The 72,089-nt window shown below is 41.1% G+C and overlaps 1 protein-coding gene across 1 annotated transcript; it reads right to left on the bottom strand.

Moving 5' to 3' along the window:
• Nucleotides 1-36,230: 36,230 nt before the first annotated feature.
• NLRP13 (NLR family pyrin domain containing 13) lies at nucleotides 36,231-71,788 on the bottom strand. The gene is made up of 10 exons (XM_068527195.1): nucleotides 71,622-71,788; nucleotides 67,503-67,828; nucleotides 63,940-64,008; nucleotides 59,632-61,219; nucleotides 57,566-57,733; nucleotides 54,903-55,070; nucleotides 53,442-53,612; nucleotides 49,250-49,420; nucleotides 46,213-46,383; nucleotides 36,231-36,405 (listed from the first exon to the last, which is right to left on the bottom strand). Exons 1-10 carry the CDS (start codon nucleotides 71,786-71,788, stop codon nucleotides 36,231-36,233), a joined length of 3,174 nt encoding a protein of 1,057 aa, XP_068383296.1.
• Nucleotides 71,789-72,089: the final 301 nt, after the last annotated feature.

The raw sequence follows: 72,089 nt of genomic DNA, 5'->3' as shown, positions 1-72,089 counted from the left end.
TTATGCTATTTGTCTTTCTCTCTCTGACCTCATTCACCTAGTATGATAATCTGTTAGTCCATCCTTGTTGTGGCAGATGGTATGTTTTCATTCTTCTTTTTGGCTGAATAGTAATTCATTGTATGTATGTACCCCATAATGTTCATTTTTCTTTTGATGCACATTGTGGGTGGATTCTGTATCCGGACTTGCCCTAATTGTGCTGCCATGAAAATACAGGTGGCACGTGTCGTTCTGAATTATGATCATATCGGGATGCAAGGGCAGAGAGGGATTGCCTGATCACATATTGGTTCTCTGTGTAGCTATGTTACAGGAAGGGCCATACAGATCTCCACAGTGACTGCACCAGTTGACATTCCCTGCAAGAGTGTGGGATGATTCCCTTTTGCCCACGTGCTCTGAAGCCTTTATTCTTTGTAGAGTTTTTTGGCGATGGCCAGTCTGAGTGGTGTGAGGTGATACCTGATTGTAGTTTTACTCTGCATTTCTCTAATAACGAGTGATGCTGAGCATCTTTCCATGTGCTTTTTTTTTTCTACAGTGTGAGAAAAACTGACAGCTTCAAATTGGCTTCTTGAACGGCTGCCCTGTTTTGCCTTGTATTTCGATGAACTAGCCCCGGGTTTTTCTGGAGGGCAGGTGTTATTTATTCACAGCCCCACAGGCCTTGCGATTATTGAGGGCCCGACAGCAGCGTTTTCCACGTTGTTGTTACAGGATACGGCCACAAGGCGGCAGCATTTCTTCATGCCCAACTCTTTTTACTTGGGGAAGCCGAGCCTGAAGGAACGTCCTTTTCCTGGGTCCTCAGTTTGAGTGGAATGTGCCAGAAGAAACACCGAAGGGCTTGTGTCTCATTGCTTCCTCTCCCTTGCCCTTCAACCCCCAGACAAATCCCAGTGCCTGGGAAACCGCTCTGATGACGGAGCTGTGGTCCATAGGTGGGGTGTCTCCATGGAAGGAGGCTGGAGGAGGGAACCCCACCGCCAGGAGACGTGGACCCCCGGGGACTTTTGAAAGCTCTCCTTCCCGCCCAGAACGCAGCATCGTTTCTGGTGCCCGAGGCTTGGTGTAGCTGTAGGGGAGCCCCCCTGGATCTGGAGATTGTGGGATGCAGAGGGGACCAGGCAGTCCAGGTCTATTGGGGTCCTTTGCTGTCACATCGTCCGCAGCTCGCTCAGCACCGCCACAGTCCAGCTTTGGGCCCCAAGCCTGCTCCGCGTCCATGGATGAGACCCCAGCCCAGGTCCCCGAGGGCTAAGGGAAATGGGGTTGGCATTTTTCTTGTTTTAATTGTAATGTGTATTTTGTACTGGCGTATAGGTGATTTAGTTGGGTGTGGGCGTTTTTTGTTTGTTTTATTTCAGTGTACAGCAAGTGATCCAGTTATACATACATGTATATATGTTCCTCTTTGGGTTCTTTTCCCATGTAGTTTATTAGAGTGTTGAGTAGAGTTCCTTGTCCTATCCGGTGGGTCCTTCTGGATTCCCTGTGTTTTTAACATTAGCCTGTATACATTAATGGCAACCTGCCCATTTCTCCCTCACCCCACCTTTCCCGTTTGGTGAGCATTACTTCATTTTCCATAGCTGTGAGGCTGTCTCTGTTTTGCACATTAATTCCTCTGGATCCATATTTAGATGCCACCTCTAAGTGGTATCATATGGTACTTGGTTTTGTGTGTCTCACTTCTTGACTGAGTATGATCATCTCTCCTTCCATCCCTGTGGCTGGACATGGAATGATTTCATCCTTTGGTTATGGCTGAGTTCTATTCCGTTGGGTACAGGTGCCGCACCTGCTTGAGCGATTCATCTGTCCTCCTACACTTTGGTGGCTTCCGTGTCTTGCCCGTTGTACGCAGTGGTGCTGTGAACGCTGGGGTGCAGGTGTCTGTCCAAAGTCTGGTTTTCCCTGGATATCCGCCCAGGAGAGGGATTGCTGGGTGCCATGGGATTTGTATTTTTACATTTTACAGGAACCTTCCCATCGTTATCCGCAGTGGATGTACCGATTTACATTCCCACCAAGAGTGTAGGAGGGATCCGTTTTGCGCACACCATGTCCAGCATGTTTTGCTCGTAGATATCTTGATGATGGCCCTTTTGACCTCTGTGAGGTGATACCTCGTGGTACTTTTGATTTGCCTTTTTCTGAGAATTAGTGATCATGAGCATCTCTTCCTGTGCTTTTTGGCCATCTGTAAGTCTTCCTTAAAGAACTGTCTGTTTCGTACTCTCGCCTGTTTAGTGGTTTTTTTAAATGTTAATCAGCTGCATGAGCTACTTGTATGTCTTGGACATTAATTTCTTCGGGTAGCTTCGATTGCAAGTCTTTTATTCCATTCTGCAGGTTGTCTTTTTGTGTTGTTACGGTTTCCTTTGCTGTGCAAATGCCTTTAGGTTTAATCAGGTCCCATTTGCACGTTTTTATTTTTCATTTCTTTGTGTAGTGGTTCAAAAAAAACCTTGCTGTGATTTAGGTCAAAGCTTTTCAAAAGCGTACATTTTCCTCAAGGGTTTTATAGTATCCGTCCTTACCTTTAGGTCTTTCTTCGAGTTGGAGTTTATTTTTGTGTAAGGATTTAGGGAGCATTCTATTGTCATTGTGTATTTTGCGAGGAACCCCCTCAGTGCTCTCCATAGAGGCTTCTACCGTTTTACGTTGCCACCAACAGTGTAGGAGGGTTACCTCTCCTCCACGCCCTCTCCAGCAGTTCTTATTTGTAGATTAACTTGACAATGGCCACGTGACTGGTGGCAGGAGATACCTTGTTGTAGTTCTGATATGCAGCTCTCTAACGTTCAGTGAGGTTGAAACATGTCAGGTCCTGTTTTAAAATTTTGTTTTTATCATAGTGTGAGCAAAGTAACCTCTTGAATTTGGCTTCTTGAACCTCTGCCCTGTTGTGAATTCGTTTTCAGTCGCCTACCTCAGCACATTTCTTGAGGGCAGGCATGCTTTTCGTCCCAGCTCGGGTTGTGAGTATAAAGCGCCCAGCAGCACCGGTCCTAGTAAAGTTTAGTTACGGGAGACGGCCCCAAGGGGGCAGTATTACTTCTTGCCCAAGTCTGTCTGTCAGTGTTTTTTTTTTTCTTTTTTCCCTTTCAAGTTAATTTTTACTGTATATGGGAGTAGAGTTGACTTGCAGTGCCGTGTTTTGGGTTTACCTGTTCAGCAACGTGATTCTGTTATACATAGAGGTCTATCTAGTTTTTTCTGGTTGGTTTTCCAGAAGGTGATTATAGTGTGTTGAGTTGAGCTCCTTGAGCTATTCACAAGGTCCTTTTGGATGATGTACGATCCATATTAGTGTTTATATGCCAATCCCAACCCCCAAACGTATCCCTCACCCCACCTTTCCTGTATGGTCATCGTAAGTTTCTTGTCTACCACTGAGAGTCTGTTTCTGTTTTGTCAATTAGATCAGATCATTGGTATGAATTGATAGGTTTCCCCTATAAGTGATATCTTATGCTATTTCTCTTTCTCTCTCTGACCTCATTCACCTAGTATGATAATCTGTTAGTCCATCCTTGTTGCTGCAGACGGTATGTTTTCATTCTTCTTGTTGGCTGAGTAGTAATTCATTGTATGTGTGTACCCCATAATGTTCATCTTTCTTTTGATGCACATTTTGGGTGGATTCTGTGTCCGGACTTGCCCTAATTGTGCTGCCATGAAAATACAGGTGGCACGTGTCGTTCTGAATTATGATCATATCGGGATGCAAGGGCAGGAGAGGGATTGCCGGATCACATATTGGTTCTCTGTGTAGCTATGTTACAGGAAGGTCCATACAGATCTCCACAGTGACTTCCACAGTTGACATTCCCTGCAAGAGTGTAGGATGATTCCCTTTTGCCCACGTGCTCTGAAGCCGTTATTCTTTGTAGAGTTTTTTGGCCATGGCCAGTCTGAGTGGTGTGAGGTGATACCTGATTGTAGTTTTACTCTGCATTTCTCTAATAACGAGTGATGCTGAGCATCTTTCCATGTGCTTTTTTTTTCTACAGTGTGAGGAAAATTGACAGCTTCAAATTGGCTTTTTGAACGGCTGCCCTGTTTTGCATTGTTTTTCGATGCACTCGCCCCGGGTTTTCCTGGAGGGCAGGTGTTATTTATTCACAGCCCCACAGGCCTTGCGATTATTGAGGGCCGGTCCGCAGCGTTTTCCACGTTGTAGTTACAGGAAAAGGCCACAAGGAGGCAGCATTTCTTTTTGCCCAAGGCTGTGTGTCTTTTTTTTTTTTTCTTCTGTTTCAAGTTCGTTTTTACTTTATATAGGAGTCGGGTTGATTTGCAGTGACGTGTTTTGGGTTTACCAGTTCAGCAACGTGATTCCGTTATACATAGAGGTCTATCTAGTCTTTTTCGGGTTGTTTTTCCAGAAGGTGATTATAGTGTGTTGAGTTGAGCTCCTTGAGCTATTCACAAGGTCCTTTTGGATGATCTACGATCCATATTAGTGTTTATATCCGGCCAATCCCAACCTCCAAATGTATCCCTCACCCCACCTTTCTTGCATGGTCATCGTAAGTTTCTTGTCTACCTCTGAGAGTCTGTTTATGTTTTGTCAGTCAGATCATTTGTATGAAGTGATAGGTTTCACCTATAAGGGATATCTTATGCTGTTTCTTTCTCTGACCTCATTCACCTAGTATGATAATCTTTTAGTCCATCCTTGTTGCTGCAGATGGTATGTGTTCACTCTTCTTTTTGGCTGAGTACTATTTCTCTGTATGTATGTACCCCATAATGTTCATTTTTCTTTTGATGCACATTTTGGGTGGATTCTATCTCCAGACTTGTGCTAATCGTGCTGCCGTGAAAATACAGGTGGCACGTGTCGTTCCGAATTATGATCATATCGGGATGCAAGGGCAGGAGAGGGATTGCCGGATCACAGGTTTGTTCTCTCTGTAGCTATGTTACAGAAGGTCCATACAGATCTCCACAGTGACTTCCACAGTTTACATTCCCTGCAAGAGTGTAGGATGATTCCCTTTTGCCCACGTGCTCGGCAGCCTGTATTAATTGTAGGGTTTTTTTGGCGATGGCCAGTCTGAGGGTGTGAGGTGATACCTGATTGTAGTTTTACTCTCCATTTCTCTAACAACGAGTGATGCTGAGCATCTTTCCATGTGCTTTTTTTCCCCTACAGTGTGAGGAAAATTGACAGCTTCAAATTGGCTTCTTGAACGGGTGCCCTGTTTTGCATTGTATTTCGATGAACTAGCCCCGGGTTTTTCTGGAGGGCAGGTGTTGTTTATTCACAGCCCCACAGGCCTTGCGATTATTGAGGGCCCCTCCGCAGCGTTTTCCAAGTTGTAGTTACAGGAAACGGCCACAAGGCGGCAGCATTTGTTTTTGCCCAAGGCTGTGTCTTTTTTTTTTTCTTTTTTCCCTTTCAAGTTAATTTTTACTGTATATGGGAGTAGAGTTGATTTGCAGTGACGTATTTTGGGTTTACCAGTTCAGCAACGTGATTCCGTTATACATAGAGGTCTATCTAGTCTTATTCGGGTTGTTTTTCCAGAAGGTGATTATAGTGTGTTGAGTAGAGCTCCTTGAGCTATTCACAAGGTCCTTTTGGATGATCTACGATCCATATTAGTGTTTATATCCGGCCAATCCCAACCTCCAAATGTATCCCTCACCCCACCTTTCCTGCGTGGTCATCGTAAGTTTCTTGCCTACCTCTGAGAGTCTGTTTATGTTTTCTCAGTTAGATCATTTGTATGAATTGATAGGTTTCACCTATAAGGGATAGCTTATGCTGTTTGTCTTTCTCTTTCCTCATTCACCTAGTATGATAATCTGTTAGTCCATCCTTGTTGCTGCAGATGGTATGTGTTCACTCTTCTTTTTGGCTGAGTACTATTTCTTTGTATGTATGTACCCCATACTGTTCATTTTTCTTTTGATGCACATTTGGGTGGATTCTATATCCGGACTTGTCCTAATCGTGCTGCCGTGAAAATACAGGTGGCACGTGTCGTTCTGAATTATGATCATATCGGGATGCAAGGCCAGGAGTGGGATTGCCGGATCCCATATTGGTTCTCTGTGTAGCTATGTTACAGGAAGGTCCCTACAGATCTCCACAGTGACTTCCACAGTTGACATTCGCAGGAAGAGTGTAGGACGATTCTCTTTTGCACACGTCCTCTGCAGCCTTTATTCCTTGTAGATTTTTTTGGCGATGGCCAGTCTGAGGGTGTGAGGTGATACCTGATTGTAGTTTTACTCTGCATTTCTCTAATAACGAGTGATGCTGAGCATCTTTCCATGTGCTTTTTTTTTTCTACAGTGTGAGAAAAATTGACAGCTTCAAATTGGCTTCTTGAACGGCTGCCCTGTTTTGCCTTGTATTTCGATGAACTAGCCCCGGGTTTTTCTGGAGGGCAGGTGTTATTTCTTCACAGCCCCACAGGCCTTGCGATTATTGAGGGCCCGTCTGCAGCGTTTTCCACGTGGTAGTTACAGGAAACGGCCACAAGGCGGCAGCATTTCTTCATGCCCAACTCTGGTTAGTCGGGGAAGCCGAGCCTGAAGGAAAGTCCTGTTCCTGGGTCCTCAGTTTGAGTGGAATGTGCCAGAAGAAACACCGAAGTGCTTGTGTCTCATTGCTCCCTCTCCCTTGCCCTTCAACCCCCAGACAAATCCCAGTGCCTGTGAAACCGCTCTGATGACGGAGCTGTGGTCCATAGGTGGGGTGACTCCATGGAAGGAGGCTGGAGGAGGGAACCCCACCGCCAGGAGACGTGGACCCCCGGGGACTTTTGAAAGCTCTCCTTCCCGCCCAGAACGCAGCATCGTTTCTGGTGCCCGAGGCTTGGTGTAGCTGTAGGGGAGCCCCCCCTGGATCTGGAGATTGTGGGATGCAGAGGGGACCAGGCACTCCAGGTCTAAGGGGGTCCTTTGCTGTCACATCGTCCCCAGGTCGCTCAGTGCCGTGACAGTCCAGCTTTGGGCCCCAAGCCTGCTCCGCGTCCATGGATGAGACCCCAGCCCAGGTCCCCGAGGGCTAAGGGAAATGGGGTTGGCATTTTTCTTGTTTTAATTGTAATGTGTATTTTGTACTGGCGTATAGGTGATTTAGTTGGGTGTGGGCGTTTTTTGTTTGTTTTATTTCAGTGTACAGCAAGTGATTCAGTTATACATACATGTATATATGTTCCTCTTTGGGTTCTTTTCCCATGTAGTTTATTAGAGTGTAGAGTAGAGTTCCTTGTCCTATCCGGTGGGTCCTTCTGGATTCCCTGTGTTTTTAACATTAGCCTGTATACATTAATGGCAACCTGCCCATTTCTCCCTCACCCCACCTTTCCCGTTTGGTGAGCATTACTTCATTTTCCATAGCTGTGAGGCTGTCTCTGTTTTGCACATTAATTCCTCTGGATCCATATTTAGATGCCACCTCTAAGTGGTATCATATGGTACTTGTTTTGGTGTGTCTCACTTCTTGACTGAGTATGATCATCTCTCCTTCCATCCCTGTGGCTGGACATGGAATGATTTCATCCTTTGGTTATGGCTGAGTTCTATTCCGTTGGGTACAGGTGCCGCACCTGCTTGAGCGATTCATCTGTCCTCCTACACTTTGGTGGCTTCCGTGTCTTGCCAGTTGTATGCAGTGGTGCTGTGAACGCTGGGGTGCAGGTGTCTGTCCAAAGTCTGGTTTTCCCTGGATATCCGCCCAGGAGAGGGATTGCTGGGTGCCATGGGATTTGTAGTTTTACATTTTACAGGAACCTTCCCATCGTTATCCGCAGTGGATGTACCGATTTACATTCCCACCAAGAGTGTAGGAGGGATCCGTTTTGCGCACACCATGTCCAGCATGTTTTGCTCGTAGATATCTTGATGATGGCCCTTTTGACCTCTGTGAGGTGATACCTCGTGGTACTTTTGATTTGCCTTTTTCTGAGAATTAGTGATCATGAGCATCTCTTCCTGTGCTTTTTGGCCATCTGTAAGTCTTCTTTAATGAACTGTCTGTTTCGTACTTTCGCCTGTTTAGTGGTTTTTTTAAATGTTAATCAGCTGCATGAGCTACTTGTATGTCTTGGACATTAACTTCTTCGGGTAGCTTCGATTGCAAGTCTTTTATTCCATTCTGCAGGTTGTCTTTTTGTGTTGTTACGGTTTCCTTTGCTGTGCAAATGCCTTTAGGTTTAATCAGGTCCCATTTGCACGTTTTTATTTTTCAGTTCTTTGCGTAGTGGTTCAAAAAACACCTTGCTGTGATTTAGGTCAAAGCTTTTCAAAAGCGTACATTTTCCTCAAGGGTTTTATAGTATCCGTCCTTACCTTTAGGTCTTTTTTCGAGTTGGAGTTTATTTTTGTGTAAGGATTTAGGGAGCATTCTATTGTCATTGTCTATTTTGCAAGGAACCCCCTCAGTGCTCTCCATAGAGGCTTCTACCGTTTTACGTTGCCACCAACAGTGTAGGAGGGTTACCTCTCCTCCACGCCCTCTCCAGCAGTTCTTATTTGTAGATTAACTTGACAATGGCCACGTGACTGGTGGCAGGAGATACCTTGTTGTAGTTCTGATATGCAGCTCTCTAACGTTCAGTGAGGTTGAAACATGTCAGGTCCTGTTTTAAAATTTTGTTTTTATCATAGTGTGAGCAAAGTAACCTCTTGAATTTGGCTCCTTGAACCTCTGCCTTGTTGTGAATTCCTTCTCAGTCGCCTACCTCAGCACATTTCTTGAGGGCAGGCGTGCTTTTCCTCCCAGCTCGGGTTGTGAGTATGAAGCGCCCAGCAGCACCGGTTCTAGTGAAGTTCAGTTACGGGAAACGGCCCCAAGGTGGCAGTATTTCTTCTTTAGCAAGTCTGTCTGTTTGTGTTTTTTTTTCTTTTTTCCCTTTCAAGTTAATTTTTACTGTATATGGGAGTAGAGTTGATTTGCAGTGACGTGTTTTGGGTTTATCTGTTCAGCAACGTGATTCTGTTATACATAGAGGTCTATCTAGTCTTTTTCGGGTTGTTTCTCCAGAAGTTGATTATAGTGTGTTGAGTTGAGCTCCTTGAGCTATTCACAAGGTCCTTTTGGATGATCTGCTATCCATATTAGTTATTATATGCCAGTCCCAACCTCCAAATATATCCCTCACCCCACCTTTCCTGTATGGTCATAAGTTTGTTGTCTACCTCTGAGAGTCTGTATCTGTTTTGTCAGTTAGATCATTTGTATGAATTGAAAGGTTTCACCTATAAGGGATATCTTATGCTGTTTGTTTTTCTCTGACCTCATTCACCTAGTATGATAATCTGTTAGTCCATCCTTGTTGCTGCAGATGGTTTGTTTTCATTCTTCTTGTTGGCTGAGTAGTATTTCTTTGTATGTATGTATCCCATAATGTTCATTTTTCTGTTGATGGACATTTGGTTGGATTCTATGCCTGCAGTTGTGCTAATTGTGCTGCCATGAAAATACAGGTGGCACGTGTTGTTCCGAATTATCATCATATCAGGATGCGAGGTCAGGAGTTGGTAGCTTCGATTTCAACTAGTTTCTTCCATTCTTCGGGTTGTCTTTTTGTGTTGTGTTTCCTTTGCTTTGCAAATGCCTTTAAGTTTAATCAGATCCCACGTGTTTATTTTTGGTTTGTTTTTCATTCTTCTAAGAGGTGTATCAAAAAAGTAGTTGCTGTGTTTTATGTCAAAGCGTGTTCTGTGTACATTTTCCTCAAGCGTTTGGATTGTATCCGTCCTTACATTTAGGTGTTTAATCGATTTTGAGTTTATCTTTGTGTAAGGTTTAGGCTGTGTTCTAATTTCATTCTCTTTTTAATTTGTGTGCATCCTCTGCACTGTTCTCAGTGGAGGCTTTTACATTCACACCACCAGGGTAGTAGTGTTCCGTTTTTTCCATGCCCTCTGCAGCCTTTATTGTTTGTAGATTGTTTGACGGTTGGCATTCTGACTTGTGTGAAATACCTCATTGTAGTTTTGGTTTGCATTTCTCTGAGAATTAGTGATACTGTGCATCTTTTCCTGTGTCATTTATCCATCTGTGTTTCTTTTTTGGAGTAATTTCTATCTTTTTTTGCATTTGTTATTTTGTTGTTGTTTTCTAGCTGTATATTCCTTCCCAGGATTGGGACTGCAGTATCCTATGGTGGCTCTATGTTTAGTTTTTTTTGAACCTCCATCTGTTTTCCATAGTTGTTGTACCAATTTCCTTTCCCACCATTGTTGTAGGAGGGTTCTGTTTTTTTGGAAGGACATTTGAAAGAAACGTGACTGAAATAATGAGTAAGTCAACTATTCTCCAGGAGTATTAGCAAAACATTTTCTGTCTAAGCTTGTGAACTTTGCACTTCCCATCATTCAGAAACACATTTGGGATCAAATATTTTTTTTTAAAGAAAGTAATGAGTTTTTTTACTTTTGTTGCTGATACATGGCAAAGCTATAAGACCTGTTTGCAGCTCTCTGTATATTTATGAATCTCTATGTACATATGTATTCATTATATTTTCTGCCTTCACATCATATTGACATAAATTAACCTGTAAAAGAGCCCTATTTAACTGGCTTATATAAAGAGTAGTCAAACAAGCTTATGCTTCAGCAATTAAATACTTAAAATTATAAAGGTATTAATTCAACCTAAGAACGGTATTAATTCAACCTAAGAACAAAACATACCCTCCAAAGGTGAACTGTTTAATATATGTCAAGCAGAGCCATAAAAATTCATTTTAAGCCATACGTTTAAGTTCTTTATTTCTGTGAAATTTGATGATTACTATATATATATAACCAAATTGTCATCAAGAGAAATAACTTACAGTGATAGCTTTGTTTGTCTCATGAAATTTAAGGATAACTGTAAAAAACAAGTGGATTAATTTAAGTGAGATGAAAACTTATAAATGAAAAAACCTTATAAATGAAATTTTCAACAATGATTATTTTATAAAATATCTGCTTTAAATGTTTTCGAAATTTTTTTACAACATAATGTAACTTTAACATTTCATGTTAAGCTAAATGAAAGATATTTACTTAATATCCAGTATTTTTACATAAAAGTTATTGAAACATTAATTGCTTAGCATATGTTTATCTACTTTGCTTTATTAATTTTACAGAGCCAAGAGATATTCAGGTCTGTTAAAATACATTGCAACATTGAAAAACATTTTCCTGTGGAAGAGCATATGACTAGAAATTATAAAAAATTGTAGTCATAAAATTTGCTAATTATGACAGAATGTGTATATGATAGTTTATAATTGCTTAATTCCTAAATTTTACTGAAAATAATGTTTGCTAAGTGTTAAGATTTATAATAAATGTATGTACGTGGAAGTACTAAGAATAATAATAACCCTGAATGGAAAGTAAGCAAGGCACGTGGCATGTATTTTGGTAATGGAAGATATGACATAAGACATGTTTTTGTTCATGAAAGAGGAATATAATTTTGTCCTAGTTTAGACATTATTTTAAGGTTCTTTCAGAATAAAAAGGAAGGACAAAACTAAATGGATGTAAAATATGGAGAACAGTATGGAGGTTCCTTAAAAAACTAGAGTTACTATATGATCCAGCAATCCCACTCCTGGGCATATATCCGGAAAAGACAAAAACTATCATTCTAAAAGATACATGCACCCCAATGTTCAACAGCATCACTATTTACAATAGTCAAGACATGGAATCAGCCTAAATGTCCATGGACAGATGAATGGATAAAGAAGATGTAACATATATGCACACAATGGAATATTACTCGAGCATAAAAAAGAATGAAATAATTCCATTTGCAGCAACTAGGATAGACCTAGAGATGATCATACTAAGTGAAGTAAGTCAATCAGAGAAAGACGAATATCATATGGTATCGCTTATACATGGCATCTAAAAAAAATGGCACAAATGAACTTTTATTTACATAGGTACATGAGACTCATTAAAAAATATTAAAGAAAAATCTTGTATGGTCAAACTGGCTAAAATTGAATGGATTAATTATAATAAAGGTTTTAACAATGTGACTATGCAAAACTAGAATTTTCTATATCCAGAGGAGAAAGTTTTCTTGGATTAAGGAAGATTTTTCTTTACCTTTTGAGTAATTCATCTAGGAAACAATGATTCTGTGTGTTGTCAAAATACTTTTCTGTGCTTCATGTTGTCTTTTTCAGGTCTTATTTTTTCAAAAGCACATTTTCTCAATATTAAAAGGGCTAAAGTTCGTTTTATTCTCAACTATGTTACTCCCTGTCTTTTTTTTTTTTCTCGCTGTACTGCATAGCTTGCAGGATCTTAATTCCCCACCTAGGGATCGAACCCAGGCCCCTAGCAGTGGAAGTGCAGAGTCCTAACAACTGGACCACCAGAGAATTCCCCTGTTACTTTCTGTCTTGGCCTTTGAAATCTTTTATTGTCACGAATAACTAAGTAGTATTTCACAATGACCCATTATCTTATTTAATCAAGTTTTACACATTTTGACAATTTTGACAACTTACCAAAATCACATCCTAAATGAAGTCTTTCTTACCTCAAACTAACTTTGAGACTTTCCAGAGGGCCTCTGGAAAATTTTGAAAAACTTCTCTCTCTCTCATTATAGAAGAAAGAGGTTAAAGTAATTAGGGTCATTTGATTTCTTAAATTACATAGGAAACACTGTCGAAAAGAAGTGATGTTTAAACTTCTTGAGGTTGCATTCGAGTGGATATAAATCACTAATATAAATGTATTAGACATTGTATGAAATTCTTAGCAACCTGATTTGCCCTGGCATATTGTCATCAGTCATAATTCCAGTTATTATCTTTATATGTTGCATTTCAAACAAATAATGCACTCTCATCAGATTTTTAACCATGGTGTGGTTTTTGAGTCTTTTGTCACTCACAGGCAGTTACTGTTTCACTCTGATCATTCTCTGAAAGCACTTAAAATAAGCAGATACTCCACTTGAATAACTTTGAGACCAGGCCACCGGACTAAGAAGTTCCAGAACTAATGAAGAAGCTGATGGGAACTGTTAACAGAAGATCAAGCAGACGAAAATCAACTACATGGGACTGACTGAATCAATGAGGATGATTATAATTTTTTTTATGACTTTTTATTTGAGACATTGCTTGTTCTTTAATGTTATTGATTTCCAGATTTAAGGACACATTTTTCTCTTTCCCTTTAAGCTATCTTTAATGTGGAGCCATTTGGTTAAGTTATTCCTTTATAAACAGAATTTTGAAGCATTTATCTTTCCTCTCTACCTGATCCCTCTGGAATTTGCAAACTCTGACTGAGTGCTCCAGTTTTCATGACAATATAGCCCTTTGCATAAGTTCAGCATGACTCTGTTCTCCTTTTAACAGGTCCCAGTTGGAAACATGGTTTAAAGTAGTGAGGTTTTAGGACGTGGAAGCAACCAAAATGTCCTTTGACAGAGGAATGGATAAAGAAGATGTGGTACATATATACAATGGCATATTACTCAGCCATAAAAAGAAGTGAAATAACGCCATTTGCAGCAACATGGATGGACCTAGAGATTGTCATACTGAGTGAAGTAAGTCAGACAGAGAAAGACAAACATCATATGATATCACTTATATGTGGAATCTAAAATAGATGGTACAAATGAACTTAATTACAAAACAAATAGAATCACAGATGTAAAAAACAATCTTATGCTTACCAGGGGGAAGAGGGGAGGGATAAACTGGGAGATTGAGACTGAAAAATACACACTACTATATATAAAATAGGTAACAAATAAGGACCTACTGTATAGCACAGGGAACTCTACTCAATACTCCGTAATGACCTATATGGGAAAAGAATCTAAAAGAGAGTAGATATATGTAAATGTATAACTGATTCACTTTGCTGTACAGTGGAAACTAACACAACATTGTAAATCAACTGTACTCCAACAAAAATGAAAAAAAATTAAGTACCAAGGCTTTGACTAGAATGTCCTATTTGAGAATGATGTGCAATTGAATCAGATATGACCAGGCAACTTTAAAGAAGTTTGACTTTAAGGAACCAATGCTTATAACGCCCTGCTTGTAAAAAGCCAGACTGTACCTGGGTTACAGATATTCCTGCCTTACAGGTGAGTAAGGAAGTTCACTACCCAGAAGACCCAGGAACCTCAGCATATTTGGGGGACATGGAGAAGAAAGAAATTCACCTAAATCTATAGGTATTGCAGCCAAAACCTGGTGGCAAGTTCTTGGCTTCTTAGACTTTTGAAAGCCTCCCAGGGTTAACTGGTGATTCCTTATGAAAAGTTATAGCAAAGCAATCTCAAAAAGAACCTATATAATCAAGCAGTATTCTTGTTGCATTTATGGAAATAAGTGTAGTCTTTAAAGTTGGTCTGTTTATTTTACAAACAAATTAGTCCTACTGTAATTATATTTGATGGAAATGGAGGTGGCTATAAAAATATGTTTCAATGGAAAACTATAGTGTATCCTTGTAGTTATTAGATTCTAGTCCCTTTCATTGTCTTTGATATTTGTGATTTACCTGGATTGGACTGGATTCTGAATTCTTCTAGTTTCCTCCAGTATCTGGCTACAACTCTCCAAATTAATATTTCCAATTTTTCTGTAGCCCTTCTGACTTGACATCGCTAAGGATTAATACTACACTTTCCCCAAAGCCCTCCAAGACAAAGCTGGACAACTTGATATACACTTCAGAGAAATCATTACAACAGCTCATGTCTGGACAACCTTCTTGCCTAATACCGTATGGGCTATTCAAAGAGTTTAATGCCATAACCAGAGATGCTCAAACTGCAGACCAGGAGATTCATAAGGTTGCAAGAGCCATCTTCATTCTACCATCCAAAGATGCTTCAAGCTGAAATCTAGAAATCTCAACAGACTGTGCTGTGGACTCAAAGAATGAATTTATGGTTTGTTACAGTCATTAACCTTTGTTTTTCTTTTGTTTCCATAGGAATGTCTCTTGTTAAATACCTGATTGCTTGCACCATAGAGAGAACAAAATAAAGACACAACGGTTTCACTGGACTGAACCATCCTCAGGACTGAGAGACTGAGTTGGTGAGATACAAGACAGTGGACTTTTGACATTTTCTGCTTGTTCAAATCTGTTTCTCTCTGTCTTTTACAGATCTCTTACTTCATCATTTCTAAAATGAATCTCTCCACAGCTACCAAATCAGCTTGTAAGATGTGAAAATTTCTGAAAGCCCAGTTTCAAATGGGGGACTGAAGGAAACCTGAATATGTCATCCCCAAATATGCCACTTTGAAATAAGGATTTGAGCTGTAAGCAGTTGAGGAGAAGTAGATAGATCTACCTACCGTATGATCTAGCAATCCCACTCCTGGGCATGTATCCAGAGAAAGCCATAATTCAAAAAGAGTCATGTACCACAATGTTCATTGCAGCTCTATTTACAATAGCCAGGACACGGAAGCAACCTAAGTGTCCATCAACAGATGAATGGATAAAGAAGGTGCGGCACATATAGACAATGGAATATTACTCAGCCATAAAAAGAAATGAAATTGAGTTATTTGTAGTGAGGTGGATGGACCTAGAGTCTGTCCTACAGAGTGAAGTCAGTCAGAAAGAGAAAAACAAATACCATATGCTAACACATATATATGGACTCTAAAAAACAAACAAAAAAAGGTCATGAAGAACCTAGGGGCAAGACGGGAATAAAGACACAGACCTACTAGAGAATGGACTTGAGGACACGGGGAGGGGGAAGGGTAAGCTGGGACGAAGTGAGAGAGTGGCATGGACATATATGCACTACCAGATGTAAAATAGATAGCTAGTGGGAAGCAGCTGCATAGCACAGGGAAATCAGCTCGGTGCTTTGTGACTACCTAGAGGGGTGGGATAGGGAGGGTGGGAGGGAGACGCAAGAGGGAGGAGATATGGGGATATATGTATAGTTGATTCACTTTGTTATAAAGCAGAAACTAACACACCATTGTAAAGCACTTGTACTCCAATAAAGATGTTTAAAAAAAAAGATACATGCACCCCAGTGTTCATTGCAACACTATTTACAATAGCCAGGACATGGAAGCAACCTAAATATCCATCAACAGAGGAATGGATAAAGAAGATGTGGTACATATACACAATGGAATATTACTCAGCCATAAAAAGAATGAAATAATGCCATTTGTAGCAACATGGATGGACCTAGAGATTGTCATACTGAGTGAAGTAAGACAGAGAAAGACAAATATCATATGATGTCACTTATATGTGGAATCTAAAAAAAGGGGACAAATGAACTTACCTACAAAACAGAAATAGCATTACAGATTTGGAAAACAAACCTATGGTTACCAGGGGGTAAGGGGGTGAGGGATAAATTGGGAGATTGAGATTGACATATACACACTACTATATATAAAATAGATAATAAGGACCTACTGTATAGCATAGTGAACTCAATACTCTGTAATGACTTATATAGGAAAAGAATGTAAAAAAGAGTAGATATATGTAAATGTATAACTGATTCACTTTGCTGTACAGCAGAAACACAACATTATAAATCAACTATACTCCAATAAAAGTTAAAAAATGCTTTTTGCCCTTCTCTGTTTGCCTAAAAAATAGCTGTCCCTCTTCCCCTATCAGCAAAGACAAAAACTGATCACCAGAGAATTAACCTGGAGACAGCACTAAAGGAATTTTCATAACAAATTAGGTAGGCTTTATCTACTATCTACCTTTAGTTTCCCATATATTTACCTTCCCACAGTTTATTGCCCTTGGAAGCCTAAAGTTGCTTTTCATTGTCCTGCTATTTCTCTAGAAATTTATTGTTCTTTGTTGAAGATTATATATAACCTGAATTCTAAGCCACCTCTTTTAGTTACTCATCCCTGAGTTTCTCCCATGTGTATGTGAGATATACATGTTAATAAACTTGTTTTTTACTTGTAAGCTTTTATTACAGAGCCTTAGTCAAGAACCCAAGAAGGGTAGAGGAAAAACTTCTCCTCCCCTACATAACATTGATTTACAGTTTAGAACACTGTATGACCACAAATAAATTTCAAAAGACAATTGACACACTAAAGGAAATATTTGGAATATCTAGCACAAGTATTTACTACTGCTAATCTATAAGGGATTCTTAAAGATTGATGGGAAAAGAATCAAGTTTAAATAGAAAAACAAGAAAGAGACAAAACACCAAACTGTATAAAATTGCTCTTAAAGACATGAAAAGAGCATAGAGAAAGGCAAATTAAGATTACACTGATATACCATTATTGACTTAGCGGACTGACAAAAATCAAAAAGATTTAACCAAGATAATAGGAAAATTGAGCACTCTCACCTGTCACTGGTGAGAATACCAAATCAGACAAGTTTATAAGCAAAATTAATAATGATAATAATGGACTGTAATCCATAAAATGAAAATACATAAATACATACTGATACAGATTAACAGGAAATGAAATTAATTTAGTAGGGGTCATGGAAATAGAACCATTAGGCAAACACCATGGTCATAGTTGTTTCAGAGAAGAATCATCAATGGATTCTAAAAGTGGTGAGATAGTTCCATAATCTCACAAGCTGATTAAAAAAAAGCAAACTGTTTCATATTAAGGTAGACCAAGGAGACAGGATGATTAAATGCAATATATGATTGTGGATTGGATCCACATCTAGAAGTAGGACACTGGTGAAATTTTAGTCTTTAAATTATAGTATCAATATTTAACTGTTAATTTCCTGATTATGATCATCATGTGATGGTTATGAAATATGTTAACATTTGCTCTATCTAGGTGTTGAGTTGCAAAGATTTGAAGTCTGAAAATATTCCAAAAGATAAAGATATAAAAATTTAAAAATACTAGCAAATTACATTTATTTAAGTTGAAATCCACAAGCTGAAGACCACAGCCAAAACACTTTTTTTGGCAATAGAACCATGGTTGATGGTGGTTGGAGCCCAAAAAACAGATTGATTCCAAAAAGCAAAAGAGTTACAGCTGAATGAAGAAACAGGTCAATCATGTTAGCAGGAAGTACACGGTATGTGTAGCAGCACGGGAAAGAGCAGAATCACGTTGAATTTTGAGCTACCCATTAAAGGGTAAACCTCCTGATGTTAGCTAGATGATAAAAAGCCCCTCCCCATCCAAAATGGTCAAAATCAAACCAGCACAGGAACTACACAATTATCCAAAAAAAAAAAAAAAGAAAACCAGAGCACTATAGGATAATAAATAGCCTCTTTCAACTTTCAATACACACATGATGCCAAAGAGAAGGGCAAAATTCAGCAAATCCTGAACAACAACAAAAAACTATTTTATGAAAAATTACATCTGTCACGTAAGAGTTCAACTCAGGAATAAAAGAAATGAGGGAAAAGATGAGACCACAGAAAGAACTGAAAAATATAGAAATAAAGAATATATGCTCTGGGACTTCCCTGGTGGTGCAGTGGCTAAGAATCCACCTGCCAATGCAGGGTACACAGGTTCGAGCCCTGGTCCAGGAAGATCCCACATGCCACGAAGCAACAAAGCCCATGCACCACAACTACTGAGCCTGAGCTCTAGAGCCTGTGAGCCACAACTACTGAGCCCGCATGCCACAACTACTGAAGCCCACACACCTACAGCCCGTGCTCTGCAATGAGAGGCCACCACAATGAGAAGCCCGCACACCACAATGAAGAGTATCCACCGCTCGCTGCAACTAGAGAAAGCCCATGCGCAGCAACGAAGACCCAATGCAGCCAAAAATAAATAAATAAACTAAAAAAAAAAATATATATATATATATATATGCTCATTCAGATACCTGAGTCTTTCCTATATAGAATACTTTCTGGAATAAAAATTAAGTGAGAATGAGATTCTCTCTGCCTCCCCACAAAACTCGTTTTATTACATTGGGCAAGTTTTAAACAATTATGGACCATAGATTTTAAAAGAAATTGGGAAGAACTAGGGCCAAGATGGTTGAGTAGGAGAATCCTCAGTTCGCACCTCCTCTCACAGACGCACTAAATACAACTATTTACAGAACAACCATTGATGAAAAAGACAGGAACTTACCAGTAAAGATCTTCTACAACTGGGAACTCCCTGGTGGTCCAGTGGTTAGGACTCCGTGCTCTCACTGCTGAGGACCCAGGTTCAATCCCAGGTCAGGGATTGAACTAGGATCCTTCAGGCCACACGACCAAAACAAAAAACTCTTTTACAACTAACAACATTAAGAAAGAACCACAAGAAGACAGGTAGGAGGGGTAGAGTCACAAGAAAGTCAAGTCTCACACCCCTAGGGTGGGTGACCTACAAATAAGAGAATAATTACAACAGCAGAGGTCCTCCCAAAGGGATGAGAGGTCTGAACCATACACTGTGCTCCCCAGCCCAGGGGTTCTTCACCAAGAAGACAAGCCCCCAGAGTATTTGGCTTTGAAGAGCAGCGGGGCTTACTTTGGGGAGTCCCAGAAGGCTGGGGGAATAAAGACTTCACTCTCAAGGGTGCACACAAAACCTCACATGCTCTAGACCCAGGGCAGAAGCAGTAATTGGATAGGAGCCTGGGTCAGACCTAAACTGCTGATCCTGGAGAGTCTCTTGGGGACACAGGAGGCTCACTGTGGGGACATAGACACTGGCAGCAGCAATTCTGGGGACTCACTCCTTCTACCATGTGGACAATCGTGCTGGGAGGTACTGTTTTGGAATCCTTCATTTAAATTATCAGCCACAGGGACTTCCCTGGTGGTCCAGTGGTTAAGACTCCACGCTTCCACTTCCAGGGGTGTGGGTTCAATACCTGGTTGGGTAACTAAGATCCTGTGTGCCGTGCAGCACAGCCATGTAAATAAACCAATGAATGAATGAATGAATGAATGAATGAATAAATACACACATACATATATACATACTAGACCCAATTATCTCTTGTTTCTGTAAAACTAAGAAACCAAAGTAGATAAACTTATGTTACACAAATAAAGTTTCAATATTTTTATGGAAAAATGAACTGGATGTTAAATAAGTACCTTTCATTCACCTTAACTTGAAACCTTAAAGTTATATTAAGTTATCAAAAAATTTTTGGAAATATTTCAAGCAGACATGTTTTACAAAATATATAAACATTGTGGAAAAGTTCATTTACAAAATTTATCTCACTTAAATCAACTTAATTCACTTGTTTTTTTTAATAAGTATTCTTACATTTCATGAGAAAAACAAAGCTATCTTCCATCTCAAGTTATTTCTCTTGATGACAATTTTGTTATATATATAGTAAGCATAAAATTTCACAGAAGAACCTAAAAAGTTAGCATATGGCTCGAAAAAAATCTTTTTACAGTTATGCTTGACATATATTAAGCAGTTCACTTGGGAGTATGTTTTATTCTAAATTCTAATTTATTCTAATTCTATAATAAATTCTAATTCTAATTTATTCTAAATTAATAACATTATAATCTAAAACATTTAATTGCTATAGCATAAGTTTGTTTGACTAGTCTTTATTTAAGCCAGTTAAATAAAGCTATTATACAGACTAATTTATATCAATATGATCTGGAGGTAAAAAATACCATGAATACAAATGTATATAGAGATACAAAAACATACAGAGAGCTGTAAATAGATCTTACAGCTTTAAAAATTTTAGCCCTGCATCAGGTATTATAATTCAAAATTAAGTAGTTTATAAAAAAAATACTTGATCCCAAATGTGTTTCTTAATGATAGGACAAGTAAAGGTTCCAGCTCAGATGGGAAAAAATTTTCTAATATATGTGGAGAAGACTTGAATTTTCCATTATTACAGAAATCTTTCTTTCCAATGTTCTTCCAAAAAAAGAACCCTCCTACATGGTTGGTGGGAGTGTAAATTGGTACAACCACTATGGAAAACAATAGGGAGGTACCTTAAAGATGAAATAGCGCCACCATAGGATACAGCAATCACAATTCTGGGCATATATCTGGAGAAAACCACGGTCAAAAAGATACATGCACCACAGTGTTCATTACAGTGTTGTTTACAATAGCCAAGACAGGGAAGCAACCTAAATATCTATTGACAAATGAATGCATAAAGAAGATGTGGTACATATATACAATGGAATATTACTCAGCCATAAAAAAGGATGAAATAGTGGATTTCCAGCCACAGGGAAGGAAGTAGAGATGACCATGCTAAGTGAAGTAAGTCAAACAGAGGAAGACAAGTATCATATGATATCACTTAAAGGTGGAATCTAAAAATGGATACAAATGAACGTCTATACAAAACAGAAACAACCTCACAGACTTTGAAAACAAACTTATTGTTACCAAAGGGCAAAGGTGGAGGGAGACGTTAGCACACTGAGATGAACATATAACACACTAATATTTATAAAATAGATAATCAACCAGGACCCACTGTAATGTAGAATGAAATCTACTTAACACTCTGTCATAACCTATATGGGAAAAAAACCTGAAACGGAATATATGTACTCCCATATATAACAGTATCAAGTTGCTACACACCACCACCACCCCCCAAAAAGAAAAAAACCCCCACAATACTGTAAATCACCTATACTCCAATACAAAATAAAAATTAAAACAAAACAAATCAAAAATGCCCACTCTATTCCCCTTCAGGCCTCAGTAACCAGGGCTGGTGTCACATCCCTGGAGCCTAACCAGGCTTGGGTTTCAAGACTGGACTGTCATGGGGCTAAGGGAGCTCAGAAGGATGTGCCAGCAAATTAGCCCCGCCCCCTTGGGCCTGGAGTGCCTGGTCCCCTCTGCATGAGACCATCATCTCCAGATCCAGGCAGTGCCCCCCTACAGCTGAACCAAGCCCCATGCACCCAAAGGAGGGTGGACCCTCTGGGCTGGGGGAGCTTTGAAAAGGCCCCTGGGATCCACATCTCCTGGGGGTGGGGTTCCCTCCTTCAGCCTCCTTCCTGGAAGTCAACCCGCCTGAGGACCACAGATCCTGAGCAGAGCGGTTTGGCAGGGGTTGGGATTTGTCCTGGGAGTGAAGGGTAAGTGAGAAGAAGCAATGAGACACAAGACTTTGGGTGCTTCTGGCACATTCCACTGTAATCGAGGACCCAGGAATAGGACTTTCCCTAAGGCTCTTGTTGCCACAGTAACCAGACTTGGGCATGAAGAAATACTGCCACCTTGTGGTCTTTCCCCAGAACAACAACTTTAAAACCGGTGCTGATGGTCATTTAGTAGTCACAAGGCCTGTGGGCTGTAAACACCTGCCCTCAAGAAATGTCCTGGGATAGGTCATCAAAAAAAATTCAAAACCGGGCAGATGTTCAAGAAGCCCATGTTAAGAGCTAAATTTTACTCAAGCTGTATTAAAAAAGAAGAAAGCACATGGAAATGTAGGCAACATCACTAATTATGAAAGGAATGCCGATCAAAACTACAATGAGGTGTCACCTCACACAGTCAGAATGGCCATCATCAAAAAATCTACAAAGAGACAAATGGGGGAGACCTTCAAGATGGTGGAGGAGTAAGACGTGGAGATAACCTTCCTCCCCACATATACATCAGAAACACATCTTGGGCTCCCCTGGTGGTGCAGTGGTTAAGAATCCGCCTGCCAATGAAGGGGACGTGGGTTCGAGCCCTGGTCTGGGAAGATCCCACATGCCACGGAGCAACTAAGCCTGTGTGCCACAACTACTGAGCCTGTGCTCTAGAGCCTGCGAGCCACAACTACTGAGCCTGCCCTCTAGAGCCCGTGAGCCACAACTACTGAGCCCGCATGCCACAACTACTGATGCCTAGAGCCTGTGCTCTGCAACAAGAGAAGCCACCACAATGAGAAGCCCGCGAACCACAACGAAGAGTACCCCACGCTCACTGCATCTAGAGAAAGCCTGCACAGAGCAATGAAGACCCAAGGCAGTCAAAAATAAATAAGTTAAATAAATAAATTAAAATAAAATACATCTACATGTGGAAAAACTCCTACAGAACACCTACTGAACGTTGGCAGAAGACTTCAGACTTCCCAAAAGGCAAGAAACTCCCCATGTACCTGGATAGGGAAAAAGAAAAAAGAAAAAACAGAGACAAAAGAATAGGGATGGGACCTGCCCCTCTGGGAGGGAGCTGTGAAGGAGGAAAAGTTTCCACACACTAGGAAGCCCCTTCACTGGCAGAGACGGGGGGTGGGGGGGGGGGAAGCTTCGGAGCCATGGAGGAGAGCGCAGCAACAGGGGTGCAGAGGGCAAAGTGGAGAGATTAACGCAAAGAGGATCAGTGCCGACCAGCACTCACCAGCCCGAGAGGCTTGTCGGCTCACCCGCCAGGGCAGGTAGGGGCTGGGAGTTGAGGGTCGGGCTTCGGAGGTTACACCCCCGGGAGAGGACTGGGGTTGGCTGCATGAACACCGCCTAAAGGGGGCTAGTGTGCCACAGCTAGCCAGGAGGGAGTCTGGGAAAAAGTCTGGACCTGCCTAAGAGGCAAGAGACCATTATTTCGGGTGCGTGAGGAGAGGGGATTCAAAGCGCCACCTAAACGAGGTCCAGAGATGGGTGCAAGCCACGGCTATTAGCACGGACCCCAGAGATGGGCATGAGATGGTAAGGCTGCTGCTGCAGCCACCAAGAAGCCTGTGTGCAAGCACAGGTCACTCTCCACACCGCCCCTCCCGGGAGCCTGTGCAGCCCGCCACTGCTAGGGTCCGGTGATCCAGGGACAACTTCCCCAGGAGAACGCATGGCACGCCTCAGGCTGGTGCAACGTCACGCCGGCCTCTGTCACCACAGGCTCGCCCTGCGTACCCTCCCTCCCCCAGGCCTGAGTGAGCCAGAGCCCCCTAATCAGCTGCTCCTTTAACCCCCTCCTGTCTGGCCGGGAACAGACGCCCTCAGGCGACCTACACGCAGAGGCGGGGCCAAATCCAAAGCTGAACCCCGGGAGCTGTGCGGACAAAGAAGAGAAAGGGAAGTCTCTCCCAGCAGCCTCAGAAGCAGCGGATTAAATCTCCACAATCAACTTGATGTACCTGCATCTGTGGAATACCTGAATAGACAACAAATCATCCCAAAATTGAGGCGGTGGACTTTGGGAGCAACTGTAGACTTGGGGTTTGCTGTCTGCAACTGACTTGTTTCTGATTTTTATGTTTATCGTAATATACTTTTTAGCACTTGTTATCATTGGTGGATTTGTTTATTGGTTTGGTTGCTCTCTTCTTTTTTTCCCTCCTATTATTACTTTTTTTATTTTAATAATATATATTTTTATTTTTTATTTTAATATCTTTATTTTATTTTATTTTTTCTTTCTTTCTTTTTTTTCTCCCTTTTATTCTGAGCTGTGTGGCTGACAGGGTCTTGGTGCTCCGGCCAGGTGTCAGGCCTGAGCCTCTGAGGTGGGAGAGCCGAGTTCAGGACATTGGTCCACCAGAGCCCTCCCAGCCTCACGTAATATCAAATGGAGAAAGCTCTCTCAGAGATTTCCATCTCAACGCTAAGACCCAGCTCCACTTAACGACCAGCAAGCTACAGTGCTGGATGCCCCATGCCAAACAACTAGCAAGACAGGAACACAACCCCACCCATTAGCAGAGAGGCTGCCTAAAATCATAATAAGGTCACAGACACCCCAAAACACACCACCAGATGCGGTCCTGCCCACCAGAAAGACAAGATCCAGCCTCATCCACCAGAACACAGGCATTAGTCCCCTCCACCAGGAAGCCTACACAACCCACTGAACCAACCTTACCCACTGGAGGCAGACACCAAAAACAATGGGAACTACAAACCTGCAGCCTGTGAAAAGGAGACCCCAAACACAGTAAGTTAAGCAAAATGAGAAGACAGGGAAATACACAGCAGATGAAGGAGCAAGGTAAAAACCCACCAGACCAAACAAATGAAGAAGAAATAGGCAGTCTACCTGAAAATGAATTCAGAGTAATGATAGTAAAGATAATCCAAAATCTGGGTAATAGAATGGAAATAATACAAGAAACGTTTAACAAGGACCTAGAAGAACTAAAGAGCAAACAAACAATGGTGAACAACACAATAAATGAAATTAAAACTTCTCTAGAAGGAATCAATAGCAGAATAACTGAGGCAGAAGAACGGATAAGTGACCTGGAAGATAAAATAGTGGAAATAACTACTGCAGAGCAGAATAAAGAAAAAAGAATGAAAAGAATTGAGGACAGTCTCAGAGACCTCTGGGACAATATTAAATGCACCGACATTCGAATTATAGTGGTCCCAGAAGAAGAAGAGAAAAAGAAAGGGACTGAGATAATATTTGAAGAGATTATAGTTGAAAACTTCCCTAATATGGGAAAGGAAATAGTCAATCAAGTCCAGGAAGCACAGAGAGTCCAATTCAGGCTAAATCCAAAGAGAAACACATCAAGACACATATTAATCGAACTACCAAAAACTAAATACAAAGAAAAAATATTGAAAGCAACAAGGGAAAAGCAACAAATAACATACAAGGGAATCCCCATAAAGTTAAGAGCTGATCTTTCAGCAGAAACTCTGCAAGCCAGAAGGGAGTGGCAGGACAGATTTAAAGTGATGAAAGGGAAACACCTATATCCAAGATTACTCTACCCAGCAAGGATCTCATTCAGATTTGATGGAGAAATTAAAACCTTTACAGACAAGCAAAAGCTAAGAGAATTCAGCACCACCAAACCAGCTCTACAACAAAAGCTAAAGGAACTTTTCTAGGCAGGAAACACAAGAGAAGGAAAAGACTTACAATAACAAACCCAAAACAATTAAGGAAATGGTAATAGGAACATACATATCGATAATTACCTTAAATATAAATGGATTAAATGCTCCAACCAAAAGACATAGACTGGCTGAATGGATACAAAAACAAGACCTGTATATATGCTGTCTACAAGAGACCCACTTCAGACCTTTGGACACATACAGACTGAAAGTGAGGGGATGGAAAAAGATATTCCATGCAAATGGAAATCAAAAGAAAGCTGGAGTAGCAATTCTCATATCAGACAAAATAGACTTTAAAACAAAGACTATTACAAGAGACAAAGAAGGACACGACATAATGATCAAGGGATCAATCCAAGAAGAAGATATGACAACTGTAAGTATTTATGCACCCAACATAGGAGCACCTCAATACATAAGGCAAATGCTAACAACCATAAAAGGGGAAATTGACAGTAACACAATAATAGTAGGGGACTTTAACACCCAACTTTCACCAATGGACAGATGATCCAAAATGAAAATAAATAAGGAAACACAAGCTTTAAATGATACATTAAACAAGATGGACTTAATTGATATTTATAAGACATTCCATCCGAAAACAACAGAATACACTTTCTTCTCAACTGTTCATGGAACATTCTCCAGGATAGATCATATCTTCAGTCACAAATCAAGCCTTGGTAAATTTAAGAAAATTGATATCATATCAAGTATCTTTTCTGACCACAACACTATGAGACTGGATATCAATTACAGGAAAAAGTCTGTAAAAAATACAAACACATGGAGGCTAAACAATACACTACTTAATAACCAAGAGATCACTGAAGAAATCAAAGGGGAAATCAAAAAATACCTAGAAACAAATGACAATGAAAACACGACGACCCAGAACCTATGGGATGCTGCAAAAGCAGTTCCAAAAGGGAAGTTTATAGCAATACAAGCCTACCTTAAGAAGCAAGAAACATCTCAAATAAACAACCTAACCTTACACCTAAAGCAATTAGAGAAAGAACAACAAAAAAACCCCAACGTTCGCAGAAGGAAATAAATCATAAAGATCAGATCAGAAATAAATGAAAAAGAAATGAAAGAAACAATAGCAAAGATCAATAAAACTAAAAGCTGGTTCTTTGAGAAGATAAACAAAATTGATAAACCATTAGCCAGACTCAAAAAGAAAAAAAGGGAGAAGACTCAAATCAACAGAATTAGAAATGAAAAAGAAGTAACAACTGACACTGCAGAAATACAAAAGATCATGAGAGATTACAAGCAACTATAGGCCAATAAAATGGACAACCTGGAAGATGTGGACAAGTTCTTAGAAATGCACAACCTTCCGAGACTGAACCAGGAAGAAATAGAAAATATGAACAGACCAATCACAAGCACTGAAATTGAAACTGTGATTAAAAATCTTCCAACAAACAAAAGCCCAGGACCAGATGGCTTCACAGGCGAATTCTATCAAACATTTAGAGAAGAGCTAACACCTATCCTTCTCAAACTCTTCCAAAATATAGCAGAGGGAGGAACACTCCCAAACTCATTCTACGAGGCCACCATCACCCTGATACCAAAACCAGACAAAGATGCCACAAAAAAAGAAAACTACAGACCAATATCACTGATGAACATAGATGCAAAAATCCTCAACAAAATACTAGCAAACAGAATCCAACAACACATTAAAAGGATCATACACCATGATCAAGTGGGGTTTATCCCAGGAATGCAAGGATTCTTCAATATACGCAAATCAATCAATGTGATACACCATATTAACAAATTGAAGGAGAAAAACCATATGATCATCTCAATAGATGCAAAGTTTTCAACAAAGCTTTCAACAAAATTCCACACCCATTTATGATAAAAACCCTCCAGAAAGTAGGCATAGAGGGAAGTTACCTCAACATAATAAAGGCCATATATGACAAACTCACAGCCAACATCATCCTCAATGGTGAAAAACTGAAACCATTTCCACTAAGATCAGGAATAAGACAAGGTTGCCCACTCTCACCACTATTATTCAACATAGTTTTGGAAGTTTTAGCCACAGCAATCAGAGAAGAAAAATAAATAAAAGGAATCCAAATCGGAAAAGAAGAAGTAAATCTGTCACTGTTTGCAGATGACATGATACTACACATAGAGAATCCTAAAGATGCTACCAGAAAACTACTAGAGCTAATCAATGAATTTGGTAAAGTAGCAGGATACAAAATTAATGCACAGAAATCTCCTGCATTCCTATACACTAATGATGAAAAATCTGAAAGTGAAATTAAGAAAACACTCCCATTTACCACTGCAACAAAAAGAATAAAATACCTAGGAGTAAACTTACCTAAGGAGACAAAAGACCTGTATGCAGAAAATTATAAGACACTGATGAAATAAATTAAAGATGATAAAAATAGATGGATGGGCTTCCCTGGTGGCGCAGTGGTTGAGAATCTGCCTGCCAATGCAGGGGACACGGATTTGAGCCCTGGTCTGGGAGGATCCCACATGCCGCGGAGCAACTGGGCCCGTGAGCCACAACTACTGAGCCTGCGCGTCTGGAGCCTGTGCTCCGCAACAAGAGGGGCTGCAATGGTGAGAGGCCCATGCACCGCGATGAAGAGTGGCCCCTGCTTGCCACAACCAGAGAGGGCCCTCGCACAGAAACGAAGACCCAACACAGCCATAAATAAATAAAATTAAAAAAAAAAATAGATGGAGAGATATACCATGTTCTTGGATTGGAAGAATCAACATTGTGAAAATGACTATACTACCCAAAGCAATCTACAGATTCAATGCAATCCCTATCAAACTACCCACTGGCATTTTTCACAGAACTAGAACAAAAAATTTCACAATTTGTATGGAAACACAAAAGACCCCGAATAGCCAAAGCAATCTTGAGAACGAAAAATGGAGCTGGAGGAATCAGGCTCCCTGACTTCAGACTATACTACAAAGCTACAGTAATCAAGACAGTATGGTACTGGCACAAAAACAGAAATATAGATCAATGGAACAGGATAGAAAGCCCAGAGATAAACCCACACACATATGGCCACCTTATCTTTGATAAAGGAGGCAAGCATATACAGTGGAGAAAAGACAGCCTCTTCAATAAGTGGTGCGGGGAAACGTGGACAGGTACATGTAAAAGTATGAAATTAGAACACTCCCTAACACCATTCACAAAAATAAACTCAAAATGGATTAAAGACCTAAATGTAAGGCCAGACACTATCAAACTCTTAGAGGAAAACATAGGCAGAACACTCTATGACATAAATCACAGCAAGATCCTTTTTGACCCACCTCCTAGAGAAATGGAATTAAAAACAAAAATAAACAAATGGGACCTAATGAAACCTAAAAGCGTTTGCACAGCAAAGGAAACCATAAACAAGACCAAAAGACAACCCTCAGAATGGGAGAAAATATTTTCAAATGAAGCAACTGACAAAGGATTAATCTCCAAAATTTACAAGCAGCTCATGCAGCTCAATAACAAAAAAACAAACAACCCAATCCAAAAATGGGCAGAAGACCTAAATAGACATTTCTCCAAAGAAGATATACAGATTGCCAACAAACACATGAAAGAATGCTCAACATCACTAATCATTAGAGAAATGCAAATCAAAACTACAATGAGATCTCATCTCACACCGGTCAGAATGGCCATCATCAAAAAATCTAGAAACAATGAATGCTGGAGAGGGTGCGGAGAAAAGGGAACACTCTTGCACTGTTGGTGGGAATGTAAATTGATACAGCCACTATGGAGAACAGTATGGAGGTTCCTTAAAAAACTAAAAATAGAACTACCATATGACCCAGCAATCCCACTACTGCGCATATACCCTGAGAAAACCATAATTCAAAAAGAGTCATGTACCAAAATGTTCATTGCAGCTCTATTTACAATAGCCAGGACATGGAAGCAACCTAAGTGTCCATCTTCAGATGAATGGATAAAGAAGATGTGGCACATATATACAATGGAATATTACTCAGCCATAAAAAGAAACGAAATTGAGTTATTTGTAGTGAGGTCGATGGAGTTAGAGTCTGTCATACAGAGTGAAGTAAGTCAGAAAGAGAAAAACAAATACAGTATGCTAACACATATATATGGAATCTAAGGGGAAAAAAAAGGTCATGAAGAACCTAGTGGTAAGACGGGAATAAAGACACAGACCTACTAGAGAATGGACTTGAGGATATGGGGAGGGGGAAGGGTAAGCTGTGACAAAGTGAGAGAGTGGCATGGACATATATACACTACCAAATGTAAAATAGATAGCTAGTGGGAAGCAACCGCACAGCACAGGGAGATCAGCTCGGTGCTTTGTGACCACCTAGAGGGGTGGGATAGGGAGGGTGGGAGGGAGACGCAAGAGGGAGGAGATATGGGGATATATGTATATGTATAACTGATTCACTTTGTTATAAAGCAGAAACTAACACACCATTGTAAAGCAATTATACTCCAATAAAGACGTTAAAAAAAAAAAAAAAGAAATGAACACAATGACCAGGTCCAGTTAATTCTAAGAATGTAAAGTTGCTTCAGAATTTAAAAGATTGGTGTCTTTCATCATACTAATTAAAAATAAAATCACTGTCATCTAAAATAGAGAAAAAGCTTTGAACTAAAACATAATACCTAAGGGTAAAGGATACCTAAGAATAAAAGGTGGGAGGCTTTGCTCTGAAGATATGAAGAGATTACAAATTTATAGAAATTAAAAGCCATGTAAAAACAGACCAAAGACACAGAAGAGAGAGCCTACATACAGACCCATCCATGTGCGTTCAGAAACATTTACTATAATAACTCTTGGAAACAATAATTGGGAACTTCCTTGAACCAATAAGGAATATGTTCAAAACCTCTAAAGCAAACGTTTGTTTAACAATGAAGAGATAAAAGCTCTCTCTTCTATGTCAAGAGAAAGATAAGAATGCTGGCTGTATTCACTTCTAATCTACACTGCCCTGTAAATCTTAGCAAGGGCAGTAAAGCTATAGGAAGAAAATATAAAATAAGTAATCCTTTAAAATAAAATAATACAAAGGAAGAAATACCTAATTCTAAAGAGTGTACATAGAGATTGTTTTTAATCTGTAGCTAAATTATCAGAATTGAATCTAACAAGCTTTCTTTAAACAATATACAAAAAACATTTCCTATAGACCAAGAGGAAACAATAAACTAAAGGAATTAAAGTACCATTTACAGTAGCATCAAAAAGGAATTGGCAGAATAAAGATTAAAAAAGAAATTACCTAGGAATAAAGGTAACACAATATGTGTTACACATTTGTAGTGAATATCATCAAATGATAGTATAATCCAGGAAAAATGAGAGACATGCCACGTTCAAGAATTGAGATACTCAGTTTCAAAAGCCAATTCTCCACAAACTGATTTTAGTTTTAGTGAAATCCCACTTAAAATGAAATGCTCTGTTGTGTTGAACTTGAAAAGTGGGTTTCAAAATGTGTATGGAATTTGCAAAGGGTGAAGGATACCGAAGAATAAAAGGTGGGAGGCTTTGCTCTGAAGATGAAGAGATAACAAAGTTATAGAAATTAAAAGCCATGTAAAAACAGACCAAAGACACAGAAGAGAAAGCCTACATACAGACGCATCCATGTGCGTTCAGACGTTGCACCGTAGACAGCTGTATCACAGGTGGTGCAAGGAAAGGACGGACCTTTGGCAAATGATACAAAGATGATTGATGACCTATCCCCATGGATGACAGAAGTCTAGTGCTTTGCCATCTTTCTCTTCCTGATATCAAACAAAAATGTAGTAACCCTTGAGGGTGATACCATTGCTGTTTTCTTGCAGGATGTTAAAATGTCTCATCACTGCCAATGGCTGTCGAGACCTCATCTCAGTCCTCACTGTCAACCACAACCCGAGAAATCTGCAAATTGGGTGCAATGATATAGAAGAATATGGGGTGAAGCTGGTGTGCGAAGGTCTGACACATCCCAGCTCTCACACGGAGATACTTGGGTGGGTATCCTCAAAGTCATGGTTGTGTCTTCCTGGGTGGCAAAAGATGGAGGGTTGGTGGGCAGAAAGAGATGGGAAAATGAAGACCCCACTAGGGACATGGAGCAGTTAGCTGGCATGGCATAACAGACCACTCCAAAACACAGAAGCTTAAATCAGTGGGCACTCACCATTGCGGGCTGGTCTGCTGGTGTGAGCCAGGAAGCTGGTCTCAGGAATCTGTGCTTACCTGGGTTGATCTAGGTGGGCCTCACCACTGAGTTTGGAGGTTGGTTGGTTGTCTGTGAACTGAAGAAGACAGGGTTGACTGGACCACATGTCTCTCACATCTAACTGGTTAGCCTGGGCTTGTCGGCATGGCATCTGCATCCACTTGCTAGGGCTGTCTTAACAAAGGACAACAGACTGGGGGGCTTAGAGAACAGAAATCTATTTCCTTATAGTATTGGAGGCTAGAATTCTAAGACCAAAGTGTTGGCAGGGTTGGCTCATTCTAAGGCCTCTCTCCTTGGCATGTAAATGTCCATCTTCTCCCTGTGTCCTCACATGGTCTTCCCTCTGTGTGTCCAAATTCCCTCTTCTAAAAAGAGATCCAGTCATATTGTAGGCCCCATCCTCATGACCTCATTGTAGCTGAATTGGCTCTTTACAGAGCTTATCTCCAAATATGACCATTTTTTTGATGTGCTGAGGGTTAGGTTTTCAATATGAAGTTTTGGAGGGACACAGTCAACCTGTAACAGCATCTCGGGAGTCCAACAGAGCAAGAAATGTGCACAGTGTCAGCTCAGAACTCATATAACCTGGCTTCCATTGTGTTATATCAGCCAAAGCAGGCCACAAGTCCAGCCCAGATTCAGCGGGTGGGGAAACAGACCCTAACCCTTAGTGGAATGAGCTTCAGAGTCACCAATGTCATGGGTTCAGGAGGAGATGGACACTTGTGGCCATTTGTACCATCTGCCACAGAGCAGTCATCTGATGTCATAAACACAGGGCTGAAAGATGGTGTCCTCAGGGGCTGTGGGGTGAGCCTTGGCTCACCTTCCACCCCTGTGCTGCCCTCTTTGCCCGGAGGAGGGTCACTTCTCACCGTGTGTGTGTCTTCTATTGCAGACTGGGTGAGTGCAAGCCAACGAGTGACTGATGCAAGGATATCTCTTCTGTTCTCACCAGCAGTGAAACTCTGAAAATGCCGAACCTGGGTGGAAATGCCTTGGACCTCGGCGGGGTGGTGGTGCTATGTGAGGCCTCGAGACACCCCGAGTGCACCCTGCAGGTTCTCGGGTGAGCGGGCGTCTGCTCCCGTAGTGGGGGGGGGCAGTCCTGGGCCAGAGGAGGGATTGACCAGGGCCTGAGGTGTGGGAGGGCCACAGTCTAATCTCACTGTGTTTAACATGCAAGTGATGACCATCTGATAAATTCCTATTTTTCATACACATTTCATGCATGACATCATCGATTTCACATCATACCCTGTGTGGGATCCACGTGCCTCAATATTTTCAGGTCACTGAATTACGTTTTAGATATAACACAGCCAAGGATCATTCAAAGGTAGATGCAAAGGCCAAAATTGTGTCTATTTGCATATTAAGACTCAGTCTAGATGCCCATCGGGCTTATTTCATCACAATATAATAATTATGGAATTATAATTACATCTATTCCACCTCTCAATCCATGAGAAATAAAGCTCTTGGCTTCCTCAAGACATTTTTATATCCTTTGTTTTATTGAATCCTCTTAACAGCCCCCAAAATGAAAAATCATTACACCAAGGGGAAAAAAAAAACTTAAGGTAGAGCCAATGTAGGATCTTGGGCCAAATATAGTATTAGGTCAGGATTCTGGAGACTGGGTACTTAATATGCTGCCTGTTACAAACTGAACCAGCATTCTAGAAGCAATGGCTCATTTGTGCCCATGAACAGTAACTCCCAAGCAACATATGGGTCAGGAACTCCTGGGGGCTGTACTCCAAGGATGTTCCATGGTAAAGCTGTGGCATATCATCATTGGATCACCACCACCATCTGTCTTCAGGGTTATTAACATCCCACTGAGACTTGATTCTCAAAAAGGACCCCTTCTCCTGTAATTTCTCCAACTCTGCTCTCACTATAGAGTACAAGTCTTTTTCGAGCCTGCAAAAAATAAAGAGATAGAAGGAGAAGAGATGATGATGGAACGGGATGATAGAATAGGCATCCCATAGAAAAGCTAACTTTTGTTTACCCTCGTATTGTATATCTCTACCTCCAACTTCACCCAGAGAGATTGGGAAGGCTATCTGAAGGCACAAGAAGCCCTTCCCAGAGAAAGACAAAACCACAGAAGAAAAAAGATGGGAAATCCCCAGGAAAGATGATGAAATAAACATAGGACAGGGTAACTCAGGTCATCATCACTGTATATAAATCTGATTCCTCTCATTTGTATTATTAATATACGTTTAACAGACTTTTGACAAAGTCTTCACATGTTCTTCTTTGAGAAGAGGTTAGAGTCTGGTTGCCCAGTGAGAAGTCCCCTCTACAACTTGAATCTCTCTCTCTCTCTCACACACACACACACACACACACACACACACACACACACACACAATTAGCAAGGGGAGACTTATCCATCCATGGTGGTCACCATCCCAGAACTTTTAAAAATGCATGACTTAAAATTGGTGCAGCCACTATGGAGAACAGTATGAAGGTTCTTTTAAAAAACTAGAGTTACCATCTGATCCTGCAATCCTACTCCTGGGCGTATATCGAGAGAAAAATCTAATTCAAAAAGACACATGCACCCCTATGTTCATAGCGGCACTATTTACAATAACCGAGACATGGAAGCAACCTAAATGTCCATCAACAGAGGAATGGATAAAGAAGATGTGGTTTATATACACAATGGAATATTACTCAGCCATAAAAAAGAATGAAATAATGCATTTGCAGCAACATGGATGGACCTCAAGATTATCATACTAAGTGAAGTAAGTCAGACGAATATATCACTTATATGTGGAATCTTAAAAAAATATATATATATACATACATATGTGTGTATACACACTCACACACACAAATGAACTTGTATTTACAAAACAGAAATAGACCCACAGAGGTAGAAAATAAACTTTACACTTACCGAAGTGGTAGGGATAAATTAGGAGCTTGGGATTAACATATATACACTACTATATATAAAATAAACAACAAGGACCTATTGTAGAGCATAGAGAACTATACGAAATATTTTGTAATAACCTATAAGGGAAAAGCATCTGAAAAAGAATAGATGTAGATACAGTAACGTATAACTGAATCACTGTGCTTTACACCTGAAGCTAACACAACTTTGTAAATCAAACGTACTTCAATTTTTTTTAAATGTATGACCTAGGTGTGAAGTTGGTAGTATAAAATCCTCAATGTACAGATTCTGACCAACTTCCCAAAGTAGGCAAGGTTCCTTGGTATCCAAGAGGATTTCTGCTAAAATGTGCTTAGTTTAATGTCTTTCTCAAAATAAATAAATAAATAAAACCACTGCTTACCTTTCTGATCTCATCTCCAGAATACTGAACCATGTGGAGAGTGTTCTAATGCTCTTCTCTCAACACCTCCAAGGGTAGCACAAAGCTTGGTCCAACCTCAGAGCCTTTGCACATGCTACTGCAACTTCCTTAGAACGCACTATCCCTCACCTCCCATCACTGTTCAAGTTCCCCTCCCGACACGTGGATTCCTCTCTCTCAGCCTCGTTGGGACTCAAGATCAATGACACCATCACAGACGTGCCTTCCCTTACTACCCTGATCACCCTTGTTTTCTATACCACAACCTGGAGTTTCCCTTCATAGCATTAATGGCAACTAACACTGCTTTTATATGTCTCAGATTTGCCATCTCCCTAAGAGGAATCCACACCCATGAGGAAAAGGCTCAGGACCATTTGTTTCCCACTGACTACACGGCACACAGTCAGTGCTGAAAAGGAATTTGCTGAGTGAATGTCTGTTGAGTGAAACAGACTAGGTACCAGAATGAGAACATTGAGGGGACTCACTGCCAAAATACACAAACGACTATAGGACCACGCCATCCAATATGGTAACCAGTAGGCACATGTGGCTATTTAAGTTAATTCAACCTAAATAAAGTTAAAAAGTCAGTTCCTCCATCACACGAAGCACGTTTCAAGTGTCTAGCACCTGCACGCGGCTAGCAGCTACTCTGTTGGACAAGGCGGATACAGACCACCTCCTTCGTTACTGAGAGTTCTGCTGGCCACCATTGCCCTAGGAAATTGAACGCAGGATAACCTGCCTGCTCACTTTAGAACATCACCCAATCCATCCCCATCTCGGCAGCTGCTTCCCCGTGTCAGCAGGGATTACCCGAGTTTCCGTAGTTTGCACGTCGATTTTTTCAAGGACGTCCACAGCGTGTTGACTCCCTCTGGCCCCAGGTCATTCCCTAGAAGGTTCAGATTAACCAGGCTTTTACTGCTTCTGAGAACTGAGGACAGAGGCCAGCAGCAATCAGGTGTCAAATTGCATTTCTCCAACCTAGGGGTGGGTGGGACAGAAGCGTGAAAGATGGTCCTCCAAGACTGAGAAATTAGAAATAAAAGTGATTCAAGATTTAGGAGGAAATATACTACTGAAACAGACTGGCTAACACATGCCAGACACTTTTCCAAGTGCTGATTCCTAACTCATTTAATCCATATACCAATCCTATAAAAGGTAGAGGACATCTTAAACCCCATTTGACAGATGAGGAAACTGAAGTTTAGCCTGCCCGAATGTGAAAGAAACAATTTTAGTATAAAGTGGATGCGTTCATTTAAAAGGCCCTGGAAAGGACTAAAATAGCATTACTACCCCTTCATTACACTTTTTCCATCTTATTTCTAAATGTAATGATACAAAAGTCTAAAAATATAGTTGGCTAGCTACTAGGAATACAAAAACGAAAGTGACAAAATGTATTACATCAGTTTAACACAGTGGAAATTTCCATCTAAGTCTATAAAGAAATGTGGTCTGTGGCTATTCATGCAAAATTTGATGCGCAAAGAGTAGAGGGAAGGGATGTATTTCCGTAGGTTGGAAGAGGTTGGGTAGATTCCAGGGGATGCTTCAGGATAAAGGTACCATTTGTTGGACAAGAAGAGCATGATGAGAAAAACACGGGCTCCAGTGTCAAACAGGTGTGCACCAACCTCTCAGGTCTAACACCCCCAGCAGGGCTTTTACCACTATTACCACTGTATTATATATCATTGACCTTGATCGTGTTCCTTGAACAGCGTTCCTTCAGTCTTCTAGGCCAGCGTTTCTCAATCAGGAGTGATTTTTCCCCACAGAGATTTGGTGATGTCTTAAGACTGGGGAGGGGCTAATGGCATCTGGTGGGTAGAGGGATGCAGGGATGCAGCTCAATATCCAACAGTGCACAGGACAGCCTGCCACCACCAAGGATTACCCAGCCCGAAATATCAGTAGTGCTGAGATTGAGAAACCCTGGTCTAGATGGTAAAGATGGAACCCAGTGTACACAAATATGGGCCTGCAGGGAGCTGCTTTAAGGCTACAACACTGGAGAATGAGGCTGGATGGAAGTGAACCGAGTATCAGGAAAGAATTCATCCTTGAAGACAATGCAGTAACTTTTGGCAGATGTTTTACTGTTTTCTGCCTCTGGGGAGGAGAGCTTAGATAGAGAGAGGGCTTAAAACCAGACCTCATTATTTTTAAAGCATAACTAGGACCCTGATTGACTTGTATAAATCTTGTGGCTTCTCCTTGACCTGCAGGATAAAGAATATTGCACCTGAAGATGCTTCTTGCAGGATAGAAATGTGGTGAAAAACAAATGGCCTCTGACTTATTTCAATTAGCATAATGTCCTCAAATTACATCCATGTCACAAATAGCAGGCTTTCCACAGAGGAAGACAATTACTGTGCGATATCACTTATATGTGGAATCTAAAAAAGCCAAACTCAAAGAAACAGAGTAGAATGGTGGTTTCCAGGGATGAGGGAAGCGGGAAAAGGGGAGATATTGGTCCAAAGGTACAAACTTCCAGTTATAAGATGAATAAATTCTGGGGATCAAATGTAAAGCATGGTGACTATAGTTAATAGTACTGTTTTATATACTTGATAGTTATTAAGAGCGTAAATCTTAAATGTTCTCATGACCAAAAAGAAAGGGCAACTCTGTGATGGGATGGAGGTGTTACCTAATGTAGGGTGGTAATCATTTTGCAATAGATAAATGTATCAAATCCGAAGGTTGTACACCTTAAACATACACAATGTTATGTATCCATTATATCTCAATAAAGCTGGAAGAAAAAGGAATTGGCTTTCGGACTAGGTCCCCGTCCCCATCTTTATTTAGCTAAATGAGCTCCTTGACTCAGTTTCCTCCTCAGTAAAATGGGTATAAAAGTAGCAGCCTCCTCATGCCTCCATGCTGGAGTATGAAGTGATGATTGTAACGTGCTTCCCGTTTCCAAGCACATAGTAAGCATTCAAACGATACCTTGCCCTACAGAATTTTTTCCTACATAGTCTTATCCCCTTTCCCTACACCCATCACTCGGTTCCAACCACATGTTATTAAATTTCCCTGCAAAATCCACCTCTGAGCCCCTGTATACGCTGTCACCCTTTGCCAAGAGCTTTCCCCCCGTTCTTTTCAGGGGCAAGAACTCAAGTTTCAAGGCTCAAGGCCTAAGCTCCTCAGTACAGTTTTTCCCAAGCGTGTAGGCAGTTTGTGAGAACAACCAGAGCCATTGCCTATGTGAAAAATTGCTATCATTTGAGCCACATTTCACCAAACATCCTATTACTTGAGGCTAAGCCATCTCAGTTTGCTGAGCAAACGCATCACATTGTGGTTAAAAATCAGTCTTTCCCTTAGATAGGAAAGATTCTCAGGGTAGGAAGCATGTAACACTGTCTCCCTCCTCGGGACCTACTCTCCAAAATGTGCTGATTAAAAGAAATAATATTTACAATAGATCAAGGATGGGGCTAATGAGAGTTAAACACTTTCTCTAAACTTGGAGCTTATTGCCAAGCAGAAGATATTTTTAAAAGGAGAACATGTCCATCATTTCCCACCTTCTTAACCAACCCCCCCCCCCACCGCCAACAAGGAACCATTTATTATTCCCTCCCCAGCCCAAGAGTAGAGACAGGGGACTTCCCACAAAAAGGAAAACATTGACTCTTGCTATAGATAGATAATAGATAAATAATGATAGGTAGGTAGGTAAATAGGGATTGATACATATATCCATAGATAATAGATGTATACATAGATGATAGAGAGACAGAGATAGATACAGATAGATGAGAGAGATGAGAGATTATAGAATAAATCTTTCAGGCAGAATGTAAATTATCGCTGACTCTAGTTAAAAGGTTAATGGTAATTCTTTGTACCACTTTTGCACCTTTTCTGTAAATTCAATATATTACCAGAATAAAAAGTAACCAAGAGATTAACCAAGATGGCGGAGTAGAAGGACGTGCTCTCACTCCCTCTTGCGAGAGCACCAGAATCACAACTGGCTGCTGGACAATCATCGACAGGAAGACACTGGAACTCACCAAGGAGGATACCCCACGTCCAAGGACAGAGGAGAAGCCCCAGTGAGACGGTAGGAGGGGCACAATCAGAGTAAAATCAAATCCCATAACTGCTGGGTGGGTGACTCACAGACTGGCGAACACTTATACCACAGAAGTCCACCCACTGGAGTGAAGCTTCTGAGCCCCATGTCAGGCTTCCCAACCTGGGGGTCCGGCAACGGGAGGAGGAATTCCTAGAGAATCAGACTTTGAAGCCTAGTGGGAATTGATTGCAGGACTTCGAAAGGACTGGGGGAAACAGAGACCCCACTCTTGGAGGGCACACACAAAGTAGTGTGCGCATCGGGACCCAGGGGAAGGAGCAGTGACCCTGGGGGAGACTGAACCAGACCTACCTGCTGGTGTTGGGGGGTCTTCTGCGGAGGCGGGGGGTGGCTCTGTTTCACCGTGGGGACAAGGACACCGGCAGCGGAGGCTCTGGGAAGTGCTCCTTGGCATGAGCCCTCCCAGAGTCTGCCATTAACCCCATCAAAGAGCCCAGGTAGGCTCCAGTGTTGGGTTGCCTCAGGCAAAACAACCAACAGGGAGGGAACCCAGCCCCACCCATCAACAGTCAAGTGGATTAAAGTGTTACGGAGCTCTGTCCGCCACAGCAACAGTCAGCTCTACCCACCACCAGAGCCTCCCATCAAGCCTCTTAGATAGCCTCAACCACCAGAGGGCAGACAGCAGAAGCAAGAAAAACTACAATCCTGCAGCCTGTGGACCAAAACCCACAGTTACAGAAAGATAATCAAGATGAAAAGGCAGAGGGCTATATATCAGATGAAGGAACAAGAAAAAACCCCAGAAAAACAACTAAATGAAGTGGAGATAGGCAACCTTCCAGAAAAAGAATTCAGAATAATGATAGTGAAGATGATCCAGGACCTCGGAATAAGAATGGAGGCAAAGATTGAGAAGATGCAAGAAATGATTAACAAAGACCTAGAAGAATTAAAGAACAAACAAACAGAGATGACCAATACAATAACTGAAATGAAAACTACACTAGAAGGAATCAATAGCAGAATAACTGAGGCAGAAGAACGGATAAGTGACCTGGAAGACAGAATGGTGGAATTCACTGCTGCGGAACAGACTAAAGAGAAAAGAATGAAAAGAAATGAAGACAGCCTAAGAGACCTCTGGGACAACATTAAACGCAACAACATTCGCATTATAGGGGTCCCAGAGGGAGAAGAGAGAGAGAAAGGGCCAGAGAAAATATTTGAAGAGATTATAGTCGAAAACTTCCCTAACATGGGAAAGGAAATAGCCACCCAAGTCCAGGAAGCGCAGAGAGTCCCATACAGGATAAACCCAAGGAGAAACACACCGAGACACATAGTAATCAAAATGGCAAAAATTAAAGACAAAGAAAAATTATTGAAAGCAGCAAGGGAAAAACGACAAATAACATACAAGGGAACTCCCATAAGGTTAACAGCTGATTTCTCAGCAGAAACTCTACAAGCCAGAAGGGAATGGCATGATATACTTAAAGTGATGAAAGGGAAGAACCTACAACCAAGATTACTCTACCCGGCAAGGATCTCATTTAGATTTGATGGAGAAATCAAAAGCTTTACAGACAAGCAAAAGCTAAGAGAATTCAGCACCACCAAACCAGCTCTACAACAAATGCTAAAGGAACTTCTCTAAGCGGGAAACACAAGAGAAGAAAAGGACCTACAAAAACAAACCCAAAACAATTAAGAAAATGGTCATAGGAACATACATATCGATAATTACCTTAAACGTGAATGGATTAAATGCTCCAACCAAAAGACACAAGCTTGCTGAATGGATACAAAAACAAGACCCATATATATGCTGTCTACAAGAGACCCACTTTAGACCTAGGGACACATACAGACTGAAAGTGAGGGGATGGAAAAAGATATTCCATGCAAATGGAAATCAAAAGAAAGCTGGAGTAGCTATACTCATATCAGATAAAATAGACTTTAAAGTAAAGAATGTTACAAGAGACAAAGAAGGACACTACATAATGATCAAGGGATCAATCCAAGAAGAAGATATAACAATTATAAATATATATGCACCCAACATAGGAGCACCTCAATACATAAGGCAACTGCTAACAGCCATAAAAGAGGAAATTGACAGTAACACAATAATAGTGGGGGACTTTAACACCTCACTTACACCAATGGACAGATCATCCAAAATGAAAATAAATAAGGAAACAGAAGCTTTAAATGACACAATAGACCAGATAGATTTAATTGATATTTATAGGACATTCCATCCAAAAACAGCAGATTACACGTTCTTCTCAAGTGCGCACGGAACATTCTCCAGGATAGATCACATCTTGGGTCACAAATCAAGCCTCAGTAAATTTAAGAAAATTGAAATCATATCAAGCATCTTTTCTGACCACAATGCTATGAGATTAGAAATGAATTACAGGGAAAAAAACGTAAAAAAGACAAACACATGGAGGCTAAACAATACGTTACTAAATAACCAAGAGATCACTGAAGAAATCAAAGAGGAAATCAAAAAATACCTAGAGACAAATGACAATGAAAACACGACGACCCAAAACCTATGGGATGCAGCAAAAGCAGTTCTAAGAGGGAAGTTTATAGCTATACAAGCCTACCTAAAGAAACAAGAAAAATCTCAAGTAAATAATCTAACCTTACACCTAAAGAAACTAGAGAAAGAAGAGCAAACAAAACCCAAAGTTAGCAGAAGGAAAGAAATCATAAAGCTCAGAGCAGAAATAAATGAAATAGAAACAAAGAAAACAATAGCAAAGATCAATAAAACTAAAAGCTGGTTCTCTGAGAAGATAAACAAAATTGATAAGCCATTAGCCAGACTCATCAAGAAAAAGAGGGAGAGGACTCAAATCAATAAAATCAGAAATGAAAAAGGAGAAGTTACAACAGACACCACAGAAATACAAAGCATCCTAAGAGACTACTACAAGCAACTCTATGCCAATAAAATGGACAACCTGGAAGAAATGGACAAATTATTAGAAAGGTATAACCTTCCAAGACTGAACCAGGAAGAAACAGAAAATATGAACAGACCAATCACAAGCAATGAAGTTGAAACTGTGATTAAAAATCTTCCAACAAACAAAAGTCCAGGACCAGATGGCTTCACAGGTGAATTCTATCAAACATTTAGAGAAGAGCTAACACCTATCCTTCTCAAACTCTTCCAAAAAATTGCAGAGGAAGGAACACTCCCAAACTCATTCTATGAGGCCACCATCACCCTGATACCAAAACCAGACAAAGACACTACAAAAAAAGAAAATTACAGACCAATATCACTGATGAATATAGATGCAAAAATCCTCAACAAAATACTGGCAAACAGAATCCAACAACACATTAAAAGGATCATACACCACGATCAAGTGGGATTTATCCCAGGGATGCAAGGATTCTTCAATATACGCAAATCAATCAATGTGATACACCATATTAACAAATTGAAGAAGAAAAACCATATGATCATCTCAATAGATGCAGAAAAAGCTTTTGACAAAATTCAACACCCATTTCTGATAAAAACTCTCCAGAAAGTGGGCATAGAGGGAACCTACCTCAACATAATAAAGGCCATATATGACAAACCCACAGCAAACATCATTCTCAATGGTGAAAAACTGAAAGCATTTCCTCTAAGATCAGGAATGAGACAAGGATGTCCACTCTCACCACTATTATTCAACATAGTTCTGGAAGTCCTAGCCACGGCAATCAGAGAAGAAAAAGAAATAAAAGGAATACAAATTGGAAAAGAAGAAGTAAAACTGTCACTGTTTGCGGATGACATGATATTATACATAGAGAATCCTAAAACTGCCACCAGAAGACTGCTAGAGCTAATTAATGAATATGGTAAAGTTGCAGGATACAAAATTAATGCACAGAAATCTCTTGCATTCCTATACACTAATGACGAAAAATCTGAAAGAGAAATTATGGAAACACTCCCATTTACCATTGCAACAAAAAGAATAAAATACCTAGGAATAAACCTACCTAGGGAGACAAAAGACCTGTATGCAGAAAACTGTAAGACACTGATGAAAGAAATTAAAGATGATACCAACAGATGGAGAGATATACCATGTTCTTGGATTGGAAGAATCAACATTGTGAAAATGACTATACTACCCAAATCAATCTACAGATTCAATGCAATCCCTATCAAATTACCAATGGCATTTTTTACGGAACTAGAACAAATCATCTTAAAATTTGTATGGAGACACAAAAGACCCCGAATAGCCAAAGCAGTCTTGAGGGAAAAAAACGGAGCTGGAGGAATCAGACTCCCTGACTTCAGACTATACTACAAAGCTACAGTAATCAAGACAATATGGTACTGGCACAAAAACAGAAACATAGATCAATGGAACAAGATAGAAAGCCCAGAGATAAACCCACGCACCTATGGTCAACTAATCTATGACAAAGGAGGCAAAGATATACAATGGAGAAAAGACAGTCTCTTCAATAAGTGGTGCTGGGAAAACTGGACAGCTACATGTAAAAGAATGAAATTAGAATATTCCCTAACATCATACACAAAAATAAACTCAAAATGGATTCGAGACCTAAATGTAAGACTGGACACTATAAAACTCTTAGAGGAAAACATAGGAAGAACACTCTTTGACATAAATCACAGCAAGATCTTTCTGGATCCACCTCCTAGAGTAATGGAAATAAAAACAAAAATAAACAAATGGGACCTAATGAAACTTCAAAGCTTTTGCACAGCAAAGGAAACCATAAACAAGACGAAAAGACAACCCTCAGAATGGGAGAAAATATTTGCAAACGAATCAACGGACAAAGGATTAACCTCCAAAATATATAAACAGCTCATTCAGCTCAATATTAAAGAAACAAACACCCCAATCCAAAAATGGGCAGAAGACCTAAATAGACATTTCTCCAAAGAAGACATACAGACGGCCACGAAGCACATGAAAAGGTGCTCAACATCACTAATTATTAGAGAAGTGCAAATCAAAACTACAATGAGGTATCACCTCACTCCTGTTAGAATGGGCATCATCAGAAAATCTACAAACAACAAATGCTGGAGAGGGTGTGGAGAAAAGGGAACCCTCTTGCACTGTTGGTGGGAATGTAAATTGATACAGCCACTATGGAGAACAGTATGGAGGTTCCTTAAAAAACTAAACATAGAATTACCATATGACCCAGCAATCCCACTACTGGGCATATACCCAGAGAAAACCGTAATTCAAAAAGACACATGCACCCGAATGTTCATTGCAGCACTATTTACAATAGCCAGGTCATGGAAGCAACCTAAATGCCCATCAACAGACGAATGGATAAAGAAGTTGTGGTACGTATATACAATGGAATATTACTCAGCCATAAAAAGGAACGAAATTGAGTCATTTGTTGAGACGTGGATGGATCTAGAGACTGTCATACAGAGTGAAGTAAGTCAGAAAGAGAAAAACAAATATCGTATATTAACGCATGTATGTGGAACCTAGAAAAATGGTACAGATGAGCCGGTTTGCAGGGCAGAAGTTGAGACACAGATGTAGAGAACGGACATATGGACACCAAGGGGGGAAAACTGCGGTGGTGTGGGGATGGTGGTGTGCTGAATTGGGCGATTGGGATTGACATGTATACACTGATGTGTATAAAACTGATGCCTAATAAGAACCTGCAGTATAAAAAAACAAACAAACAAAACAACTAATACTAAACTTTCATTGGGTTATTTGTATGGAAATATGTTAATATAAATGTTTCAGACATTACATGAAATTTCTAAAAATCTTATATGTTCTGGTATAATGTTATAAGTCATAATCCTAGTTATTACCTTAAAATGTATATCTCAGAAATAACTAATTTTCTTGTCAACTGCATTATTATGAACTTTCATCAAATTTTTAACTGTGGTCATTTTTAAGTCTTTTGTCATTTACAGACAGTTCTGGGTGTACTATGATGCTTTTGCAAATATGTTCCTATAAAAGGGTTTCATCTTTAAGAAATTCATGGAAAAGACTCTGACAAGTACAGGTTTCTGGTAACTGACTGTACTGCTGAACTGAGTGAATAAGCATTTTCAGAACTCTAATGAAAAACTGATGAACTCATAAAAGTGCTAACAAAAGATCAAGATGAAAAAAAAATTAATTACATGGGACTGAGTGAACTGATGAGGATGAGTATAATTTTTGTGACTTTCTGTCTGAATTAAAAAAAAAATCCAACAAGGACTCAGAGGCAAAGAATATACAAATCAATTTTCACTGCAAAGTAAAGGAGCTGTTACAGTGGAGGATTACTGGACTGAATGTCAATATTATGACATAGTGTGAGTGTGTTTCAGGTTTGGTAATTGCAATCATTGTTGCTTTTGTTGTGGTCGTCCATGTACAATGCTTGGTGTCAGTCTATTTATCTCTTGTAAAAATAAAATACAGTGTGTGTGTGTGAAAAAAAAAAAAAGATAACCAACAAGGACCTACTCTATAGCACAGGGAACTCTGCTCAATGTTCTGTAATAACTTAAATGGGAAGAGAATTTGGAAAAGAATAGATACATGTATATGTATGACTGAATCACTTTGCTGTGCACCTGAAACTAACACAACATTGTTGATCAACTATATTCCAATATTAAAAAAAAAAAAAGAAAAGTATCAACTCACCCAAGCGTCTCCAGCGCACAACTTGGACGTTTCAGAATCCTGCACAGCTCTCTCACCCCATCATCCTGAACATCATTTTTCCCAACATCCAGAATTTTCACATTATGATTGTACTTGAGGGCGTGAGTAAGCTCCCGACAGCCCTCCACTGTGAAAGAACAATCTGACAAGCTGCAAAATTAAAAAACATACAAAAGAGGGAAAAGTAATCCTTGAATCCTTAGTCTCCGTATATTTCAGCCCACCTCAGTTTCTTCTAAGGAAGAAAGATGCCAAAACCAGACTTCTTCTCCCGAGCCCTAGAAAGGGGAGGGTGCTGGTTGGGAGGTCTGAACCCCTGGGTGATCTATTTACCTGTGAAAGGAAGAAAGTAGAAGGAACAGCCATGGAGGCCTCTCCCTCCCTCCCCAGGCCATCGACAGGTTTGTCTATGTGAAGGGCTTCTCTCTGTGACACTGATCACCAGAGCACCCAGACTCTTTTGCTAACAGAGAACACGTTTTTCAGCCTTTGAGCTCAACAGTTGAGCTGAAAAAGACAGCAGGACTCTCACTTAAGGGCAGATCTAAATTCCTGAGAATGAATTATTATACCAAATAAGTTCAAGACGAGTAATCCAGGTAAACACTTGGAGAGAGAAAGAGAGAATTAAAGGAGGGGCAAGTTGAAAGGGAGAGACACAGAGATGAAAGAGAACAGAGACACAGAGAGAAACTAAGATACACAGAAGGGGAGGAGAGAGACATGAAATAATTAAAGAGTGCCACCTTAAGTGGGAGGTGTACATAAGGCAAAAATCCTTAAGACATAAAAGGAAAAGTTGGGCTTCATGAAAAATATCCACATGGTTAAAACTCTCAAGAGCCAAGCCTAAGGGAACTGCCAGCAAGATAAACAACCTATGTAAATTATACCCAAAAGGGCTCCATTTCCCTACCGAAGAATGCTTACAAGTCAGTAGGAAAAGAAACCCAAAAACCCAATAGGAAAAAAAATAGTCAAGTTTTATCAAAAGGTTTTTCATTTGGAAGTTTACACAAATGGTTCTCAACATTTGAAAGCTGCTCAAGTCCATTCTTATTCACAGGATGCAAATATACAAGGACTTTGAGTTTACCAAGGAAGGTACATGACCCTTGGGCCTGGACCCAAAATAAGCTTGGGGGTTTAGATGAAAGGAGATTGGCTGTGAATCAATACTTGTTGAAGTCAGATAATGGAGTAGATTAAATACTACTCTGTCTACTTTTGCCTAAGTTTCAGTATTTCCATGGAAGAATAAAAATAGGTTGAGCCATCATTTTTCTACCTCTCAAATTGACAAAGATCAAGGAGGTTTGGCAACACTGTATGTGGAGGTGTGGATAAAAGGTGCTCTTGGCTGGTGGCAGTGTTATATAGTGAAGGACAATGTGGCAACGTGTGTGAATTCTGATTGTCATGCTGAGGGAAGTAAGTCAGACGGAGAAAGACAAATATATGATATCGCTTATAGGTGGAATCCTAAAAAATGGTACAAATGAACTTATTTACAAAACTGAAATAGAGTCACAGATGTGGAAAACAAACTTATGTTTACCAGGGGGGAAAGGAGGGGAGGGATAAATTGGGGGATTGGGATTGACATATATACACTACTATATATAACACAGATAACTAATAAGACCCTCCTGTATAGCACAGGGAACTCTACTCAATACTCTGTAATGACCTATATGGGAAAAGAATCAAAAAAGAGTGAATATATGTATAACTGATTCACTTTGCTGTACACCTGAAACTAACACAACATTGTAAATTAACTGTACTCCAATAAAAAATTTTAAGAATGGCCCAACAAAAAAAAAATAAATTAAAAATTTTTGATTGCAGATACCCTTTGATCCAGCCATTCTATTTCTAGGAACTTATTCTACAAGTATATTTACATATGTCCAAAATGATACAGGTACACAGATACACTGCATAACTTTTATAACTATTCCAAAAGATTGGAAACAACCAGAGTACTTATTATATAAATAGAATACTCATTCAACAGATTACTATGTAGTCATACAAAAGTTAACGTTGTTATGTATGGATGTGGAATAGTCTCAGATATGTTGTTCGGGGTGGACATTTTCATGTTAATAAATGCCGAGTTTATAAAAATTTATATATGTACAAAGGCCTATGGAAGGATTAAAAAGTGACAAATATACAAAATCACTTCCATTATGACTGGCAAACTACGGAGACTTCTGACTTCTGTATCAGACACGGAATAGCACATTGTATAGAAAAGAGCTAGCCTCGCATCCCTGGCCCTTGTCCACAGAAAGCCCTGCTGGCAAGGCTAGCCTGGCCCTTGGCTGCCATCTGGGAACTTGGATTTCAGGAGAGTTCCCCCGATTCTCTGCTCAGAGTGACTCACTGTGCCTAAGCTGTGCAAACAGCGTGGTTTATGCTGAACCCCTGCTTTCCCCGTGGAAGCCTAGACTCTTGAGATGTGCTGGGCAGAAGGCGTCCACACGAGCAGTGCCCAATCAAAGTCTTGAGCGTGGAGTCTGTCATGGGCGTCCCTGGTGGACGGCCTTGCACGTGTGTTGCCACAACTCTTTGCTGGGAGAATGCAGTGTGTCTTGGGTGATTCCGCTGGGAGAGAATTCCTGGGAGCTTATACCTGGTTTCCTCTGGACCTCAACCCATGCAACTTTTTCTCTCTGCTGATTTTGCTATTTCCCTTCACAGAATAAATAATAAATCACAGCCACGAACACGACTGTATGCTGAGTTCTTTGAGTCCTCCCAGTGAATCATCAAACCCGTGGGGTGGTCTTGGCGACCCCCAAGACCACTGTGGTTGGTCCTTAACAGCCATGTCATCTTTTCCCCTCCAGCACCAATACCTACCCACACGCCCCCACCTCCAGCAAAACCAGCCCCTCTATGGACTGGCTACCACGCCCAGGACGCAAACCCCATCTGGACCTCAGGTCAAGTCACATGACTCTCCTCTCAGCCACTAACCCAGAGGGAAGTGGATGAAACTTACTTCAGGTTCTGCAGGTTACAATCTGGACGACTCAGGGCCTCACACAGAAACTTCACTCCCTCATCTCCCAGGTTATTCTTCCGCAGATTCAGGTGTGTCAAGCTCTTATTCTGGAGGAGAGCGTCTGACAAATATCTACAACTGGGTGCACCAAGCTGGCAGGACCAGAGCCTGTGGGGTCAGAACCGCAGACACAGACGCTCAGGAGAGCAGCCCAAAGTGATTCCCCTCCTTCCAGGTCACCCACGGGGTCTCCCTAGACCCGAGTCCAGGACGTGCCGAGTATCTGTGCATACTTATCCTTTCTCGGTCCAGTTTTGTGCAATGCGCACACCAAGAATGTGCTAGTCAGTCATGATTGGGTTAAAAAAAAATAAAGGAATGACGGTCAAAGGATACAAAGTTTCAGTTACGGGAGATAACTAATTTCTGAAGATCTACTATACCGCCTAGACCATGCCTACAGCTGACAAAACTACATCGTATACTTAAAATCGTGTAAGAGCCTATGTTAAATGTTACCACACACCAAAAAACGTAATAATAAAGGAAGTGGGAAGAAACTTCGGGAGGTGATGGATATGTTCATGGCCTTGATGGTAGTGATGGTTTCACCAGTGTGTATTTATCCCCAAACTCACCGAACTGTATACATTAAGTATGTGCAGCTTCCTACGTGTCAAAAAAATAAAGTTTAATGTAAGAATGTTTTTTAATTTTTAAGTAAAAATGTTAAATGAAGGGAAAATATTTTAAATAGCTTTGAGGCAGCTGAGGATGAACCCCAGGTGCTGCAGCCAGTCAGATGTGGGTTCAAAGGCCACTCAGCTGTTACCAGGTGTTGTCAGGTGAGCTGTGTTATTCCCTTCAGTCTTCATCTTCTCCGTTCTGAAGTGGGACTACGGTCTGTTATAGAAGCACGGGGCAGCACTTGGCAAGGGTGCAGTACAGGTTATAGGAGATATGTAATAGAGATGTTATATATCAGATCACAGGTTTATTATAACAGTTATCTAACATCTATTTATATATTAGGTATTATATTATGTAATTATATAATAGATCTACAGGTATTATATAACAGGTATATGTAATACATGTTATTATATAACATATTTATTACATAAATATATATTACATATAATAGTTATATAATATATAATAGGCTATATTATGTATCATCTTATTGTATATTATTAATATTAATATATATCATAGTAAATGTACTATATGAAAGTATATGGAGGAACTCCCTGGTGGTCCAGTGGTTAGGACTTGGTGCTTTCACTGCTGTGGCCTGGGATTGATCCCTGGTCAGGAAACTAAGATCCCGCAAGCCACAGGGCATGGCCAAAAACAATAAAATAACATAAAGTATATGGCATAAATTATTATTATGAATATACATCATAGTAAATGTAATACATTAAAGTATATGGTGTAAGTATAATTATTATTTTATAATATATTATTAGCATAACTGAACATGTATAATATTAGTTCTTGTTATATATGTATTAATGGCCTATTAACATTCTGGTTCTTTGAGGCTTAGGGCTAGGCGAGTACTAATCATTGGTTTCTTTGTTCAGACTCCATGGCCTTTCACCGTAATCACCACCTTGGATGTACCTAAGGACCTTGGCCTTTTCCAGTCTTTTATACTCACCCGAATGATATCCAACCCCAGGAAAACTCAACTCTCCATCTATTCCACACCTGCCCCCAAGAAGCAGAGTGTAGCTAGAGAAGAAAATATCTCTGTAATCAGCTTGGCATCCACCACTGCATGTGGACTCTCATCCCTACCCAACGACACCCTTGAGTCCTACAGTCCTATATACACCTGCTCCGGTAACATCTCTGCATGGTTAATTCACAGGCATTCCACTCTCCTATGTCCCAATCCAAACTCCTCACACCCAAGCCAGTCTTCACCCAGCAGCCCAAGCCCATCACCTGGAGGTGTTCTTGCTTCCTTTCCCTCCTAAACCACCCCTAACCCATCAGGAAGTTCCCATGGATCTATCGTCAAATATACCCTGAAGTCCTACACCTCATCCAAGCCAGCTCTCTCTTATCCTCTTGCCTGGGGTACAGGCACTTGCTTCTTCTCAAACTTTTGCCCCTTATTATAGTCCATCCTTCAAGAACAGCCTGGGTGATCTTTCAGAGTACCTCACTGTCAGTCAAACCTCCAAACAAAACACAAAATCCTACCCTGCCTGGGCGTATTCAGGCATCTTGTTGCCTCTCCAGCTTCATCTTCTCCCGTTATCCCCTCTCACAGGACTCCGGCCATACTAGTTTCCTTGTACAACACCTCCAAGCTCATTCGAACCTCAGAGCCTTTGCCCTCCTATCCCTTCTCTCTGCTTGCAGCTTCCTCCCTGACTTTCTTCAAGTCTCTGCTTCAAGTGTCACCTCCTCAGGTAGGTTGGTAGGAGAAGACCTTAGGAGAAACCAATCCCACTACTATTTCTTGTCTATTCATTCCATTTTTTTTTCATATCTGAACTATTGCTGTTGTTTGTATCTCACTCCTAAAACTGCATCCTCCACACAGGCAAAAAGCCTGTCTATCTTAACCACCCCCAACCTTGGCGCCAGCTCTATATCTGGAGATAAGAGCTCAGAGATCAGTTGACTAAAGCATCATCATTTCCTGGGGTCCTGGGACTTCCCTGGTGGTCCAGTGGCTGGGACTCCACGCTTCCATTGCAGGGGGCCTGGGTTCCATCCCTGGTCAGGGAACTAGATCTCACATGCCGCAACTGAAAGATCCCGCATGCCGCAACTAAAGATCAATTAAAAGATCCCACGTGAGACACGGGGCCCAGCTCCCGAGGGCGCCAGCGCGGCCCCAGGGAGCGCGAGGAGCCGGCGGGCGCGTGGCCTGCTGTTGGCGGCCTGATCCACCATGCTTGGCACCCACCCGCCCCCGAGGTGGCGTCCAAGCCCCAGGGAAGATGGTGTCCTGAATCCTCTCTAGAGCCATGGTGTTGGTGTTTGGAATGCTTTATCCTGCATATTATTCATACTAAGCTGTGAAAACAAAAAACGTGAAGGAATACGGAGGAAGAATAATGAAACATTCAACTCACAAAGCAAGAAGAATATCAGAATTAAAGGAATCTGTAAAGAAAGTAGGATGAATAAAGCAATAAAAAAGCAGAAATAAAAATAAAACCAAAACCAAGAGAATTACAATATCTAAGAGTTGTTCCCTTCAATGAGTCTAGTAAGATAAACACTTGAAATAGCTTAAGGTAGGGAGAAGAGTAGAAAAAGGATTGACAAAATAAACAAGAAACAGTTTAAGCAAGCAATGCTAAGCTTAAGTGACAGAAAATTAAGATTGTATAATGGAGGGCTTTAAATGAATGCATAACATAGTTCTTTCTAAAATTTTAGAATAAATTTTTTTTGGACCTAGAGAGTGTCATACAGAGTGAAGTAAGTCAGAAAGAGAAAAACAAATATTGTATATTAACGCATATATGTAGAATCTAGAAAAATGGTATAGATGACCTTAATTGCCAAGCAGAAATAGAGAGACAGATGTAAAAAACAAATGTATGGATATGAAGCGGGAAAGGGGTGGGGTGGGAGGAATTGGGAGATTGGGATTGACACCTATACACTATTGATACTATGTATAAAATAGACAACTGATGGGAACATACTGTATAGCACAGAGAACTCTACTTAATGCACTGTAGTGTCCTAAGTGGAGGGGATATATGTATATGTAAGGCTGATTCATTTTGCTGTGCAGTAGAAGCTAACACAACGTTGTAAAGCAACTATACCCCAATAAAAATTAATTAAAGGAAAAAAAAAAAAGATTCCACATGCCACAACTAAAGATCCCACATGCTGCAGTGAAGATCCCACATGCCACAACTAATACCTGGCACAGCCAAATAAATAGATAAATATTTTTAAAAAATTTCCTGGGGTCCCTGTTAAAACTGAATTTCTTGTCACAATCTCCAGAGACTGATTCAACAAATTTGGGGGGTGCTACTCAGAATCTATGTTTAGAGCAATGACTAGCACCTTGAGTAACTGCTCCATGAATGTTAGTTTTCAGTGACATAAATGGATCCCGAATGAAGGAGCCACTGTCTTCTTCAATGCCTAACCCCACGGAGGGTCATTTCCAGACACCGAAGGAGGAGGAACTTACACCAGTCTCTCTAAGACACACTCGGGGTGAGTCAGGGAAGCACACAGCAGCCTCACACCATCATCCTGGAGCTGATTAATTCCCAGGCACAGTCGAGTCATTCCCTGGGTGCTGATGAGAAGCAAGGCCAGGTCCTCACAGTGGGCCGCCAACAGGTTGCATTTCTCCAGGCTGTGGGATGTGAAGATGCAAGGTGAGCCACAGCTATGCCCGGTTTCCTATCTCCTTCTCAAACTCTCAGTCCCTTGGGCCATACATCTGGGACCCAGAATCATGGAAAGGTTAAATTAGATAAGGAACATAATCTTCATGGAGGAGAATAATGTGGGTAAAGGTAAGATTTCTCATTCTCATTCCTACTGACCTTTAGGGCAGATCATTCTTGATTGTAGGGGGCCCTCCGGTACACCGTAGGATATTGATCACACCTGGTCAATGCCAGGAGCACTAGATTACCCACTAGATGCCAGGAGCGTCCTCCCCTTCCCAAAGCTGGAAAACAAGCCTGTGTCCAGACACTGCCTAATGTTCCCAGTGGGGACAAAACTGGCCCTCGCTGAAAACCACTGTGTTTAGAGGAGGCTGGCAGAAGCCTAAGCAGGTTATACAAAAGAAGCTGATGGTCGAGATGCCCAAGATCAAGGTGAAGGCAAAGCTGGCTGAGACGGAGCCCTAAGGAGAACGGTAAGAAGAATGAAGATGACAAGAACTGTGCCAGTGGGATGGGGGATCAACAGGGGGATCCCCAAGGCTCCCAAAACCCAGTCCCACTGCCAACCCCACACTGCCACTCAAACGTGCAAAGAAAGTATTTTTGAAAAAGCAGGAGGACTTACGACAGCTCCTTCAGGGGGCACTTGGACACCCGAATGGGCCCCTGCAGTCTTTTCAGCTCAGCATTAGAGAGATCATTGTCCCCCAGGCTGAGGAATTTCAGACTTGAGTTCTTGCTGAGTTCCATGAAGAGCTGATGACAAACCCTAGGGGTGAGGCCACACGATTCCAACCTATCGAAGAGGCCCCAGGATAGGCAGTTACTCCTGGGAAGAGTGGTCTTTGTTTAGAGACCCCCTTGCTCCATGAACAAGAGCTGATTTCTCCCTGTTTCTCATCCTTTCAAAGACAAGACGGCTATGCCCTTTCAAGTCAGTGCTACTCAAAGTGTGGTCCACAGTCCGGCATCACCTCAGAGCCTATTAGAAATGCTAATTATCAGGCCCTTCAATAGACCTGCTGGATCCTGGGGATGGATTCCAGGAATCTGTGTTTTAACATGCCCCCTTGAGTGATTCTGATATAAGTTAAAATTTGAGAACAACTGCTCTACACCCATGCATTTTTTTTTCCTCTTTGCTAGTCTTTCTCTGTATTCTTTTTCTGCAGTGTTGACTCCTGTCCTCCCAATGAATCATCAAACCTATGTGTGATCTTGGGGACAGATCTGGAAGAGCAAAGACTTACCACAGATACTTGAGGTTGCAGGCTGAGTGCCTCAAAGTTCTAAAAATCATCTTGGACACAGTAATTCCTAGGTTGTTAGAGCTCAGATCCAGGTGGGTCAGCTTGTGGTTACCATGAAGCACGATGACAAGCTCCTTCAGAATCTTCACAGGAGACATCGATTTGCACCTGAGGAAGAGAGGCAGTGAGAAAGTTTTGGGAGAGAAGACTGCTTCCTCATCTTTCCTTTCTAACACACACATACACAACCTCAAGGATGATGTACAAGACATAAGAGGAGGGACTTCCCTAGTGGCGCAGTGGTTAAGAATCCACCTGCCAATGCAGGGGACACGGGTTTGAGCTCTGGTCCAGGAAGGTCCCACATGCCGTGGAGCAACTAAGCCCGTGCGCCACAACTACCGAAGCCCGCGTGCTCTAGAGCCCGTGAGCCACAACTACTGAGCCTGTGCTCTAGAGCCCGTGCTCTGCAACAAGAGAAGCCATCGCAATGAGAAGCCCGCACACCGCAACAAAGAGTAGCCCCTGCTCACCGCAACAAAGAGTAGCCCCTGCTCACCACAACTAGAGGAAGCCCGCGTGCAGCAACGAAGACCCAAAGTGGCCAAAAATAAATAAAATAAATAAATAAATTTATTTCCAAACATAAAATAGATAGCTAGTGGGAAGAAGCCACGGAGCACAGGGAGATCAGCTCGGTGCTTTGTGACCACATAGAGGGGTGGGAGAGGGAGGGTGGGAGGGAGGGAGATGCAAGAGGGGAGAGATATGGGAACATATGTATAACTGATTCACTTTGTTATAAAGCAGAAACTAACACACCATTGTAAAGCAATTATACTCCAATAAAGATGTTAAAAAAAACATAAGAGGAGTCCAAAAATTGATTTGAGTCGTGGTACTAAAATGTTGAAAAGGCAATCTCAAATATGATCACTAAGCTCAGTTGGATGTACGAAGTCAGGAATCCATCCTCTCCCCACTCCTCCCCAGATCTAATGTAAGATGTCCTGGGGCTGCCGACACTCTTCTAGGGAGGCGACCACCCATCCCACACCAACCCAGAGAGGACTGGTGAGAACAACTCTCTCGTTTTCTTCTTGAACTTGTTTCTCCTTATCTTGAGAACTAAGTTATAGAATGAAAATAGAAGAAAAAAAAGAAAGAAAGAAAGGAAAAGGACATCGAAGGCTGTTTAAGCCTGCCGCCCGTGTATTTGATCCGGTTCACTCAACACACAGAAGTCTGAGGACAAACATCATTGTCAACTCTTCTGCTCTTAACTTGTTGAATCAGTGCCTGCACCTGATTTTTAGACCTTGAGGCATGACCTTGAGAAAGGTGGAGGGAGAGTAGGATAGAGTTAGTTGTCCTAGACTCCAGAACATCTGACCAAATTCCATCTCAAATTCCACTCTAAGTACTACTTGCTGTGTCCTTTATCAGTTAATTTCTTCCCTGGCTTCTCCCTCAAGGTCGACCTCCACCTGCTAATTCTTCCCTATCTTTGAGCGAGATTTGAGAATCTGTCATTTCTACTTGTAGCATGCTATAGGACCACTAAGTTTCAATCCCAAATTATGCTTCATATCCAATGTATAGATCTTTACTCAAATATCTTTCAGGTAGATAGGGAAGGCAGAGGGGGTCTCCCCTATCTAAAAGTGCAACGCTTCCCTCTTTCACACCCTTTCTGAGTTGCTGAACTGATTTCCTTCTGCTTTGGGAGACGTCACCATCTCATATACCATCCTGATTATTTAAGTTTGTTTCTCCAACCCAATGTAAGCTCCATGAAGGCAAGGATTACCTGTTCTGTTCACTGCTATAACCTCAGAACAGATAACAGATGCTCAATAAATACGTATCGAATGAATAAATGCTGTACCACAAATGATTTACCTTTCCTTAAGACACAGAGCACGTCTCATGGACTCCACATACCTTTAGCTCTTCTCAAACACTTTGCCCCTACCATGCCCTAGAAATTTTCTATTCCTTCATATTTGGCTCAAAAAGCAGTCCACCTTAAATGTCTCAAGGAAAAAGTAGTTTGTCTACATGTATCTCTAGTGCAAGATAGACTGCCCTTTTTTAGTTAAAATTATGAGATGAATTATTTATTTTTTTTGAATCATCACTTTTAGTTTCACAATGGTACCCTAAATATCCCATCTTCTATGTTTTCTGGGTATTTCCTCTCAGAAAATCACACTATACAACTTTCTGTAGAGGTGATGCCAGAAGCCCCTATCTGAGTTGCTGTTGTGATACCTAAACTATTAAAGGTTCAGCTTCAAATAAACCAAGCAGAAATACAGGATGCCATTTACAAGGGAATGTAATATACTAATTGAATTCTAACGCCATATTCATGACAATAATTGAGTTGTTAATGGCTCTAAAACAATGTGCTCTAGAATGGTCAAATCCCTTCTGACCAACTTGCCACCTACTGCCGCAGAAGATGGCCATTTTAAAAAATTTCAATCTACTTTGCCTAAGTAACAGCTTCATGAATGTAAGTCTCTTTATTTTATTCTCCTGCGCACCTAGCTTACTTTCTGGCCAATAGATCACTCACGGCTGTCATCAAAAAAAAAAAAAAAAAAGTGGGTTATCCTCCTATTGTATTCTTCAAACCGTGAGAGTCTCACACTTACGTCAGTTTTTGGAGTTTGCACCTTGGATTTCTCAGCTTATAACAGAGTTCCTTCATAGATGAAGTATTAAGCTTGCTGTTACTCAGGTCCAGCTCTCTCATGTTCCCATTGCAAAACACAGAGCAAATATCCTCCCACTGATGTTTCCTGAAATCGCCAACCCCTGTCCTTTGTGAGGGAGAGAGAGAAGGCTGATGAGAGTAAATGAAACTCAACCAACACCCAGAATATGATCTACAGGAGGCAAGAAAAGACCTTAACAAAAGAGACTCACTGGAGTTCTGAATATGAAAATGTGTAACCAAAAAAGCATAGTTCGCACAACACCAGATGTTTTATTCCCACAATCCTTAACGATTCTTTTTGGAGGAAAGCAACCACATAAGTGAGGCGGACCACAGGTATACTCCTTAAGAGTTCAGACTTAAAGTTAAATAGACTTAAAGCAGATTCAGAGCTCTGCCTCCTAGTATTGAATCTCTGTGCTCCAATTTTCTATCTCCAGAATGTGCCTAGTAAAATTTACTCTCATAGGATTTTGTGATGATTAAAGAAGATTCATGCAAATATTTAGATCTTAGAATTATTAGAATTCTAATTATTTAGAATTTCCCTGATGCAGTAGGCTCTCAATGTTAAGAATAAAAGAGCAATACAGTCAGAAATTAAATATTTTTATCTCAGATGAGATGAGGGAAGTAAAACAAAGACTATATTCTGAAAGCACCTGGAGGATATAAAGTTCTACTCCGTAAGTCCAGAATTGTAACTAGTTAAAGTAGTTGTTTCCAACCTTAAGTGTACTTGTATGTGTGTATGTGTGTTGTGTATACACGCCTGTGCTTTCATGTGTTTAACACCCCAGTTAATACTGACATACAGAGTTTAAAACCACTGAGGAGAAAAAGCAGTAAGAAGCTGTGCTGTAGAAAAGTAAGACATAACCCAACATCAGAAGATCTGTTATGAACTTTAGGGAAGGTCTTAAACTTCCTTAAGTCTTAGGGTGATCGTGAATGAAGTGAGGACTGATGTTGTCTGGGCATTAATTCTCATAATAAATGGGATGATTCTTAGAAAATCACTTATAGTAAGGGCACTTACTCACATGACCCAACAGTGAATGCTACCTAAATCAAGTCCCCTATTTAAGTTTTAGGGATTCCAGTATAGGACAAATGATAGTCTATATGTATTGGACATTAATTACCCCAGACCCCCAAACCAAGCGTCTTACTAATATTCCAATGTGGGTGAACACAAAGAAATTAGTCTACTCAAAATCTTAACTTGTTCAATCCAAATTGGACTGGTGCTTCTTATAGATTTGAGGGTTAAACAGGAAAGGATTTGAGAACATGAACAGCAGCTCCTGTCTCAAGATAAGCATTTAGAAAGCATTCCCGGGACCTGAAATAAGTAGCAGAACAGTCAGGTTTCCTTATCTTCCAGCTCAGAAGCCAGAAGTGTCAGTGATGGGATAAGGTCGTAGGAGAAGAACCAAAAGTAGCTCAAGTATTTTTAAGGTTCTTCTTCCAGGAGGACAAAGGGACAAACTCATCAGAACAAGCTTTTAAGATTTTGTTGACACCATCGGTCCCACCCTGGCTCCAATGTATGCTCAAAGGAGAAGCATACAGCATTTTAAGTTCTGGAGCTCTGAAAGGGAGCTGGGCTACTGAATAGTCACATTGACTAAGAAAACTGTGCTTTTATTCTGCATGTTTCTCATCTCTGAATAACAATAAGAGATCCCCCTCCACTAAATTATGGGCATCAGTTTGACACAAGTAGATGTTATAGTACAATGCCTGGCACATAAACCTTCAACACGCAGTGCCTGAGATATAAAATCTACCTCTAAGTAGATGAGTTGAGTACCCAGGGAATCCTCCATGACACCTAAAGGAAAACGTTCTCACAGACTGGAGCTGATCTAGAATGTTTGGTCAATCATAACCATTGATAACACAACCACAGACCCCCCAGTTTTTCATGCAAGAACTTGGGCAGAGCCTGTGAAGATGAGAGAAACTTAGGGAAGGGATGGTTTTTGCATTACTCACTCCAGAGTTTCTGAGGCAGAAGTCAATTTCATCTCAAGGATGGGACCGCTGACAGAGAGCCTCAGCTTACGTAAGTTTTGACAGTGCTTTAGGCAAAAGGAAGAAACCTGGAGGTGCTGATACCCATGAAGGTCGAGATCAGCTTCAAGGAGGTGATTCAAAATCTGCCTTATAAAATTTTCGTCCTGAGTCTCACACAAGCACTGGAAAAACTGTAGGAATTCGAAGTGGACTGAGACAGCATCATACTTCTCCAACCCTTCTGCCCAATCTAATAATTCGTCCATTACCCTGGGAGACATTTCACAGCGTAACGTATCTTCTAGCTCTCTTGCTAGGTCTGTATTTAAAAGACCGAAGAAAAAAAGAGCCATCTGATGCCAATAGAAGTTTGTGTTGGCAAAGGCGTCATTCAGGAGCACCCTCATCTCTTGATGCTTTGGGGGACCACCAAGGGATCCTCTTGTTCCCCAGAGCACATAAAACATGGCCCCCCAAAATGCCTGGAAACCTTGGTGAGTGAAGGAAATGCACTCTTCACAGTCACTGACCTTTCGAAGAACATTCAACCTCAAGAGAGAATCAATAAAAGAGGCTTCCAGATGCCCTTGTTCCATGACCTCTTTTGCAAATGTGAAGTTTGAGAACCACATCCCCTCTGCAGCCAGACAGCACAAGGCTCTCCACTGTTCTGGCAAGCTCTGATCTGACAAGCTCACCTCTGCCATGGCAAACAAGCTGCAGAAAAAATAGGCATAGATGCTGGTGGTGGTCTGTGTGGCCAGCCGGAAAGAAGGATTACTTGCCGTCTGCCACTTCAGGCTGGAACACACAGTCCAGCACACCAGGGGGGCAGAGCAGGAATCAAATAGAGTTTCCATTTTTCTTATCCGATTCAAGATTTTATTAGCTTTGTCTAGGTCACCAAAGAACTTGATGAAATACTCCTCCCGGTCTCCCTCTGTGAACCCTGAGACGACAACAAAGCATGGATTCACTAACAAATTTTTAAGATCTCGATTACCATAGTCTCTGGTCGTTATCAGTAAGGTAGCTGTGGGAACCAACTCCTTCTTCAACAAGTGGAGTAAGATCCTGGCCAGTGGGAGCTGCTGGTACCAGTCTGTACAGGGCGGGCTTTCGTACAAGTTGGAAGACACAGTCATTTCTTCAAAGCCATCAATGACAAACAGGAGCCTCTCGGGATGACTCCTGAACTCTTCGATGGGGACCTGAGAGTCAGGCCAGTCCCGGGAAAGCAGGCCAGCAAAGGTGGTGTTCACAATCTCTCCCACTTTATGGCAGCTGATGTAGAAAACATAGGAGAACTGGTGCTGAAAGAGTATGCCCTCTGCCCAGTGTAGCATGACCTTCATCGCCAGGGTGGTCTTCCCAACGCCCGCCAGGCCCTCCAGTACGATCGGCAGTGGCTGGGCTCCAGCCCTGTTAGGACACAGTAGACTCCTCAGCAATCTGTGTTCCTGCTCCACCGTGCTGTGGAGATATATATGGTCATCAGGCCAAGGAATGTTGTCCCACAGAACCAATATGTTCATCCTCATCTTCTCTCTGTATCTTCTTCTGTGAGCTAAAACGGAAGGGAGGCAAAAGAGATGGCCGAAAGGCACATGAAAGGATACTCAACATTGTTAATTATCAGAGAAATGCAAATCAAAACTACAATGAGCTACCACCTCACACCGGCCAGAATGGCCATCATCAAAAAATCTATAAATAATAAATCTATAAAATCTATAAAATAATAAATGCTGGAGAGGGTGTGGAGAAAAGGGAACCCTCCTGCACTGTTGGTGGGAATGTCAATTGGTGCAGCCACTATGGAAAACAGTATGGAGGTTCCTTAAAAAACTCAAAATAGAGCTACCATATGCCCATTCCTGGGCGTATATCCGAAGAAGACCATAATCTGAAAAGATACGTGCACCCCAATGTTCATTGAAGCATTATTTATGATAGCCAAGACATGGAAGCAACCTAAATGTCCATCAACAGAGGAATGGATATATATATGTGAATCACTGTGCTGTATACCTGAAACTAACACAACATTGTACATCAACTATACTTCAATTTAAAAAGAAAAAAGAAAGTGGAATTCAAGATTAAATGGAGTCCCAGGATGGCAGCTACGTGGCAACCGATATGGAATGGAGAAGGGTATGGGGCTCCTGGAAACTGTCTAGAAATTATGACAAGGGAGCCAACTGATTCCTTGATATGTTTGATGGTGTTATGCTTCCCAAAGAATTTTGGGATGATGTAATGGTAGTTGCATAGAAAGTTAAACCAAAACAAAGCAATTATTACCTCAAACAAAAATAGAAGACGGGGGCTTCTCTGGTGGCGCAGTGGTTAAGAATCCGCCTGCCAATGCAGGGGACATGGGTTCAAGCCCTGGTCCGGGAAGATCCCACATGCCACAGAGCAACTAAGCCCATGTGCCACAACTACTGAGCCTGTGATCTAGCGCCCGAGTGCCAAAACTACTGAGTCCACGCACCACAACTACAGAAGCCCGTGTGCCTAGAGCCTGTGCTCCGCGACAAGAGAAGCCACTGCAACGAGAAGCCCGCGCACCGCAACAAAGAGTAGCCCCCGCTCACCGCAACTAGACAGAGCCCACGAACAGCAACGAAGACCCAACGCAGCCAAAAATAAATAAATAAATAATTTTTAAAGATAGAAAATGGTTCCCCCAAAAAGGCATGTGTAGTGGGCTCAACAGTGACCCCCCCAAAAGATATATCCACATCTGAATCCCCAGAACCTTATGTGACAAAAGATGTGATTAAGGACCTTGAGAGGAGAAGTTTATCCTGGATTGCGCCCAATGCAATCAGATGTATTTCCATAAAAGAGAGGCAGAGAGAATTCCGAGACAAAAGAGGAGGCCACGTGACCCCAGAGGTGGGAATTGAAGTGATGCTCCCACAAGCCCAGGAATGCCAGCAGCCACAGGAAGCTGGAAAGACGGAAGACCGATTCTCTCCCCAGGCTTCTGGAGGAAGCACAGCCCTGCTGACCCCTTGGTTTTGGACATTTTCTCTCCAGCACTTAGAAAATAAATTTCTATTATTTAAGCACCCAGTCTGTGTTAGTTTATTACAGCAGCCCTAGAAAATGAATATAGCATGTAATCCTGATTAATTACATGGCTCAGCATTGACTTATATCCACATGACACTCAATACCTGGTCCTCCAAATCATACTTTTATTGGAGGATAAATGAGAGGAGATACTTACCTGCCATGATGAGTCAGCAGATAATTGATTGAAAACCTAAGAAATGGCAGTATACGTTAATCACTTATGAACATAGAAATAAATAGCCAAAGTGGCAGCCAAGAGAGGCTGTGGTTGATTCCACAGAACTGAAGTCCAGGGTTGGGCAAAGGATCAATGATTTTCATTGCAAGTTTTGCATTTTCTGTGATTCTTTTTGGATTAAACACAAGTACAGCATGTATTTCTTTGATGCAACTTAACTTGTTCCATCACAGTAGGTATTAGTTTCTCCATGTGAAAAATCTCCATGGGGCCACCAATACAAAAAAATACAGCTACGCAGCATTACTCACAATAGCCAAAATATGGAAGCAACTTAAGTGTCCATCAACAGATGAATGGATAAGGAAGATGTGGTACATATACACAATGGATTATTAGCCATAAAAAGAAAGAAATCTTGCCCCTGTAGCAACATGGATGGACTTGGAGGGTATTATGCTCAGTGAAATAAGTCAGACAGAGAAAGACAAATACTATACAATATCACTTATATGTGGCATCTAAAAAATGCAACAAACTAGTGATAGTAACAAAAAAGCAGCAGACTCACAGTTATAGAGAACAAACTAGTGGTTGCCAGTGGCAAAAGGGAAGCAGGGAGGGGCAGTAGAGAGGGTGGGGGACCGGGGTGTACAAACTATTCTGTGTGAGATAGGCTACAAGAATGTAGTGTACAACATGGGGAATATAGCCAATAGTTTGTAATAACTGTAAATAGAGTGCAACCTTTAACAATTGTGTAAAGAATACATATAACTATTAATGCAACACAAAGTCCAGAAACAGACACTGGTATCTCAGACCTTGGAGGGGACCCAGAGGAAATGTCCAGTTTATGGTAACCTATTCCTCAGTAGGCAGCTGGAAGAACAGATTGTCAAGTTTCTGGCAGACTATAAATTGAAGACAGTTTCAAAGGAGGTGGCAAATGTGGAACCCATAAAATGAATGTTCCATCAAGCAATTTGTCTGTAATCATCACAAAGTAGTAGGCAAACCTGTTTCTTCTTCCAGCATCTCTGGTTCTTCTTGGTTTGGATCTTGGGGTCCCCATACCTGTGCCATCTCTGAAATAAAACAGTGATGATGGGGTAGTGAGATTTCCCCTGGCTGAAAAACAAGTTAATAATGATGGATGGTCTTAGTAGAACCAACCATTTCTCTGACATACTTGGAATTGAAGAGACTGAAAATCGTTATCTTCAAGCCTCATCAACCCAGCTACTCTGGAAACATGCTACTTTGCAAAGACCACAGCACACATTAAAAGCACATCCCTGCCTGGGGGCCTTGGATCCAGCCAGTCTCCTGTCTGGAATGCTCTCCCCGCAACCCCAATATCCACTTGGCTCACTCCCTCCCCTCCGAGTCTCTGCTCAAATCTTAGTGCCTCAGTAGTGCCTGATGATTCTGATTAACACTGCACCTGATTCCTGCAGCACACACCCTAGGCAGACCCCGCCCGCCCTCCCCTCCACTCTCCATTGCATTTGTCACCTTCTAGCACACCCTATAATGTACTTATTCATCACATCCATTACCTGTCTCCCCACACCGGAGGAGGAGACCGGTAGCCAACCTGTGTTTGTTCACTGATGTACCCCAAGTGTGCACAGCAATGCCAGCACACGGAAGCCACTCTAATATTTTGGAAATAAAATGCCATGGAAGAAAAGCACCGAGAATTGGTCTAACCCCAGCCCCCTGATGTGTTTCACATAACCACTCAGAAAGTCCTATTCTCACAAACTAAAGGACCCCTTCCGTGTCTCCCCATGCACCATATGATCCAGCAATCCCACTCCTGGGCATATATCTGGAGAAAACCATAATCCAAAAAGATACATGCACCCCAGTGTTCATTGCAGCACTATTTACAATAGCCAGGACATGGAAGCAACCTAAGTGTCCATCAACAGAGGAATAAAGAAGATGTGGTACATATGAACAATGGAATATTACTCAGCCATAAAAAAGAATGAAGTAATACCATCTGCAGCAACATGGATGCAACTAGAGATTACCATACTAAGTAAAGTAAGTCAGATGGAGAAAGACAAATATCATATATCAAATATCAATATCAAATTAACATATATCATATATCATATATATTCCACTCATATGTGGAATCTAATGTTTTTAAAAATGGTACAAATGAACTTATCCACACAACAGAAACAGACTTACAGTTATCAAAAACAAACTTATGGTTACCAAAAGGGGGAACATTGGGGAGGAGGGATAAATTGAGGAGTTTTGGATTGACATACACACAAGATAGATAACAAGGATCTACTGTATAGCACAGGAAAATCTACTCACTATTCTATGATAACCTATATGGGAAAAATATCTAAAAAAAGAATGAATATATGTATATGTATAACTGAATCGCTTTGCTGTACACCTGAAACTAACATTGTAAATCAACTATACTCCAATAAAATTAAAATTAAAAAAAATCAGAAAGTACAAAAAAAAAAAAAAAAAAGAGCTGGGCTGTTCCAAATGAACAGCCTGGAATTTAAATCTAATTTCTTAAAAAAAAATCCCAGTTCTCACTTCCGTTTGGCCATCTATGGAAGCCTGTTGAACTAAAGATCCACCCCTTCTCCCAGATCTGATGAACTAGTCTTGGTTGGGTGGAGAGTGTGTACAGTGAGATGGTAAAGACCCTCCCAGTTCTGATACTGCCTGTCTGGCATCATTCTCAATGATGATGTAGGATCTGGAAACCACCAGGGAAGGTGATACTGTTAAGAGAAAAACTGTCCCAAAGATGAACAAATGATTGAGAATCTACACTGCACCCAACGCCTTATAAGTTTTCACCCTAGAAACTCAGTTAGGTGCAGCTAGCTCTGTTTTCAATAAGAGAGAATGGGGCCCAGTGGTACGTAATTTGTCCTGGGTTACAGTTGGTGACGTGGAACCAGCCTTTGAATCCAGCTCTGTTCTTAAAACCTGAACTCTTAAACCCGTAGTCCCTAAAAGACAGCACACTTGTGCCTATAAACATGTGCATTCACAGACTCACTCACAAATCCCTCTGCCACAGCACCGTTCAAGTATAGAAACTCTCACTGTGCCATGTTTCCTAGAAGATGGAGCTGATGGGGGCATCAGTTATCCTGACCTGTCCACTGGTCCCTTTATATCATCTCCCACATTGTTGTGGGATGGGTGTGGTCTAGGGCTTCCTCCTGCTTAGGAGGTACCTTCTGCAAGCCCCACCCCTTTAGAAGGCCAGGTGGGAACCAGGTAAGGACTGGGGAAAAGGGGCTCCTGTGATGCAGCTTCAAGCAGGGCATTGACATTGCCAATTAGGACCAGTGGCCAGGAGGGAAGTTCTTCTTTAACGTCAATTCTCCTCTGTGCCAATGTCTCTCTCTGGAATTGCCAAATGGGATTTAAGGATTCTAGATCCCATTCCCAAGCTCTCTGTTCAACATCTGCCTATTCCAGACAACCATATGTAAGGGATTTATGATAGGGAGAGGGGAGGAGAGGAAGATGGAACTGAAGATGCAGGGAAATCGAGTCCCCATCCCCTCGTCCTGCCCAGAAGATGCTCGAAGCCTGAATTCCTGTGACTCAGAACCTCCAATGCCCAAAGCTCTGATGGGGAAGACTTCATGTTGCCAACTCCCATCCCATTCCTTGAACTCATGCTCTCATTCTAGGGCAAGAGAAGCAGTACATGGTCAAGCACAGAGGATTTGGAGACCCACTGCCTGGCTTCACATCCCACCTCTGTGACCTTGGGCAATTTACTTGAGCTTTGTGCCTCAGTTTCCTTGTCTGTAAAACAGGAATAACAGAACCCCCTTCTTATGAGAGTGTGAAAAGTCAGTACCAATGCACAGAAAGCATTAAGATTAGTGCCTGGCTTGTAACAGGCACCAGCAAAAGTTATTAATTTCTACAGGTCTCAGAGGCAGCCAGGTCTGCCAGAAAGTGACATATGCATTCCTAAAACTCTCTGCAGTAGGTAAAGTTGCGGGCAAAAACCAGATGAAAAATGAGATCCGTGATACGTTTTAAAAAGACAAACAATTAAAATGGTAGCACAGTTTTATACTTGCTAACTAACTGTGAAACACATGACTGGTACAATAAATACTGCAATGCTACAATAAATGCTACAATATTACAATAAATAAATGAATGTTACAGCCGGGTACAGTTTCGTTGTGGGTTTTTTTGCATTTACCTCTTTGGAAAAAATCATGCATAAGCAAACATGAAATTCCCGTGGTGAGCAAATCATCCCCTAATGCAACAATTGCATTGGCACAAATCTGCATTTTCAAAAGCAGCCTTGGAACAGAACTAAATATGCATGTTTCAATTCCCTCTTCTTGCTTTTGATCACCATCCCCTCCGAGGCTAGAGCTCCAAACTTTCACAGCCTTTATACTTTTAAACTTTCATTCCCGTCAGGGAGAGTCTTTCTTAGGGGGAGACCAGCAATTTGGAAGGACCCCGTAAAACTCCAACAGCAACCACCCAGCTCCCACGAGCACCAGGAAGCTATCCCCCGCACAGACCCACTCACCATTCATCTCTGCTCTCATTTGCTCGCATAGCGAAGTCAGCTTCATGTGCTCAAAGATGCGGAGGGTCACGTCCCATACCTGCCTTACTGATAAGTGTTCTTTCAACAGACAGAGCAGGTTAGTGGGACTGATGGCTTTCAAGTTTGCCCAGGAGATCTTCTGGACGTTCTCAGGCAGCAGCTGTGGGGACTGGACGCAAAGTTTGAAATCCTCCAGCTGATACCGATCCAAGCCCATCAGGTGAGACAGCAGCTTATCACTGGAGCCATCATCTACAAAGACGCTAAGAGAAGAAGTCATCTGGCCCAACACGCAAGGTTTCCAGCTTCACTCAAGAACGCTTACAGCCACAAATTGAATAGCACCTGTAGAAGATAGACAGCTAAGACCATGAACCATGACTTGCACCTGCTTCAAGACTGTCTAATCTAGCCACGTGTTCTGTTTTCTCCTCACAGCACCTCCTGCTCCCTGTGTTTGTGTGGCTTATTTCTCTCCCTCTCTCTCTTCCACGTGAATGTCAAGTCGCTTTGAACACAGACCTTGCCTGTCCTAGGCTGTACCACCAGTGCCTAGAAAAGCACTGGACAGACATGAGGACCTCAGCTCTAAGGAGAAGGAAAAATGATACTGATGGAAGAAATGTTCACGTCGTGAGGTATGGGGAGGTCCTTCTGGATGATACATGATTTGGCTTGAACTTGACGTTGGCTACAACAGCCTGTCTTCGGGCCTGTCACACGTACATCGTACATCTGCTTTAACCATGAAGTGTGGCTCTGGCTCATCATCCAGTTATAGGAAGGGTTAAGTCTCAACCCCCTGCAGTCGCCCACCATCAGTGCACTGAAGGGAATTCAGGATGGGAAAAACAGGACGAAGCTTTCTGTGCTTTCACCTTCAGGCTCCTACATAGTGAAATGCATATCTAAGGAAGAATTTCAATGACCCCAGACTCTTGCATCTTCCCATATAGAGATAAACACTAAAATCAACCTGAGAGGCCTTTCTTTGTGATTAGCAGTCATCTTTTACAAAGACGTATGCTTGACTGCATGTATTTCCCAACAACAACAACAAAAAATCATATATCCTGGCCCCTCCTTTACCTCTTTGGAGAGTCCCCTCACAGCTACTGAGAGGCTGTTTCCCAGGCTATAGTCCTCAGTTTGGCTCCAAAAAAAGTCTTCTACTCTTATTATAGATTGTTTATTATTTACATCAACAATACTAAGCACTTCCTATATACCAGGAATTGTTACCCTCATTTCATTCTCTAAACAACCAGTCACGCACAGTTTTGTTTACTAATTCTATTTTTTAAAAGTGAAAATGAAATGACATCTTCACAATGCTGTAAAGAACAAAACACCCTGCCACTTAGATTCTATGTCCAGTGAAAATATCCTTTAAAAATGAAGGAAAAATAGATTTCCAATCAAATGCTGAGTAGCCAGCGGCCGCCGGGAGGTGGAAGAAATGGGAGATGTTAGTCAAAGGGTACACATTTCCATTACACAATGAATAATATCTAGGGATGGAATGCACACCTCGGTGGCTATGGTTAATAATACTCTGTTGTATTCTTGGAATTTGCAAAGAGTAAGTCTTAAGTGCTCTCCTCACACACAAAGTCAACTACGTGAGGTGATTGGTATGTTCATTAACTTGACTGTAGTGATCATTTCACAAAGTGTATGTGTGTTAAATAATGTTGAATAGCTTTAAAAATCATTTTGTACAACTTAGACATGAACAATTTTTATTTGTCCATCTTGGCTCGATAAAGCCGTAAATTTTTAAACTTTTAAAAACAGAATTTATTGCCAGCAGACATACATACCACTAAAAACCGTCTAAAAACTTTTTTAGATGAAAGTATAGCAGCACAGAAGGAAAGAAGAAGCACAGAGGTAGCTGGTGTGTGAATCAATGTGAATGAATATTAACCCTTGACAACAACATCTTCTGGACTTTATAACATACGTAGTAAAATATGAAAACAATAACGCAAAGGATGAAAGGAAAGTAAATGAAACAACTGTTTCAAGGTTCTTGCATTGATTGTAAAGTCCGGATGTAATCTCAGGTCAACTACTGGTGAAAGATGAATATTGAACTCTCTGGGGCAACCACTCTAAGAATAAAAGAATGTAACTAAGTTAAAGAAAAATGATATTACAAAGTATTTAGTTTATTCAAAAAATGGTAGAAAAGGAACAATAGAAAACAAGAAAATATACTAAATTCCAAATGTGTCAACAGTTATATAAGCATAAGGGGGCTAAACACTAAAGAAGACTATGTCAAATTAGATCAAAAATAAAAGGTACACTTCAAGTACAAGAGCATAAAACATTTAACATAAATTAATGGGGAAAAATGCAGCGTGCACACCCTAACACGAAAAAAAATGGGTACAGCTGTATCATTACCAAAATAGATTTTAAGGCAAAATTGTTACTAAATACAGCACACTTCATAACAGAATCAGTCCAGCAGGAAGATACAGCAAGTCTAAAATTTTATGTACCAAATAGTATAGCTTCAAAATATATAAAGTGAAAAATAGAACTAAAAGAATGATTAATTGGAGATTTAAACACACATCTCAATAACGAAGTGAACAAGCAAGGGGAGGGTTGGATTGGGAGTTCGGGATTAGCTGATGGAAATGATTATTATATACAAGGTCCTACTGTGTAGCACAGGGAACTATATTCAATATCCTGTGATAAACCATAATGGAAAAGAATATGAAAAAGAAAGCATATATATGTATAACTGAATCACTTTGCTGTAGAGCAGAAATTAACACAACGTTGTAAATCAACGATACTTCAATTTTTAAAAAATGGAAAAAAATTATTTCTTCAACCTTTCTGTGCATGCCTAAGAATGACTTTGGAAAGCACCACAAGCACTGATTTGGGGAGTTACAAATAAACTTTAGTGATCAGGTGAATTCAAAAGCATGGAATCCATGAATAAGGAAGATCAACTGTAATTGGTATCATGTGTGTTGAGTGTTAAGACGAGATCCCACAGGGTCCATGAGATTATACCGTGTAGAACAAGCAAGCCTAGGAAAGGGAATTATAAGAGACTTGAAGGATGCATCAGATTGAGGCAAGGAGGGTGGAAAGAGGGTTACAGGGCAGTGGTCAGTGAAAACAGGTTCAAAAACCCTGAAGAGAGAAAATACAGGACGGGAGAAATTCAGCTGCAATTTCTCAAAGACCTATCAAATCTCCTGGGTGTAGAAAGTGGGAAGCTTCAAATGAGAGTGAAACAGAGCAGAACCCTATGGTCCTTGGCCCCCATGTCCTCAGCCTGCCTTTTGTCTGTGGGAAAACTTTAGTCAAAGAATAAGTTTAATCAGAGAAGTGAAAAAATGCAGAAACGAAGGAAAACACTCCAACAAGACTGCATAATAATCATTTAGTCTTTAAGCAGAGTCAAGGACGTTAGTTCCTCCTTAAGGGCTATAAGGTAATATTCTGAGCCATATCCTGTGAGCTGTCTTGTAGATACTGAAATGCCCACCAGGAGGAAGAAGTTAACTACATGATGACCAGACTGTAGCCATGACATAAGCTGCCACAATTCCAAGAATTGGCTTCAAAGAAATGGAAACAAAATGACCCTGGACCTGAAGACTAACTGTACTTAAAACAATCAATGAAGCTGACCAGACCACTGATGACCAATTTCAAGATGACTGTCAGAGGTGACTGTGCTGTTTCTGCATGGAGCCCCCTCTCTCCATCTATAAAAGCTCTTGGCCCCTGATTGTCAAGGACGGGGGAGTCAGGCTGCGGACAGGAGTCCGCATTCCCGCACCGCAGTTGCTAGCGTCCAAAATAAAGCAAACTTCCCTTTCCACCAACCTTGCCTCTTTATTGGCTTTTGAGCGGCGAGCAGCCAGACCCCACTTTCACTTACAAGAGGACAGAGGTGCAACAGATTCCTGCTGATTAAGAAAACACGGGCAACAATGACTCCCCATCTTCCGCTCCCCACCCTGAGCTCCTGGTAACCACCTTTCTAGTCTCTGCTTCTAAAAGTTGGAGTCTTTTCTGTACCTCACAGACTGGAATCCTGCAGTATTTTCCTACTGGGACTGGCTTACTTCACTTAGGATAATGTTCTCCAGCTTCATCCATGCTGTCACAAACGGCAGGATTTCCTTCTTTTTTAAGGCTGAATAAGATTCTATACGGACTTCCCCGGTGATCCAGTGGGTAAGACTCTGCGCTCCCAATGCAGGGGGCCCAAGTTCCATCCCTGGTCAGGGAACTAGATCCTACATGCCACAACTAAAAAGAAAAAAAAAAAAAAAAAAAGATCCCACATGCTGCAACGAAGATCCCGCATGTTGCAACTAAGACCCCGAGCAGCCTAAATAAATAAGTAAGTAAATAAATGTGCTTAACCCTGTTCTCATTAAAGTTACAAAAACAAAAAAGATTCTATTGTATGTATCACCCATGGTGTAAGTTTCAGTTATGCAAGATGAATTAGTTCTGGGGACCTGCCCTACATCAAAGTGCCCATAGTCATCAATACTGAATTGTACTCTGAAA

The sequence above is a fragment of the Eschrichtius robustus genome, chromosome 19 (genome assembly GCF_028021215.1).
Source record: "Eschrichtius robustus isolate mEscRob2 chromosome 19, mEscRob2.pri, whole genome shotgun sequence".
Classification (NCBI taxonomy): domain Eukaryota; kingdom Metazoa; phylum Chordata; class Mammalia; order Artiodactyla; family Eschrichtiidae; genus Eschrichtius; species Eschrichtius robustus.
The sequence above is the reverse complement of the archived record's forward strand: the minus strand, read 5'-3'. Positions and strand labels throughout refer to the sequence as shown.

Bases quoted from the DNA above. Each gene is read 5' to 3' on its own strand.
- NLRP13 (XM_068527195.1), bottom strand. From the start codon at position 71,788: ATGGAACTTGGGCCCCCTGCATTGGGAGCGCAGAGTCTTACCCACTGG. The intron at 67,829-71,621 runs GTAGGAAAATAC...TCTTGAGTGAAG, and splicing joins AGTGAAGTAAGCCAGTCCCA to CTGGAAACCTTGCGTGTTGG. The intron at 46,384-49,249 runs GTAAGTTTCATC...TTAATTTTGCAG, and splicing joins TGTAACCTGCAGAACCTGAA to CTTGTCAGATTGTTCTTTCA.